The 68,997-nt window shown below is 47.7% G+C and overlaps 7 protein-coding genes across 12 annotated transcripts in view; 4 read left to right on the top strand and 3 right to left on the bottom strand.

The window, feature by feature from the left end:
- Positions 1 to 2,511, bottom strand: part of sall2 (spalt-like transcription factor 2) — a gene marked incomplete at its 5' end in the record, with an annotated part of 5,369 nt that extends 2,858 nt beyond the window's left edge. The window contains one exon of the mRNA XM_080010472.1: positions 1 to 2,511. This exon is cut by the window's left edge and continues 1,068 nt beyond it. Within this exon, the coding sequence (XP_079866598.1) occupies positions 1 to 2,511 (2,511 nt within the window).
- A 6,213-nt stretch (positions 2,512 to 8,724) lies between these two features.
- LOC307238113 (GTPase IMAP family member 8-like) lies at positions 8,725 to 11,779 on the bottom strand. Its single transcript, XM_080010977.1, has 4 exons — positions 11,704 to 11,779; positions 10,352 to 11,065; positions 9,484 to 10,248; positions 8,725 to 9,390 (listed from the first exon to the last, which is right to left on the bottom strand). Exons 1-4 carry the CDS (start codon positions 11,708 to 11,710, stop codon positions 9,272 to 9,274), a joined length of 1,605 nt encoding a protein of 534 aa, XP_079867103.1. The 5' UTR covers positions 11,711 to 11,779; the 3' UTR covers positions 8,725 to 9,271.
- A 2,198-nt stretch (positions 11,780 to 13,977) lies between these two features.
- On the top strand, positions 13,978 to 19,202 carry trim110 (tripartite motif containing 110; the record flags this gene model as incomplete). The annotated part of the gene is made up of 7 exons (XM_080010981.1): positions 13,978 to 14,484; positions 14,663 to 14,758; positions 15,654 to 15,887; positions 17,031 to 17,053; positions 17,233 to 17,378; positions 18,321 to 18,592; positions 18,933 to 19,202. 7 exons carry the CDS (start codon positions 13,978 to 13,980, stop codon positions 19,200 to 19,202), a joined length of 1,548 nt encoding a protein of 515 aa, XP_079867107.1.
- A 1,698-nt stretch (positions 19,203 to 20,900) lies between these two features.
- Positions 20,901 to 23,168, top strand: cbln12 (cerebellin 12; the record flags this gene model as incomplete). The annotated part of the gene is made up of 4 exons (XM_080010989.1): positions 20,901 to 21,007; positions 21,818 to 22,601; positions 22,753 to 22,872; positions 22,971 to 23,168. Exons 2-4 carry the CDS (start codon positions 22,311 to 22,313, stop codon positions 23,166 to 23,168), a joined length of 609 nt encoding a protein of 202 aa, XP_079867115.1. The 5' UTR covers positions 20,901 to 21,007; positions 21,818 to 22,310.
- Positions 23,169 to 27,175: 4,007 nt separating this feature from the next.
- chd8 (chromodomain helicase DNA binding protein 8) lies at positions 27,176 to 50,802 on the top strand (the record flags this gene model as incomplete). The annotated part of the gene is given in 38 exon segments (XM_080010990.1): positions 27,176 to 28,156; positions 28,281 to 28,580; positions 30,153 to 30,266; positions 30,958 to 31,451; positions 31,555 to 31,666; positions 32,290 to 32,511; positions 32,618 to 32,686; positions 32,766 to 32,821; positions 32,919 to 33,036; positions 33,239 to 33,319; positions 33,996 to 34,133; positions 35,129 to 35,250; positions 35,648 to 35,891; positions 36,150 to 36,326; positions 36,475 to 36,618; positions 36,775 to 36,873; positions 37,115 to 37,274; positions 38,530 to 38,740; positions 39,044 to 39,239; positions 39,508 to 39,678; positions 39,808 to 39,972; positions 39,974 to 40,120; positions 40,331 to 40,551; positions 40,907 to 41,109; positions 42,312 to 42,558; positions 42,698 to 42,801; positions 42,910 to 43,033; positions 43,440 to 43,515; positions 43,945 to 44,216; positions 44,519 to 44,751; positions 47,330 to 47,962; positions 48,056 to 48,165; positions 48,487 to 48,711; positions 48,854 to 48,946; positions 49,047 to 49,163; positions 49,317 to 49,421; positions 49,514 to 49,618; positions 49,752 to 50,802. Coding segments are annotated over 38 exon segments (7,761 nt in total). The 3' UTR covers positions 50,124 to 50,802.
- A 762-nt stretch (positions 50,803 to 51,564) lies between these two features.
- On the top strand, positions 51,565 to 60,283 carry tox4a (TOX high mobility group box family member 4 a). Of its 5 annotated transcripts, none has more exons than XM_080010970.1 (9): positions 51,565 to 51,649; positions 52,800 to 52,865; positions 53,530 to 53,826; positions 53,981 to 54,226; positions 54,428 to 54,772; positions 55,436 to 55,516; positions 57,745 to 58,476; positions 59,004 to 59,226; positions 59,526 to 60,283. In XM_080010970.1, the coding sequence occupies exons 1-9, from the start codon at positions 51,644 to 51,646 to the stop codon at positions 59,576 to 59,578; spliced, it is 2,049 nt and encodes a 682-aa protein (XP_079867096.1). In that variant the 5' UTR covers positions 51,565 to 51,643; the 3' UTR covers positions 59,579 to 60,283. The 5 variants fall into 5 exon arrangements, with proteins under 5 accessions (XP_079867096.1, XP_079867095.1, XP_079867093.1 ...); XM_080010969.1 differs by lacking the exon at positions 51,565 to 51,649 and adding an exon at positions 52,270 to 52,699 and having other exon boundaries at positions 54,431 to 54,772; positions 59,004 to 59,143; XM_080010967.1 differs by lacking the exon at positions 51,565 to 51,649 and adding an exon at positions 52,270 to 52,699 and having other exon boundaries at positions 54,431 to 54,772.
- A 458-nt stretch (positions 60,284 to 60,741) lies between these two features.
- On the bottom strand, positions 60,742 to 65,776 carry LOC307238115 (E3 ubiquitin/ISG15 ligase TRIM25-like). Of its 2 annotated transcripts, XM_080010980.1 has the most exons (8): positions 65,755 to 65,776; positions 64,935 to 65,207; positions 63,694 to 64,011; positions 63,216 to 63,308; positions 62,976 to 63,060; positions 62,767 to 62,856; positions 62,507 to 62,563; positions 60,742 to 62,239 (listed from the first exon to the last, which is right to left on the bottom strand). In XM_080010980.1, exons 2-8 carry the CDS (start codon positions 65,190 to 65,192, stop codon positions 61,698 to 61,700), a joined length of 1,443 nt encoding a protein of 480 aa, XP_079867106.1. In that variant the 5' UTR covers positions 65,193 to 65,207; positions 65,755 to 65,776; the 3' UTR covers positions 60,742 to 61,697. The 2 variants fall into 2 exon arrangements, with proteins under 2 accessions (XP_079867106.1, XP_079867105.1); XM_080010979.1 differs by lacking the exon at positions 65,755 to 65,776 and having other exon boundaries at positions 64,935 to 65,261.
- Positions 65,777 to 68,997: the final 3,221 nt, after the last annotated feature.

Below are 68,997 nucleotides of genomic sequence, written 5' to 3'. Positions count from 1 at the left end.
TGACGGGTGAGTGGCATCTGACTTAGTTGGCATATCAGGTGGTGGGTCCTCGGTCCCATCAGGAGGCAGCTGCCCACCGAGGTGCATGCGGATGTGATGCTGGAGCACCAGGGCATTGGTGAACTTACGCTGGCATAATGGACAGGAGTTTTGGATGCGCGCGTTGGGCGGTCGGGCACGGTGGGTAGCCAGATGCGATCGCAAGCTGCCTTTGGTTGAGAATGATCGCCCGCAGAGTTTACAAGGGAAAGGGCGCTCCCCGAGGTGGGTCGCCTGGTGCAGACGCAGTGCCCTCGGACAGCTCAGAACTCGGAGACATACCCCACACTGGTTGGGTGCCAGTGCGTTTCCTGCACCTATGATACTCAGTGCTGGTAACATAGTCCCTGCCAGGGTGCTAGCGGCATTAGCACTCATTCCTAGGGCAGCGACCATCTCGCGGGTGAAGGTCGAAACAGAGGTCGGGGCGGCCGTCGAGGACGGTGCGGAGGCCATGACATAGGTGCTAGAAGTACTTGCATTTGTGAGGACATTGCTGAGTGACGCTGCTAAGGAGGTTGCCGCACTACTAGCCAATGTACCCCCCATCAAGGTGGAAGAAGAGGAAGAGGCCCACGGAAAAGAAGAGTTTGAAGGCTCCTTCTCCAGCTTTTCAACCAGCCTCTGCAGCTTGGATGTGTCTGACGTGGGGGTAGGGGAGGCCAAAGAGGAGGGCAGGGAGGAAGGAGTAGATGTGGATGGACCTGAGCCTTTTGGAAATGAGGAAAAGGGGTATGAAAGTTGTGAGTGCGGGGAAGAAGAATGGTGTTGTGAGGATGAAGTAGCAGAAGACGGGAGGTGTAGCAGCCCCAGCACTGGATGGTGGTGGAGGGACGTGTGGGTAGAGGAGGAAGATGAGGAAGGGGAAGATGGAAAGAGGAGTTTGGGCAGTTGGGCCAGCTGAGAGTAGGCCGAGGGAGGTATTACGGGGGCATGGGGAGGTGTGTTTTCATCAAAATGTGGATGCTTGGCTCCCTTGAATAATCCCGTAATGTTGGAGGAGGAAGCCAACGTGTTGGAGAGGAGGGAGGAAGCCAGAGAGGAGGTGGAGGACGAGGAAGCCAAGGAGGAAGAGGATGAGTTGGACGAAGCAGAGGCAATGGAGGCCACAGCGGCTGCAGCGGCAGCCCTGTTGAGTTGCAGCAGAGAGTGGGAAATCAGGGCCAAGTCAACGCTGGGGGGCAGGGGCAGAGTGGAAGGAGCAGGCCCCCCTGACGCACCGAGAGAGAAGCCACCGCTGGCACTACCGGCCTCCAAACTATCTGTCTCATCCTCGGGCCTGCGCTTTCGTCTCTTCTGCATCATATTAATATTACTGATAGAGCCGCTGCTGCTGCTCATCGACTGCCCAAGATCTGACCCCCCAGTTGCGACCAAACCCGGCCCAAACAAGGATGGCGGCAAGAGGGAGAGCGAGAGCTCTGGGTTCTGTTCCCGGTGGCGGAGGAAGTGCACCTTCAGGTTACCTCGTGTGGTGAAACGGCTGAGGCAGACCGGACACTGGTAGGGTCGCTCGCCCGTGTGCGAGCGCAAGTGTATCTGCAGAGCGGAATCGCTGCTGAACATCTTCCCACAAAAGCGGCAGGCGTGCTGCAAACGGCCGGGGGAGGCTAAGCCCGAGAGAGAGGAGGATCCCAGTGAGGCCCCACCAATTGAAGACTGCAGGGAATGCTGGGACGATTGGGCAATAGATGAAGAGGCCGGGAGGTTTGGGCTGAAAAAGGACAGGCCGCTTTGTCCACCGGCTGAAGTGGTATTTGGTGACTTCTCATGGAGATAGCGGCTGGGCAGGGACAAGGATAGAGCTAGGGGATGGTTGGAGGAAGCCATGCTGTAGATGGAGGATGAGGCAGAGGAAGCGGTGGAGGGAAGTGAGGCGAGAGTACTACTCCTGGGGTAACCGTGAGCCCCCGAAGCCCCTTCTGCTCCCTCAATCTGGGCCTTGAGCGGCTGCAGTATTTGGGACAAAGGGTGACTGGGTTTAGAGGACTTGTGGGTCGATTGGGAAGGGAGAAGGGAGGTGAAGCACGCCAAGAGAGGGGCCACGGAGGTCGCGGGCTGAGCCGCAGAGTGCTGCTGCGTGGGACTTAAGGCCTGGTCACTTCCCTCCAGGCAAAGCTGAGGCAGGGGACCGAGAATATGCTGGGCGGGCGTGTCCATGGTGTAGGAGGCCCCGCCCAGACTAAGCACCTGTCTACAGATCTCCTCGGTTATCTGCATCTGATGAATCTGCCTCTGCTGCAGCACCCGCAGCTCCTCCAGGATCAGCGTGATGCTCAGCTGGGCCCGAGAGGGGGCGGCCGAGGCCGAGGTCACCCCCGGGCTCGGGGTCGGGGTGACAGGGCTGGGGGGACCCTCGGGCACGGGACTGGGGCTCCCGGGGTGCGGCGGCGGGCAGAGGGAGGCGGAGGAGGAGGAGGAGGAGGACGAGGTGGTGGTCGTGGCCGACACGCCGAGTTTGGGGGACGCCATTATCGCGCTGCGGAGCGTGTGGACGAGGCCGCTCGCGGAGGAGGCGCGACTGCAATCGGTGAGGTGGAGGGCAAGTAGCGGCTGAGTCTGGGGGGACAGATACGCGCCGGGGGAGTCCGGGGTGGTCGGGGACGGGAGGTCTTTAAGCGTGCGCTGGGAGCAGGGGTCGGACTGGCCTGGGTAGTCGGGGAGCAACGGACCCTTGGAGGGCAGAGAAGGGGTCTTACTGCCCCAGAAGGAAGAAGAGGACAAGGGAGAATCCGGGTCGAACGAAATGGAGATTGACTTCACTGCCGGTTGGTCATCTAGTGAAAAGGACAAAAAAACAAAAATGGAGATGTTATTGCGTCCTCGGGCGTGGTAGCCTAAATGTAAGAATGTTGTTTAAAATAAGCTGTTTAAGTATGGGCCTACGCACGTTAAACGCTACAGCAGTGCAGAGTGTATGGGATTAAGAGAGGCATTCTGACAAATGATCCAGACACCAAAACAACTGGGGAAAGAAAATGTGACTCATACCTAAAATCAACGGCTAGAATCCTGAACTAGTAAAGTATCTAACAATCCAATTTACTCCCCTTGCTCTTACACAACCGTATCAGCCGCCTCCCCTGTTCTCCTCTTTTTTTTCTCCTTCATTTTATCTCTGTGCAATGAAGCATCCACAGCGCGCACACGCACGCATGCTCACACACACACACACAGCCCTGTATACATACACACAATGCCACTGATCTGCACGACCACACCGTTCACCCAGCGAAGAGACTACCTTGTTTCCAAGACAACGCATAGGACAATGGTCTTCACCTCAGAAACCCCCCTTCCTACCATCAAAAATGCCAGATACAAACACTTAGACAGTCTTTTACCACCCCCCCCTTTTTTTTTCTCCTCCCTTTCATCTCAGTAAGGACCCTTCCCCAGCAGCCCAATGGGAGGCAAGGGGTCAAGTCCTGGATCTGGTACTGGACACTGTATTTGGCCCCTGATTGGCTGCTAGACTTGACCTTATGCACACAAAGGTCACATTCCTGCCACGGTTTAGGCAAAGACAGAGGAGGAGAGGTGGCGTGCAAAGGAAAACAAGCAGGGCCGTCGGAGAGTTCGGATGACTCTCTGTCGTCCTGCTCACCTATACACCTAAACCCTCGTACAGTGCATAAACATAGTACAGGGTACATGCACAAACATACCTATCTGGCGGTAGGGCGAGTTGGAATGGGCAAGAAACCTTCTCTGTGTCTTTAAGGACCAAATGTATTCAAAAGCGACTTTTATCTGAGGGTTACAGCTAACGTCACCGTTGGACCAACACAAGTTGACGCGCGCGCGTACGCACCCACACCCACACCCACACCCACCCACACACACCCACACACACACACACACACACACACACACACACACACACACACACACACACACACACACACAGAGCTTTGTGGGTATGTTCATGCTTCAGCTACCAACAACAAAGTCTAAAGAGCACAATGGGATTTAATTCAATTGCGGTTACAACACCTTATACAGTTCCCCATCAGAATTTCCTTGCCTTGACCTTCTCCAGCTCATCGCTTGGCTTCCATCAAGTCAAATTATGTTTACTTGCAGTTAGTACGTTTTTTTATTCATTAACTTATTATTACAACATTTTTTTGGTGTTTTTCTCAGCCCCTACTCTAGCTGCTCTGTGCATTTGAACATAGCGGTACAAAAGCATAAGGCTGTGTAGTTTTACACTGTGAACACTGTGGGTCAGCAAAAATGCAACTGTTTTGCAGGGAGTAACAAAAAAAAAAGAAAAAAAAAAAAAGAAAGACTTAATGCAGTGCAAATTAAAACTGCGTGCTTATATGTTTTGGGTTTTTTCTTTTCAGGACAAAATGTGTTAAGCTTCTCTTATAGCCTACACAGTGACTAAAACAGGTGATATATTCAGTACATTGATGGAAAAAAAAAGTTTTATAAATATCTATTTCTCACCATTCTTAAGTATCCCAGAGTCACCGAGGGTCTGGCTCATAAGATGCTGGGGTCTTTTCTGTTTCCGACGAGACATGCTCCAGCAGGACGGAACTCATTGGCCAAGACACAACTTTTAGCCTCTCTCCCTGCACACTGGAGAATGGGCATCTACATTACTGGGAGCGAAATGCTTCAGGCAGGGTTAGTGATTGTCATTGGATGGGCTGGGGCGGAAAAGTCTTCCCTCAAATGCAGTTTCCCTCAACAAGTCCCTCTTTTTTTCCTCCATCTCACCGTCAGCCCTCCTTCCCAACACACACACACACACACACACACACACACACACACACACACACACACAGTCCACTTGTTCACCCAGTACTTTGCATTCAAATGGCGAATGAACAGCCTTTCTAGAGCTGCCCATTGCTTCTCTTTAATGAACCCTGTCATGCAATTACGCTCAAGATGACCGCATCGTTTGTTGTACGGATTTTATTTTTTATATGCATGCAAACTTGGACAATGTCCTAATTTCTCGGGTTTTTTTATTTGTATACTGCCAATTTTGATAATATTGAGACATTTTTATTTATTTATTATTATTATTACCTTTTTATTATTGTTGCCCATTGTTTTGATGTGAGCAGCTGCAACATTTTCCATGGATGAGCTAGATCTCTCTCTACTTCATCAAAGTATCAGTCGAAATAATAACTCGAAATGAATAACATAACAGTAAACAATTTGTTCCTCTCCTTCTCTCTGGAAAAACAAAAGATGTGTACAGGTAACGGGACGCGCAGGTAATACGGTGGTCCACCCCCAACGCCTCATAATTCTTATTATTTCGTTTCATTTTTTTATTTTTTATTATTATTATTATTTTTTTTTTGTAAAGGACGGGTCGAACGCGTCCTCGTGCGTTCGAACGCCGCCCGCACACGCGCCCGTGCGTGGCCGCCCGCTCCGCCCCGGTGGGCAGGGTCGCTCCGGTTCGCACGGGACCCGACCGGGCGGCGGAACCGGCGGCGGCCCTGACGCGGAACTCCCGCAACAAGCAATCGACAGAGACGGAGGAATGTCCGACGGTGACGACGGGTTGGATCCTTTTCTTCAGAGCCGCTTCTCCACGCGTCACTCGGCGGAAAGAGTCGTTCGTTCGATTCGCTCGGTGTCACACTGCGCATGCGCCCGTGCGAGGGAGGGGGGGGGGGCGCTGCTGCGTTTCGGTCGGAATTCCCACAATGATTTTAAATTCCGTCAAAATGTGTTTATTCGCGGGCAAGAAGGCAGAGTGTGGATCCCACACACGTTTTAAGCGTAAAATCCTCCCGGATATATGTATTTTGGCAGAGAAATGCAAAGTTTGAATAACAAATATAAGCCACTTCTGTCAAAAGTATTGTTTTGACACTGTGCAAAGCGTAATTCAGGGAAATTCAACATAAACGACAACAAACCCATTGCCCTTTTTCTTGTCGCCTGGACTTCAATTTATTCCCCGGTAAATCATTTTCGACTTGTGCCGCTCCGCTCAACCGCTCCCCTGCCGGACCGACTCCCGACTCGCGGCGTCGTCTCGGAACGATCCGTTCGCCGCGAGCGGATCGTCCGCGCGTCCCGCGTCGCCAATGTCCAACAATGGCGCCGGGGCACAGCTGAGTGAGCATCTCCCTCCCAGAGCCTCCCAGGCAGCACCCAGGGCCGCGGACCCGAGGCACAAAGCCTCCTTTCTGCACCTCACCACGTGGAGAGGTGCAGAAAGGGAGCCACAGTGAAGGAAAGCAGCGTTTTACACTTTGCGGCCAGGCCTTTTTTTTTTTTTTTTAAGATCTCCATGTGACAGCAGGGTTGGCGTGAGATTAATATAAGAATGATTATACCTAGCAGCTATATCATCTGCCAGTCAGTTACTCAATAATAATGATAATTAAAAAAAAAAAAAAAAAAAGAATAGTCATCCGGTATTAAATGTGTTATAACGATTACACGTTACACGGTGTACATTTCATTTATTTTTTTTATTAAACATGTTATAATATCATCCGTGCTTATTTGTAATAATCCCTCACGATTATCCACACTTTCCAAAACACCAATATCCTTTCCATCGCAGGCCTCACAGCCTCCACCTGTCAAACAGTGATTTCCTGATTTACTTGTTATAGCGATGTGGCCTTGCCGGCTCGCGGGCGGACCGTGGCCCCTCCGGAGGAGTCCGAACGCCGTGCGCGTCCGCCCCGGCCCCGGCGATCCGCCGCCCCGGCCCCGGCGATCCGCCGCCCCGGCCCCGGCGATCCGCCGCCGCCGACGACGACGACTGCCCCGCGCGACCGTGCACATCGACGGCGTCGCCGCTTCGATTTCACGCGCAAAAAAAAGAAAAGAAAACCCAAACAAAACCCCGCATTCCGCCCCCCCCCCCCTTTGTTTTCCGCCCCGACGGACGCGTGCGGCGCCAACAAAGCGTCGGTGTGGTTTTTTTGTGTTGTTGTTTTTTTTGTTCGTGCCATCTTGAAACGAGATAAGGTGAAGGACGCTCTCTCTCTCTCTCGCTCTCGCTCTCTCTCTCTCTTTTTTCTCCCCCCCGCCGCGGACACTTTGCGGCTTTTCCGCGCCGCGTCGCGGGCGGAACGGCTCCGCTCCCCTTACTGTACTACTACTACAACCTGTTGCACGCCTGCGCGCTCCCGTCATAACAAGTTATGATTCATAAATTATTATGACTTCTCAAAATTACAACTTCCGGGTCGCTATTCCGCCCCCCCCCCCCGCCCGCCACCCTCGCTCCCTCCCCCCGGCCCCCCCGCCCGCGTCGTCCAGTCGACCCGAGCCGAAGCGAAAGTGAAAAGCGAAACAACTCACCATGTTTAAAAGGTTGATTTGGCGCTGTTCGCTGGTGTGGAGCGGACGGGCTTTTATGCGGCCGGACGCTGCGTCGCTCCGCCGGGACGGAGCAGCGTTTCCCCGTTCACTCACTGGGATGCGCACTAGTCCCTCGGACGTTCCGAGCGGATTGGAACGCAGCGTTCTTCAATTATTTATCCCCGTCCTGAATTGTGAAGCATTTATAAATGACACGTTTGTTCCGTTGTTCCTGCATTTCTTTTTTTTTTTTTTAATAATATATATTTTTATTTTTTTTCTGACTCTTGCCGGATGGGAAATTGATCTAAATAGGACTGGGACTGGATTTATCCTCCCAGTCACTCCCACATCGCTGTGCAAACGTATTTGTGCTTGTTCCTGTCGGTCTGTCTGTCTGCCTTCCTGCCGACCTGCCTAACTGTCTTTCTTTCCATTCCTTTGCCTGTCTGTCTGTCTGTCTTCTGCCTGTCTGTCTTCTGTCTGTCTGTCTGTGTCCACTCCTCTGTCTTCTGCCTGTCTGTCTGTCTGTCTGTCCGTCTGTCAGCCTGTCTATGTCCACTCTGTCTGTCTGTCTGTGTCCATCTGTCTGTCTGTCTGTCTGTCTGTCTGTCTTGTTGTCTGTCTGTCTGTCTGTCTGTCTTGTTGTCTGTCTGTCTGTCCGTCTCTCCACTCCTCTGTCTGTCTGTGTCCACTCCTCTGCCTGTCCGTCTCTCTTTCCACTCCTTTATCTGTCTGTCTGTCTGTCTGTCTGTCTGTATGTCTGTCCGTCTGTGTCCAATCCTCTGTCTGTCTGCCAGCCTGCCTGCCTGTCTGTCTTTCCACTCCTATGTCTGTCTATCTGTGTGTCTGTCTGCCTGTCTGTCTGTCTGTGTTCACTCCTCTGTCTTTCGGCCTGCCTGCATGCTTGTCTGTCTTTCCACTCCTATGTCTGTCTGTCTGTCTGTCTGTGTGTCTGTCTCTATCTCCCTGTCTGCTATAATTAATGACATCCACCACCAGACGGTCCTCAGGGAGCCACTAGTGACCATGACTACCTCCACATTGGCTTTCTGTGTGCATCTCACACAGCTTTGAAGCTTCCACTGAATTTCATCACTTTTTATTCAGGCAGAGCTTTTGTTTTGCACCCCAAAATGATATTTTTAAACCCCCGGCCTGTAAATCCTGCCAAATGGTCTGTCAGTCTGTCTGTCTGTCTGTCTGTCTGTCTGTCTGTCTGTCCGTCCGTCCGTCCGTCCGTCCGTCCGTCCGTCCGTCCGCCCGTCCGTCCATCCATCTATCTATGTCTGTAAATACTTTAGGCTAACAAGGATGTTGAAGAAACTTTTTTGTTTGTTTCACTGTAGTCTTTATTATTGATGTTTAGCCTGTATATTATGCAGTGAGTGCACAGTCATATTTACATCATATAACAATTAAACCACTAGGTGTCTCCCAGGCCTTAGAGCCTTCTCAGATTGAGCCAAATTCTGTGACCATAACTTGATCATAATTTTTTTCCTCCAGTTCCCTCAGCAATTCAATTTTATTTCTTCTATCTGTTAAAGTACCTGTGGTTGCTATAATTAGCATGTCTATATAGTGTAATGTTGAATATTAATTGAATAGTGAATACATAGTACAAAGATGATACACATATCGAAAAAAATAATATTATTTTCAAAATAAAATTTCACGGTTTTGCGTGGGAAGCTTAACACTATTTCTCTTTCTCACCATCTGGAGATCATAAAAGCAAATGGTGTGATCACATTTTAAAACCATGATGCAAAGCGTAAATGCTTGTTATCAAGGAGTGAAAACCTAAAAATAAGAAGGGATGGCGAAGACGTGATTTAAAGTGCCAGTTGGGGACTGGACATGCATGGAAAAGATTAAAATAAATACACAGAAAGGAACATAGCAACACGTAACAAAAACACTAAATGATGCCCTCCTGGGTTTCAGCTTCTTGCAGTGAGTGGCTCATCATGGAATAACAGTCAGAAGAGGACTCATAGTCCGTATCTTCCTCAAAGGATGGCGGCACTTCATTTGAAACTATTATTGGGGAGAAGCATATATTACATTATTATAGTAGCAGACTTTTTTTTGGCTTCATCAGTGCATGTTTAGAATGTAAACACTACTTACAGTACGGAGGGTCAGCGATGCTGCCGGCTTTCTCTGGAATGACCACTACTCTCCTGATGCTCTCCCAAAACTCCGCCTCTCTCTGCCTGCACATCTTCTCGACCAGCTCCAAGAGCTGGGCCTCGACCGGCACGCTGTCTATGACGGTCCCTCCGTCTTCCCACTCCTCCATCTCTGGCCTGTGGAGGCGAAGGACACTGTTCCCCGCCACCATCCACTCTATCTTCTCCAGGAGGCCTGTGACTTGAGACGGACCGTCGTCCCTGTTCAGGCTGTGGTATCTGTTCTCGCATTTTCCCAGCAGCCACTGCAAGGCCTTGCCTTCGCCCTCGATGAACTCCTCCACGCTGGTTTTGCCGATGGCGTCGCACCAGTTTAACAGGACGAGGGTGTGTCTCCACACGTCGGGGCCCAGGTAGCTGATGTGCTCCCTGATGGCCCTCAGGTGCGCCTCGGTGAAGGCGATGCACGCGCACACCACCACCACCACGGCGTGGTGCCCCGGTGGGCTCATGGACACGCCCTTCACCAACTCCTGCTTGACCATCTCCGGGGTCTCGTTCAAGGACGCGAACCTCCACCACCCGGGAGTGTCCACCACTCTGACCGCCCAGCGGCCCACCTGGCCTCGTCTCTCTGTGCTTCGGATGGTTTTCGTCTTCTCCGCCGTTGGGACGCCCAGTATGGTGTCGGCCACGGATGTTTTCCCGGACAGTGTCCAACCCACCAGCATCAGCCTGATTTCTGCCAGACGGTGGTCCTCACCTAAAAATACATAGATAGAGAGAAATAGATGCGTGGATCATGGCATGGTAGAGATGTAGCATTACCATTAGATGGGTGGCTGGTTAGCGAGCTGATTGCTTACCTTGGTACATTTCACTGAGTGCATTCCTCTCAATGATGGCACTATCCTCTCTGCGCTTCGCATTTTCCCTCACCGCCTTCATTTTGCTCTCCACACTTTGTGCGAGCGCGGCATCCAGCTCAAAGAATTTTCCGCCGTTACTCGTCACCATTTTCTCAACTTTTATCAGCAACTCCCTCACCTGCGTGTCGGAGGTTCTATCGGTGTTGTTGAGCAGGTGGTACCTGCCTCCGCATTTCTTGATTATTTTACGAAGGGAATTTCCTCTCTTGTCCATGTAGTCTGTGACCGTGGTGAATGTCTTCCGCCAGACGCCGTAGTTGAGCAGCACAATGGTGTGGTCCCACACGTCGCCCCCCAGGAGCCCCAGGTGGCTCTCTATTGCGTTCGTGCTCTTCTCCTCGAGCACGGTGTCCATGTCTATGACCAGCAGGATGGCGTGGGGCCCCTGAGATACGCTCTGGATGATCTTCATCTTGGTGAGCTCCATGGTCTCGCGGGGGTCGAACGGCTTCCACCACCCGGGGGTCTCCACCGCTGTCACCCTCCATCTCCCGGCGACCTCCCCGTGTCCTGTCGTGTTCTTGATGGTCTCGTCGTCAACGTGGAAGGCTTCACAACCCAGTATTGTGTTGCCTGCGATGCTTTTGCCGGACCACTTTCTGCCAATGAGGGTCAGGCGAATGTCCTCTAACTTCTTGGTGTTGCCTTTTGCTATCATGAGGCACACAGGAATATATAAGATAGATAGACAGATAGACAGATAGACAGATAGATAGACAGACAGACAGACGGATAGATAGATAGATAGACAGACAGACAGACAGACAGACAGACAGACAGATAGATAGATAGATAGATAGATAGATAGACAGACAGACAGACAGACAGATAGATTGACAGACAGACAGACAGATAGATAGATAGATAGATAGATAGATAGATAGATAGATAGATAGATAGATAGATAGATAGATAGATAGATAGATAGATAGATAGACAGATAGATAGACAGATAGACAGACAAATAGATAGATAGATAGATAGATAGATAGATAGATAGATAGATAGATAGATAGATAGCAATTCTTTCCCAAAAGATTCCAAATAAATGTATTGTTAGTTCGGTTGCTATGATATGAATACTCTAGCTGGATTGGAAGTGCGACATCAGCAAAAGTGGGTGTGACAATAAAACTACAGACCGGTGTAACCGGTTGCCCTGAATACCAAACTGTGGCGGTGGACTAGGCCGGTCGTGATCAGTTGGTACATGAAATGAATCTACGACGTTATGACAAAGCTTCATAGCCTCCACCAGTTGCTGACAAAAGCACCATAATAACACTCACCGCTCATGTTTGCCCTCTCAGAAAACTCCCGCGTCCTACCGTGCCATCTCAAACCGATCCAAAAAGAGACCACCTTCTCCTGTAAAAAAGAAACAAACAAACAATCCAAAAAATAAAAAAACGGAAAACATAAAAATGCCAATCGGCTCAGTTGGTGGAGAAACGAGAAAGCAAACCGTCAAACGTCAGAAGTCGCACGCCGCATCATAACCGTTATCACCAAGTCTTTTGTTTACCGATTTTGGGATCGGATCAGACGTGAGCGTCTGTGAGAAACTGCGGAGGCAGCAGGTCCGAGGAAATCAGTTTCGGGTTCCTCCTATTGGGGCGGAGCCGGAAAGGCTGCCTCTCCATGTCTCTCCAGCCTGTACCTGCGCTTGTTGTGCACGCACAGCACGCTGGAGTTCACAGAGGGCGTGAGTTTTTCTCTTCCCGTCAAGGGCTTCACCCCACTAGACGGAGCGCGTTCACCCCTGTATTTTGAGGGTCCGGTTGCGGGGGGTGGGTTTGTTTTCGTGCCGGGCGACCCTACCGCGATGCCCCCGTTGTCGTTCACAACAGGCGGCGCAGGTTGGGGGAGGACGGGGAAGCGTCACACCGGATCCAAGAGGGGAAGCAGGTGTTTATACTGTACATACCTGCACCACGGAGCCTGCACAGTTTGATATTATGAAAGGAAACTCCAAATGGCAGTGTGTTATGTGGAAGTACTGGCGTGAGGGGTTGAAGGTGAAGTTGAGATGCTGTGAGACGAGGCCCTAAATAAAAGTACATACATAAGTCCTTGTCCGACATGGATTCCCATGGAAATCCAACATCATCTTGAATGAAGTTGCGTCATTTAGCTGACACCAACTTGATACGGCATATTAATTTAGTTATTACCATGAGTCAAAGTCAGTAGACTACAAATTCCATTTACTCAGTCAAACGACAGAACAAAAACCAAACAAGATAATCCTGAACCCCCCCCCCCGCCCCCGTCTCTGTCTCTCTCCCTCTCCCCCTCCCCCTCGCCGGGTCATGTGATCTTCCGCAGAGTTCAGCGCCAGTGTCTAATTCCTCCATAGGAGGGATCCCGTGGGATTAGCCTCCATGGTCACTCACCGGACACACTGACACTCACTGATGGCCACCACGCACAGAGACCAACTCTGAGCCGTCGACAGGTAAGAGAAAACCCCCCCCCCCCACTCCTCTTCGTTCTGACGGGCACATTTAAAGTCCTGCTCGGGGGGCTTTGTGCGTGAGAATGCAGGTTCTTTTGGTTCGTGATGCAGGACCACAGCACATGTCCAGTGAGCGGGGTCAACAAACTGGAAAAGATGATCTCCTGATCCGTCCAGAGCGACAGGTTGGGATTGTGTGGGGTTAACGCTCTTCTGGGTCAGTGTTGGAAGTGTTGCCCTTGGGTGCGGCAGCCTGACAGTCACCGCTCTCATTGGTCAGCGCTTTAACGCTTTGTGGTCGTCCCCATAAAAAGGGTTTTCCCCTTTGATGGCACAGTCTCACAATGAAATTCGTTTTGAAACATGTTCTCTTTCAACTCTGCAGGTAGCTCTGGTAAGGGAGGTACCGGGAAGGGGAGTGCTTTCTCTGTACCTAGAAGTTCTGTGGACTTTCGGGTCCTTTTCAATAGTTATAGTATTAGGCGAGTAATAGGGGAGGAAAGCTATTCATGGGAGACTATCAGCGGGAGCTGAGTAGACCAGATTAATGGTCTAAATGCACAGTTGGAGTGCAGAGATTGCTCCCATCTGCCATAGGGCTCAATACTAGCTGTGGCTGATTCCCTGTTTGGGCTTTACACTTTTCTTACACAAGGAACCAGTCCGCAACTCATCCTCTAATAATTATAATGATAATAATAACAATAATCATAATAATTAAAATAACAACAACAACAACAATAATAATAATAATAATAATAATAATAATAATAATAATAATAATAATAATAATAATAACAATAACAATAACAATAACAATAACAATAACAATAATAATAATAATTTTGTAAAACCTTTATCTAAATTATGCATAATTGTGTGTTTTTAATTCTTCTCTTCTGTACACTGCTTTGAATACACACTTGAACAGTCCCACACTCACACAGCCACACACATACACACACAGCCACACACACACACACACACACACACACACACACACACACACACACACACACACACACACACACACACACACACACACACACACACACACACACACACACACAGACGTGTACACAGAACCCCCTACCTACCTGCTGCCATGTCTTCCCTGGAGGAGGAGCTGACCTGCTCCGTGTGCCGAGATGTCTTCACCTGGACGCACCCCCTGCCCTGCGGCCACAGCTTCTGCCCGGCCTGCATCCGCGAGGCCTGGGGGAGCCACGGTCTGGAGGCCTCGGACGTGGTCAAAGGTCACTTCACCTGCCCCCAGTGCCAAGAGGAGCACATCGTGGTGCCGTGCGACTGCTGCCCGTCTGAAGCGGGGGAGGGGGAAGGGGCGTCCGCCGCCATCAAGACCTGCCTGAGGTGCGAGGTGTCACTGTGCGCCGAACACCTGGAACCCCACCTGAAGAGGCCGGCCTTCAGCACCCACCTGCTGGTGGATCCGCTGGGGGACCTCTCCCAGCGCCGGTGCCCGGCGCACACAGAGCTCTACCGGTATTATTGTGCGGACGAGAGGGTGTATGCGTGCGGAGACTGTCTGCTGGAGGGAGGGCACGCCCAGCACAAGGTGAAGGCACTCAAACAGGTGGAGGAAGATCTGAAGGTTTGTAGAGAGTCTCCATACTTGTGCGTGTGTGTGTGTGTGTGTGTGTGTGTGCCTTCTTGTGTGCGTGCGTGCGTGCGTGTGTGCGTGTGTGCATGCGTGTGTGTGTGTGTGTGGCCATGTGCATGGGCCTGTGTGCTAGAACCATGGTTTTTATACTGTGCCTGTGTTTCCTCAGGTGATACTCCAGATGCTTCTTCAGAAAGCAGAGGAAAAGATGAGAGACGGAGAGAAGATCCTCAAACAGCAACAAAGTTTGGACCGCATCATGACAGTAAGCAGAAACACAGCACAAATGGGGGGTTGAATGAATAGTGTTTGACTAAAGCTATGGTCGGTCTCTGTGCTATTGTGGTTAAAATTAGATTAAGTGGAATTGGATTGCTCGTTTCTACGCGATACATAGCGCAATAGAGCCAATGGCTGTTCCAGAAAAAGAAACTTCTCAGCTGTCTCAGAGAAAAACTTGGGTGAAAATCTGGTGAAAATAACACCAATGGAAACAGATGGCGCCGCCCCCTAGGGATCCTTAAAAAAAATTGCATTGTATGTGCATACATATATTCTCACAAACAATATATATTCAACCTCCCTAATAAAGAGGTTGTTTTTGTCAGCAAGGTTTAGTGTAAATGTTAAATTGCACGGCAGTTTGTTATAGGCAGGTGAGGTGTTTACTTAGTTTATAGGGGACAATCCTCAGCCAAAGCTTACTCTGCCAAGGGGTCCCTGCTATAAACAGGCCTGGGAACACCTGTGTGTCACCGACCACGCGCCACCCAAGTGCCGTTTTCAGGGATCTCCGGCACAGAGACACAGAAGACTGGGGTTGTAGACACCAGATTATTGTAGAGAGTGGGCCAGTTGGAATACACCCAGGAGCAGATTGACATGTGTCATGACAGGGGCTCCTCTAATGAGTGAGTGTGGGGATGGGGGTTTTACCTGTTGCTCGGTAGACCAACCAACGAGCAACAGGTATGCAGCCACACTGATCCTGGGTCTCCAACTACCTAGATCCAGGTCAGGTGTGGCCGCTCAAACCACACCATCCCCACACCACACCCTGGTACAAGCCATTCAATAGAAAAACCAAGAAACACAAAAACAACCACAAAGGAAAGCATAAACCGTAAAGAGCCGAGCGGCGCCTCCGTTCCCTGTGGCAGGAATCGTTGGAGGCCGAAGACACCCAGGTGGAGCGCCTGGGGTCGGCCCTGAAGGTGCAGGTGGAGAGGCTGGTGGCGGCGCTGAGGGACGTCACCAAGAGGGAGAGGGAGAACGCCGCGGAGCGCCTGCAGGAGGACTGCTCCAAGGTGAGGGAGGACCTGGGCCAGACGCAGGACATCCAGCACTACCTGACCTCGCTGCTGGGGGAGAACGACCCCTTCCTGCTCATCTGGGTGAGCCGTGCGCGCTGTGTTTGTGGGGGGACGCGTCAGGGCTTGTGTAATTGGATGATGTCAAACAGTGCTGCGCTGGTGCTTCTTCTGGACCAACGGTATTTTTATGTGCTTTTTTTTTTTTTTTTTTTTTTTCAATGAGCTGCACATGGACCTAGAGTATAATCAGCGCCATTGAGAGTCCAAAAGTCTGTTAAAATGTACCTTGTTTCCTTGCTTCGTACGGCGATCCAGATGTGCAGAACATTTTGACTTAGATTGATTGTTCCAACCTGATTGGAGTACAGTCTCTGGTAGGACTCCCCTCCATCACAAACAGTCGGGAAGGGAAGAGGTAGATGAGGATGGCAGAACCGAGTTGATTTGTAAATATATTTTTTAACATAGCGGCAAGATCAGTCACGCTTCCATTTATTGTTGATGACAATTGACAGTTCTATTGTCGGACAGACAAAAAAAAATCTGGAAGCCATTTACGCTTTTAAAGTACTAGAATCTGTTTATTTGGCCAAGGACAGATGACAGAAATCCATGTGTGAACGATCTTATCGCTTATCTCAGTCTAGTTTGATATTCCCCCATCACGGTGCCCTGTGTAGGTCTGGTGTCAATATCAGTGCATCACTAATAACATTTGTTATCTTATTTCTGCTTATTTATCCTAAGTTATCAAGTGTTATCGCCTGGTGGACGGATTCACAATGATGTGTTTTTTTTTTGATAATAAATCACTGTAAACATGTCATATTGTGACACTATTGACTGAATGGCAATGACAAACACCATGTTGTGTATGGCGTCCCTCTCTTTTCAGAAATAGGGAGAAGAGTCTGGCACAAAAGAGTCTATCCATTCTATATTAGAGTCGCTGTGCAAAACGTTGCCGTGTAGGTTGTGTGTTCCTCGTGTTCACCAATAAATGAATGTATGGCACATTGTCCAGCCTTCAGTACGATTCATTATTTTCAGGGCTGCTGACCTTGTCAATTATTAGCTAAGTTTATAAATGAATTTATTTTATTCTAAAGTTGAAATGCTCATCCTTATTTCAACTGACTTCTTTTTGTTGGTTTTTTTTTCCTCCGTGTTTTCTTCTCTCTCATTTTGACCTCTATCCTTGGCTCTTTCCATTTCTGTCTGCAGGCTTTTCAATCAGATGACTCAAAGTAAGTGCGAGGCAAAGCCGTCGTTTTCTGCGAGGTTATGAGTTTTCTGAGTGTGTGTGTGTGTGTGTGTGTGTGTGTGTGTGCGTGTGTGTGCGTGTGTGTGTGTGGGACCGCATGCATTGTAATGTATTCCTCGACACAATGGCGCAACCCACGGTTCCCGCCGTGTCCCACTGCAGGTTGGTGACGGACCTCAACTGCCCGCTGTTTTCGCCCGATCCCCTCCACAAAGACAGGAAGTGCATCCTGGAGGACATCGAGAACAAGTACCGGGACTTCATCACCGAGACGCTGCGCTCCCTCAGCGAGCTCAAGAGAGAACTCTGTGAGTGCTGGAGGAGGGCGGAGTGGTTACACGCCCGGATTCAGATTCAGATTCTCCCACGAACGATAATACTTCTTGCTTTTGTCACTCTGCGGAAAGTGAATGGCCTGAGCACAGCCTGGTTGTTTTTTTACCACCAAGGCCACGAGTGCTGCATATCTGAGAATGTGCATTGAGAAAGTAAGGGAAGAAGCCTGGCCAAATGATTTAGTATAGTGGTTGCATATTAATATAGAAGTCCAATGCATTACCCCTACTGGCTGTGCGTTGGCTTCTTCCCACGCCTCTTCCTTTGCTCTGTGTCACTGTTCCTGCATTAAACAAACTCACAGCTTTTGGAGCTGTTCAGGAGCTTTTGAAAGTGTCTATCTGATGACATATGATTCCATTGGCTTAGAATCAAATAACAGTTATTCATGAGAAAATCAAAGGATTTTGCTTCATTTTTTTAAATTGTCTTTAATTTGGCTTAATTTGCTTGGTTGTGAATTAATTTGTTCTCATATAACAAATATGAGAAGAAATGAAATAACAATGAGGCAAATTCCTGTCAAATGCCCACCCGATTATAACACAGTAATAATCTTTTTTTACGAGTGTTTAGAAACAGCACACTGATACAAGCAAAAATATGCAGAACATAAATGAAACAGCCATAAAAATACTGTTAAAAAAGTGTACTACAACATCTATTATACAAAAAATTATACAAAATATTATTAATTCAATGATGTATTTATTTATTTAGCTTGAAACAAAATACATTTCCAAAAAAATGCCCATTAAGTACTGCGTGCCAAGCCAAACAGCTTTCCTCCAACAGCCTGAACAGACTGCTTATTTCGTAGCCTCCCGTTCCGTCTAGGTCTTTCTCACCGAGCTGAGCATCTGCATATGTTCACTCTCCCTGTCTCCCTCTCTATGCTTTTGTTATATAAACAGTAACCAGTTCTTTGACTCTCGACACCAACACGGCTCACCCGCTCCTGAGCATTTCCGACGACCTGCGCTCAGCCACCCGGGTCAAAAACCGGCTGCCGTGCACGGCTCACCCCGAGCGCTTCGACCACTGGGCGCAGGTGCTCACCGCCCAGACCTTCTCCTCCGGAACGCACTACTGGGAGATGGAGGTGGAGGGATTCTGGGACATCGGCGTCTGTTACAAAAACATCGGGCGGAAGGGGAAGGAGGGCAACGCCTTTGGGAACAACAAGGTACGAGAAGCTTCTGGTCGCCCTTGCCTCTAATCTGTGTGGAAAGCTGCAGAGAAACCATATCAAGACACAGAAGGGCTTTCTCATTATGATACCTGACACATTCCTCCTTACAGTTTTAATTAATTCTCAACTAGAGTTAGAATGAACTTTACGCCGTCTCCCCATTTTGTTGTTATTCCGCCCCCTTTCTTTTTTTGCCTCGGTTGATAAGAACCAGCTCTTTGTTGGTAACCTTATTAAAGTTGAACTCGCCCTCTTGTAGTTGCGGATGTATTTGGTTAATGGTCTTTTGGGAAACCGGCACGCCCATCCAGTTGCCTCTCTGTACCCGTTCCAGGTGTCGTGGAGCCTGACGCAGCAGCACGACAGGAAGCTGGCCGCCTGGCACAACCGCAGGAAGACGCGCCTGTCGTGCCAAATGACGGGCAACCGAGTGGGCGTAGCTCTGGACTACGGGGCGGGCACCATCACCTTCTCGGAGGTGGGGCCTTCCGGCGGCCTCACCCACTTCCACACCTTCTCTACGACCTTCACCCAGCCCGTGTGCCTGGGCTTCGGGCTATACAAAGCCGAGCTGCACAGCCACATCGCCATTGTCAAGGTCTGAGGTGAAAGGAATGGCTAATGGTGCCCAGTATGCTTTAAACCAGTGATTTTCAATCTTTTTCATCTGAACGACCCTGGATTTAATACCCATGAGGCCACAGACCTCATTTGATAAGGTTCTCTCTCTGGAACCTCGATCTGAGAATGTTTTTATTGTTTAGATTTGATTTGGTCATAAGCTTCATACCTGTTGATACTGTAGTTCAGGAGAAATCAGTGAAACTAGGTTTAAAACAGTCATTATTTGACATTCTGTAACGGTTCTAACGTCTTGTAAATCAAACAATGGTGAAGTTTAACTATTAATCATTTCGCTGGTGACCCCCTGCAACCTCTTAAAAGGACCACTCGGGGTCCCTGGACCGCACGTAGAGAACCACTACTATAAGCAAATCTTGCTCGATTCCATGCTCGTCAACCGGGCTTGTATTGTACATTTAAAGTCAGCGTGAACAATCCATTCATTCCTTTGTCTTCTTTGCCATCTCAGGGCCCTGTGCAGAGTGCACAGGCTGTGGCCAAGACACGCGGAATGTGTATATATGTATGAATAACACATGAACCAAATTAGTGACCGTCGCCGACTAAAATAAAAACGTATTTTTACTTTGATTGCTGCACACAAATGAATCTTTTTATTTATTTTTTATTTTTTTGTCTTGAGGGGGCGTCCTGTAGTTGCTCATAGCAGACACTAGATAGAGCTATTTCCTACCCCACTGTGAAGAGGTGTTGCAAACAGACCGGTTGACTGTAGCGAGTGACAAGACGCAGCCGGGGCCCAATCACCTGGACCCGAGATAGGTGCGGCTGCCGAAACCACACCACCACCACCACCACCACCACACACGTACACTGGAAAAGATCAAGATGTCAATGATCAAATGGATACCTCCAAGGAAGAAAAGACTTTGGAGTAAGAGCTGAAGATCCTTAGGGGATACAAAAGCTACACGATGTCTTAAAAATGTAGATAAGTGGTTTGCAAGAAAATGTCTTAGGATAACACATTAAAACATCTTTTTCTTTTTTTAATCATATACTTTTATACCGGTGATATTTGTTTCACACGAAAGGTTTAATTTCTTCCAAATGGTGTCTTTTTTAAGAGCACTTTTTTTTTTTTAATTGTTCTGTATTTTGTCTCATGATGCAAGGTGTCAGTGTTTTTTGTTTGTTTGTTTGTTTGTTTGTTTGTTTGTTTTTTTAACAAACCATCCAAAACTGTCTTTGCTCACGATGTGAAATATTCGTTCGCAGAATAAACGAGCGACGGAAAAACCTTGAAACCAGAAAATCTTTTCCCAATCACCTGCTTATCTCTCGGAGGGCAACCACGAGTGCGTCCCTCCACAAAGGAGCAAAATGTGCGGAGCAAAATACCCACTGATCACTGGTTTATCTCACCTGCCTCAGATAGTCCCGAGCCCCGCTTTTCACCCCCCCCCCCCCCCCACCCATCCTACTGTAAAGGTGAGTGGGTGGATGCAACAGAGTGAGCGAGGAAGACGAGAGCGGAGGGAGGGAGGGAGGGAGGGGAGTGTGAGAGAAAGATAGAGAGAGGAAAGAGGACGAGAGAGAGAGAGAGAGAGAGAGAGAGAGAGAGAGAGAGCGAGGGAGCGAGGGAGTGAGAGAGGGAGACCGTGGTGTACTCTTGTCATGGTCGTGCAACGGCAGAGGGGCATGTCACAAAAGAAGGCAAAAGAAGAGCAGGAGAAGGAGGGCTCCTGATCACACCGCAGAGTCCGGGAGGGAAATGCCTTTGTGGAATACCAGGGATTCATCCAGTCGTTCACACCAAAACAGGTGACTTCGTTGAGTTTCGATGATCTTAACTGTGTGTATATATATATATATAGAGAGAGAGAGAGAGAGGAAGTATATTTTGTGCATGGCATGTTTAGACAGTTAAAGCAGGATAACAGTGCGAGCAGCAACCATAACACATGGTGGCATGGTAACAGCGTGTGTTCCTTATCCAACCGGTTGCATGAGCGGGAGCACTTGCGAATTCAAGAAATGTTCACCGATGGACGACAGAGGACATCGTGTTTTTTTGTTGTTTTTTTTTGTTTGTTTGTTTTCTTTTTTCTTGTTTTTTTTTGGGGAGAACTGCTAGCGTTCTTGCGTAGTAGTTATGCAAGGTTTTACTGAAACCGTCGTCTTCGGGGAAACGAGGGGCTTTATGGGGCAATGTGAAGATTGTCGTAAATGGAAACCAGAGTGTGTCGGCGTGTGTGTAGCGAGAGAGAGAGGGAGAGAGAGGGAGGTAGAGAGAGAGAGCGCAGTAGTAGTAGTAGTAGGGTAAGAGAGGCGGGCAACGGTAGAGATGCGTGAGGGAGGGAGGGAGGGAGGGAGGGAGGGGGGCAAGTGTGAAAGACAGATGGTCACTCAGTGGAGTTGTTCCCCCGCTCCCTCTTTCCTTCTCACTCCCTCCTGGATCCCACATCCTTCCCCTGACACCCGGCCAGGAGCTTACCTCATCCCTCCCTCCTCAGCACCGTTCCTCCTACTCCTCCTCCCGGCGGCGTCGGCCAAAGTTCCTTCTCGCGCTCCCTTTGTGATGCAACTTTGTCTCTGCCTCCCTCCCTCCCTCCCTCCCTCCCTCCCCCGCAGGCCCTGCTTGCCGAAGAAGTCAACTGAGGCCCGCAAGGACGTGCGTTTCGTCCTCGTCACTCTTACCAGAAAGCAAATAATCCGGCTGCAGACGCTCAGAGATTGTAACAAAAGTGAGAAACAGAGTGGAAGAAGAACCGAGAGGCCGCTCGGTTTATTTGTCTATTTTACCTAGATGATAGTTTTTTTTTGTTAGGTTTTTTTTGTGTGTGGTTTTTTCTTTCGCTTTTGTCTGGGGGGAAAAAGTATGCCTGCCTAGAAAGATTGATTTAGATTCAGGGTCGCCTCTCTTTTGTCTTTGACCTTGAAGGACAGAATTGGCTCTGGCCTGGAGGATTTATTTATTTTTTTAAACTCTGTGAGAAGTGTGTGTATAACGCCGTGATTGTGCACCACAAAATGTTTATCGACACATCGGGTCTTTCCTAGTGACGCTTCCCCTTCGGTAGAAATCATTGACGAATACATAACAGTGAGCGTTGCCAGATCGATAATGAATCCCCGGTCAGTTTATCGGGCCCACTTGGACCTCGGTGTGCTGCTGAGCGTGATGCTCTTTTGGGGACCTCTGGGGTGCAGGGGACAGAATGACACAGAGCCCATCGTACTCGAGGGAAAGTGCTTGGTGGTGTGCGATTCCACCCCGACGTCGGAGCCGGCCGGGAACGCCCTGGGCATGTCGGTCCGCTCCGGGACCGGCCGGGTGGCCTTCTCCGCCACTCGGCAGACCAACCACGAGCCCACCGACATGAGCAACCGCACCATGATCATCTACTTTGATCATGTAAGTATGCGGTCACTCTGGAGATTTTGTTTTGGAGATTTATACTACTTTAATAATACCTTGCTTTTTAAGAGGATGTTAAAGCAAAAAACATTAGCATACCTTTAATCGCGCTTTTTCCTGCACAACTGGGTGTCCCCCCTCGGATCAGATCCTGGTGAATGTGGGCAACCACTTTGACCAGGATAGCAGTGTTTTCCTGGCACCCAGGAGAGGGGTCTACAGTTTCAACTTCCACGTTGTGAAGGCATACAACAGGCAGACGATCCAGGTACGCCACGATGACTCTGACAATTGACACGTCCAATCCCACACGTCACACAAACATGCGGTACATTACATGTGGTCCACCGGTTTCCTTTTCTCCAGGTGAGCCTGATGCTGAACGGCTGGCCCATGATCTCAGCTTTCGCCGGGGACCAGGACGTGACCCGGGAAGCCGCCACCAACGCCGGCCTGGTGATCATGGAGAGGGGGGATAAGGCCTACCTCAAACTGGAGAGAGGAAACCTGATGGGGGGCTGGAAGTACTCCACCTTCTCTGGGTTCCTCGTCTTCCCGTTGTGATTGGGATGAATCGAGGCCTGTCGGGGAGGGGGCGGGGTTGGAGGGACACTGAGCTGTGGAAGAACAGACAGCGTGAGGAGATATGAGTCGGTTTGTGGTGTCGCTAAGTGGGAAAGCAAAACAACAAATATAGATGGAGTATGTAATGGAGAAGGGGATGCGTATGGAGACGGGAGGTTTTTCCACTGTAGCTCCTTGTTCTGTGTACCGTAGGATGAGAAATTAAGTATCAAGGAAAACTCAAATGGGAACCTATCAAAACCAGTCTTTCCTGAGAAAGAAAAAAATATTTTTGGGGTTAAAAGAGGCGAACTCATCAAATAAAGATCGATTTCTCCCTGGGTTCAGATTTCTCTTTTCCTGTGCAAGCATTCTTCAATGGGTTTTGGGGACATTTGTTAGTGTAATTAAAATAATAAAGTAGCTATTTTGTGCAATGTGGGCTGAAGTGCAATGACTAATTAATAGCCTATATATTTCCTATAGTTTCCTTTTCGTTTTGTTTCAATAGAAAATGTGTGAAATAATGCAATATTTATCTTGCTTGTCTTAAACTGGATATGTCCTGCTGTGTCTTGTGATTCCAAATTCTCCACTTGGCTGTTGTTTCTTCTGCAATAAATTTACAAACGCCACAAGATATGTATCAGGTGGTAAATATTAAAATAAAATATAATTCAAATAGATACAATCATTAGTTGACTTTTTATTTTAAAATGTATAGGGAAGTGTGCTTTATTGCCATCTGCAGGAGTATTGTTTTGTTGTTTTTCTTCTAATTCAGATTGTGATTGTTTTAATATTGTGGGACAGTGATCCTATATGGGATTAACCGTTTAAAATGCTATACCAATATGTTCTTTCTACACAGTGCCTTAGCAGCTGTTTGTAAATATAGCTCTCGCCATCAGAGTTGGCGTGAACTGAGCAGACACCGGTATGGGGCCTGGGCAGAACGTGTGGTAAGAGGCGGATGCTCCTCGCAGGGCCACAAACAGATGGAGGCATTGGCGAGCAAACAGGCATATCTCTGCGGGGCCACCACGGATAAAGTGTGGTGGGCTGTCACATCCAGTCACTTACACTTCCATGACCACCGTGACCACTACCCCCCCCCCCCCTCTTTCCCCCTCCTCTCTCACTCTCTCCCCCTCTTTCTCTTTCTCTTTCTCTCTCTCACCCTCATCTCACCCTACACACACACACACACACACACACACACACACACACACACACACACACACACACACACACACACACACACACACACACACACACATTCACTTATTTATCTTACAGACTGTGATCCATTTTGCTCAGGACAGTCCCACCAGCATTTGTCAAAATCCAAGAAGCGGATCTGTGGTGTTATTTCAGTATATACAGTAGAGGCTGATACTGTCCTTCTGATAATAAACAAGACCTTTTGGGAGTCTGCATAGTTTGAGTTTGAATGAGCTCTTACATCTAAGATCACTATGGAAATGTGTAAAATAGATTTAAAAAAATCTATATAAATGTATTCTGATCAACCGAAGTACTACTGCATTTTATTAGGACGTTTAAAGACCCTTGACCACTTTTTTAGTGCATTTAAAATCAAACAGCATAAACAATTATCTCTTATTTCCGACAAGTGAATGGAAACTCGTCTAGAATTGCAGAAAATCCCATTTCCGACCAGAGACATGACGACATTCAATTTAGTTTATTAATAATTAAATCAATTTATCAAAAAGGAAGGGAAAAAAAATAAACAGAAATAATAACAACAATGAGCATTCCACTGCGCTTCTACCGACTAGAAGCTCCATCAGCCCCATCACAGAGGGGAGACATAATAATAATGATCACTCCGTCATGGTCATAATAAACAGGTCACATAACAGAGATATATTCTAAAAAGACATCACACACCGAGAAAGCTGTTGGTAATAGTATTTGAGTATATTATACTGGCAGAATGTGAAAGGAATGTGTGTATTTAGCAAATACTCTGCAACGCGGTCTTCATTTATTTATTTATAGGCGGTGTCTTGATTGGTGGGGGGGGGGCGAGGGGGGCGAACGAAAGATCTTATCATGAATAAAATACGCTTCGAAAACAACCGCGAGGGAACACTCTCCGCGAAATAATTAAAAAAAAAAAACAACAACAACAACAACAGAACGCGCCCATCCTCTCCCGGGCACCCATCGCGGCGGACTCCGAGCGCCTGCCGCTAAAGCGCCGCGGAGGGACAGCGGAGCTAGGCCGCACTCGCTGCGTCCCCCTCAACCGAACCAGGTCCACCAGCCGGGTCCCGCCCCGCGGCGCCGCCGGAGCCGCGACGGGCGGCCGCGGCGGCCAATGGGCTCGCGGCGCGCGGCCGGTCCGCGGGGACGCCGACCAATCGCCGCCGCGCGACGGCCGGCTGGGGGCGTAGCTTGGCGGCCGCTCGCCGAGGCAACGCGTTAGTTCCTGCTCCGCGCTGGCCGTTTCCTGTAGCCGCACAGTGTTGTGAGACGGAGAAAGCCATGTGTGTCGACGCAAAGGTAAATTTAGCAGCCCCGAATTATAACCGGGAGGGGTCCGGGGCTCCGGGACGCGGCGGTGCCCCGCGGGTGCCTCGGCCGGAGGTGGCCGACGCCGACCTCCCCAAACAGCATCGCGGCCTAAACCCGTTGACGGGCAGTTGGTTATTGTGGCACGTTGCTGTGGTTTGGTCCGGTTTGTGGACGGGACCGGGGGAGCCCGGGCGGTAAATGACAGAAAAGCTTGTTATCCGCTCAAAACATCCCCATCCACCGCGTATAATTCACGCTGAACGCTGCGAGGCCAAGTGGGGTTTGCAGTAGGTTTTTTTGATCGCTAGCATGCTTAAGCTAATGCTAACTGAGGGGGTTTAGATAAATAGATAGATACTTTATTCATCCCCAGGGGGGAATTGCGGTGGTAGAGCAGCTCAACATCAAAACAATAGGCAATAATAATACACGAATATGAATAAAAACAGGAAACAATTAGCATTATGCAATAGACCTAAAAAATGACGTAAACATAGAAACATTAGCAATGTACAATGAAACTAAAAATGTGCTAAATTGTAGAGAATTGAAAAAATTGGCAATGTACAACAAAAAAAAAACCCACCCATCGAATTTAACAATAAAACTCTATCAACAATTCACTCTTGTCGAAAATAGCAAATAGAGGTGACTGCAGTATGAGCAGAGCAGCATCTACTGTTCCCAGCATCCTCCTTAGTGACTCCAGTGAGCTGCGGCCATTCACTGAACAGTCCAGGGATCATCTATGACTTGCACCCAGGAAACTTTATTTACCACATGTTTTAACTGGACCACATGCCCATGAGTGGTTGGATGTGTTTTTTTTTGTTTTTTGTTTTTTCTAGACGTCTTACTCGGTAAACAAAAGACTCCGGCAAGAGGAGACCGATGCCACTTACGTTATTATTCTGTCGCCGTTGAAGAAGTTACCACGCCGGTTCTGGCTACTGCATTCAATGTGTCTTTATTAGTTAAACTAATTGACATATCCCTGTGTTTTTAGGAACATAACTTCGAGGAATAACATTGCGTTTGGACGTTAATCATATTCTCACCCAAGGACGAGAAACTGAGAAGTTGGAAAAGGAGGTGGCGGTGGCGTACAAGACAAGATTTGTGCATTCCCTTTCGACAAGCCTCTCACACTGGTCCTCTGTTAATTTAAACACAAGTACAGGCCTCCCAGCCTATGCCTTTGGAAGATATAGACAAATCTTAAGTCCTCCAAAGGTCTGGAACAGGCCTTGTGCTATTGGGTAATTCCTTAAACATTTAACTACACTGTGTCTGTGCCCAACTCTTGATTTCATGGTGGTTAATTTCCCTTTGTCTCTTTCCTCTGTATATTTGCAGTTTTTTGCTGTGGTGTTTTGGAAAACCGAAGAGTCAAGCCAGTCAAGCTTCCCTCGCAGAGAGTCTGTTGGGTTGTGCCCATCTCCCTGAGCGGAGGGGGCACAATGGCCGATCCCATCATGGACTTATTTGAGGACACACCGTTGTTCAACCTGGATGCTCTGCCAGATGACGCTTTCTCTCAGGGTTCATCGGACCCTGTGGAGGAGGCCCTCAAGTTGGCCCTTGGCCAAGTGGAGCCGCCTGCTGACTCTGAGCCCACCCCAGAGCTTACTGTCACCTCTGGCCTTGATATGCATGTGGACGCCCCAACAATCCCGGATCCTGTCACTGCTCCGGTCCCCATACAGCAGCCGGCTCCGGTGACCCTCACTCAGACTGTTTCTATAGCCGCAGCCCCTGCCCCTATTGAAACCTCTTTGGTCCAGGCACAAGCCCAGATCCAGAGCGCCGTGCCTATCGTCACCAACACTGGCACTGTCCTGTTAGGCTCGCCGCTCACAGTCTCCAGCTCCTCAGCCAGTACGACCACAACGCAGCAGCTCACACAGATCACTCACCAGATCACTCCCCAGCAGTTGGCGGCTATCACCCAGCAGGCTGGCGGGAAAATAGTCATCCTTAAAGGCCCCCAAGGTCAAGCCCAGGTTCTTCAGACAGTATCAGGGGCCACAGGCTCAACTGGGGGGAAGGTCATCCGCTTGTTGTCGGGTACTGCTCTCCGGCCTGGAATGTCCATATTATCTGGAGGGACAGTTTTGAACCAGGCCAGCCCAGGTCAAGCGCAAGTCAAGGTGGGTTCTGTTGGGGTACAGAGGCTGGTGCAGTCTCCCAATGGGCCGGCGAAACAAATTCTACTGACCTCCATGCCCCAGCAGGTGCAGCAGACGCAGAGCCAGCAAGTGCAGGTGCAGATCCCGGCCCATTCTCAGATAACCCAAGGCCAAGTGCAGATCCAACCCCAGGGACAGAACACACAGATCCAAATGCAGCTTCAGCCAACCATGCAGGCTCAGGTCACCCCCACTTCCCCCGCCACCCCGGGAAGACCACAAGGCGTCACTCTGACCACTGTACCACAACAGGTGGGGCCCGTAGAATTGGTCTGGTTCCTGACCGGGTCATCGTCTAGTTTCCTCAGCTAAAAATTTAAGTAAGGCTCTACCATACTTTCTCAAAATAATTTTCCCACATATCTTTTCCCAGGGGGGTGAGGCCAAGCGGATAACTCTGGTCCTTCAGCAGCCTTCTCAGGCGGGCACGGCTCAGGCAGTGACTGTGGCCACCGGAACAGCCCAGCATCATGTCCAGCAGGTTCAGACCGTCCAAGGAGATCAGCAGCCCAGACTAGTGCTAGGTCAGCTCCCTGGGGGGAAACTAGTGCTCCAGGGTGGCCAACTTGCAGCTCTCACCCAGGCGCGGGCTGCAGGCCAGGCAGGGGGGCAGCCCAAAGTGCTCACCATCCAGCTCCAGGTGCAGCAGCAGCCCAACCAACAGGGAGGAATCAAGGTGAGCAGGAGTTGTGTTGGAGTCAGACTTGCCTGTATTCAGATCAGAGTTTCTGTTTGGAAACAATTGGTGGACTAATGGGAGAAATTCTGGTCAAATATTATCTGTGTTTATTTAACTTAAAAACAATTGAAAGGCAGACTATATAAAGAATGACAATCAAATCAAATTGTGTAGATTTATATTTTTTATTGATAAGTAGGCTACTTTTGCTTGCAGTTATATTCCAAATAAAATAAAAGCGTAATATTTATTTATTTTTAAAAGTCTATTGACGGGGCAATAGACTTTTATAAATAAATAAATGTTATGCTAGCCTATGTTTGTTGGAGAAAATTGTAAACACAAAGAATTTTCTTTGGCTTTAGGCCTACATATTCTCAAATAAAATAAAGCAGAATAAAAACTATTTGTAAATAAACAAAAAATGACACGTAGGCCTTTCTGGCTCTTAACAATTTAATTACGGCATGCTGCTGCTGACATGAAATCAAATCATTTCCATTCACTTGAGCCTTTTCTCAGATAAAATAAAAACTCTGAAAATAAACAAATTACATGTAGGCCAGTCGTGATGTAAGTAACATGTGAACAAGAAGTAACAAGTGCCGCTGCTTTAATTAACATATCACTTAAATCACATCTATAAAAAAATCAAAAACAAAATAAATATGGCAAGTCGACCTGAATCAAAATAAATAAATAAATAAATAAATAAATAAATAAATAAATAAATAATGAAGTTTGTGGTGTTGCCCGTCTTCGTCGGCACAGCTCATCAACATATATTACGCGGTGGATACTTAGTCACGTTTGGGTCGAACTTAAATATCCCCAAAAAAACGCCAAACTACGGAGGTATGTTTCCCTGTTGATACATGACAATACATCATCTTTCTCCTTCTCCTCTGAGTTGCTCATTCTGGGCGCTGCAGGGGTTTATTTTTATATCGACAAATGTAATTTGCTAGAGGTGAAAGGTCAGCTTTAGGTCACCCAAATTAAATGGCTTTCGGTTGCCACTTGCCTTACACTATAAGTGAACAAATCTGTGGAAGACTTTATCGAAATGATCAAGCCAATTTATTCGACATGGAGGGAAATAAATCATGATAATTATCGTTATAATTTTCTCGCCCAGCACTAATTCAAATTGTGTGAAGAGGGAATTATTTTCACATCAGATTTTCCCGGTCAAAATCAGGGAAATACCGGATAACTGAAACGATGATTCAGATGCTGAAATCCTTCAGCCTTTTGCTTTTGATAAACTACTGAAATACCTGCTTATTGAAACTGTTATTGTTTGTAATAAGTATTTTTTAATTTATAAATAAGTAATATAATTGGTGCAGCAGGGGTGTTCATTTATTGAACGACCCCTCTAAATGATTGGTGCTAAAAGTGCTCACATAAGCATGTCAATGAATTTGCTCACAGTACTGTGTGTGTGTGTGTGTGTGTGTGTGTGTGTGTGTGTGTGTGTGTGTGTGTGTGTGTGTGTGTGTGTGTGTGTGTGTGTGTGTGTGTGTGTGTGTGTGTGTGTGTGTGTGTGTGTGTGTGTGTGTGCAGTACCAACTAGTTTCAGGAGCAGGCAACACTGGCAGCCCTCAAATGGTGCAAATCTCCCAGGGCCAAGGAGGACAGAGAGTTGCTCTGCCGCTCAAAATGCTACTGCAACCACAGGTAGGCTCTCAGAAGAGGATTGATCCTTTCCTTGACTAAGAGAATGGTTCACGTTTAACACTTGGTAGTAGGGATGCTATTTTAGAATTATTGTTTTTTTTTTTTCTGACCGATAGCCGACCCTTGTTAACCGATATTTAACCGTTATCAGGCAAGATTAAAACGTACCGTTTAGAATGTATTTATGTAAAAAAAAAAAATCATATTTTGATAATGGTAATATTCTGACTTATTGACTATGTTAGGGAGTACTCGATTTGGTTGTCAGTATTCGTTCAACGCAATCACATTTTTACTAGAGGGTGCACACTATTAGGTTGGTGTTAAACGGTAAACACCTTGGCTTACTGCGGCCAGCACTTCTGGGTTTGGGAAAGGACCTCACCCGGCCATGGGCTGCGTAAGCTGTCCTCTTACGTGCCTGAAATAAAAGGCACATAGGGTTGCACGTGTCGCCCCCATTTGTTGCTTTCAAGAAATGGATTGTTTAGCCTATTTTCCTTTTACCACGCCACAAACTTTTTTTTTAATGACTGTTTAACTGATATATTAATCGGTCAATTCTTATTGTCGGTTAATGGTTAAACAGTTAATTATTAACCTCCCTACTTGGTAATCAAAACTATCTTTGACCCTTGATATATACACTTTTATAATGTTCATATGAGTTCTTTCTTCTGCTTTGTCCCAGACAAGCGCGGCTTCCTCGGCTGGCGGCACGGTCTCTGTGGTGAAGGTCATCAGCACCTCCCCGGCCGGCTCCTCCGCTACCACAACCACAGCCTCCCAGGCCATCCGCATCGCAAAGGCCGGCGAGCCAGTGACGGTGCGCCGCGTGGAGACCCTCTGCAAGCAGGAGAAGGCGAACCGCATTGTCGCCGAAGCCATCGCGCGGGCCAAGGCACGCGGCGAAAAGAACCTCCCCCGAGTCCTGAACCAAGACGAGCTCCCTGCGAGTCAGACCTCCCCTGAGCTGGGGGGCACTGTGACAGTGGTGACCACTGCTAAGAAGAAGGCGTCCGGGGGCGGCAGCAAGAAGAAAAGCCCGATTGCCGCAGCGGTCAAGGGCGGAGTTGGGGCGGACAAGAAGGGCAAGGCGAAGACGGCAGGAGGAGCGTCGGGAGAACTCGCTGGCAGTGGGACGCCGGGGGGCGCAAACAAGAGCAAAAGCAAGGTCAAAACAAAGTAAGACATGGAATTTGTGCTGTTGCGTGTGAGATTACCGTTCCTTACCGATTGTGACATTTAAGTGATTTTAATTTTCTCTCTTTTTCCATCGATTCAATAGCACCATTACTCTTGTAGGGGCAAAGAAAAGAAAGAGAAATGCGTCTTCAGACCATTCCGATGGGGAGCAGAGCCCCACCTCTCCGGCAGCACTGGAAGACGACTTTTCAACGGTACTCTCGCTCACACACGCACACCCCGTTCAGACCTGACATTAACATGCATATCGGGTGATCGAATCACAACCTGAGAGCGGGAGATGCACGTGGAAACATATCCAAAATGCATTGGTGAGGTTGTGCTTGGTTAGGCTTAACCTACTTGGCCCAATGATTCAATTCAAAGCAGGTTTGTTAAATGTCTTTGCAGTCAAACTACATGTGGACTTTTCCGAACGTGGCAACAATGCCGTCGATAAATCCAACACATCAAATTTGCTCACAGCAAAGACCGCACTGCATCCATTTGCATATTTAGCAGAGAAATAAAATTGTATCTCATGGTCCATGGAGATGCATGTTAACGCCAATCGTGACTGCACTCCATCTTGATGTCATCTAACGTCATCACACATGCACACTCACGAAGAGTTGCATTGACACAGCCTGCATTCTGACCTTATTCTCAGAGATGGGCGATATGAATTATTCATCAAGACAGTAGTCATGCTTTACACCATACCCACATACTGTATGATGATGCGGCATGCAGTTTTGTATTGGCATTTTGGATGCTCAGCTCCAAAAAGCTCATTGATTGATCACTTGGTGCTGTTGCTGCCTCTCCGTCCTGCCAGAAGAGGCGCTCGAACCGGGTGGTGAAGAGGAAAAAGTACACAGAGGATCTGGACATCAAGATAACGGACGACGAGGACGAACAAGAGGACGTAGACGTGACCTCCACTGCCGCGGCCGTGGCCTCCATCAGCGGAGCTACCGCTGCTCAACTGATGGGGCAGCAGCTGAAACAGGAGCTTGGACTGGACGGCGACGGTCAACCCAGCATGCAGTTCTTTGTGGTGAGGAGGGAATACCGTTTCACCAGCATTGTTCTCCTTTTTGGTGCTGTTGTGTGGCTGACTTTTGATGAACTGAACGTCCTGTTAAATGTTTGGCTTTGTACAGGAAAACCCAAGTGAAGAAGATGCTGCGATTGTAGACAAAGTTCTGTCAATGAGATTAACCAAGAAGGAGGTAGGTCTTCTCCATTTGAAATACTAAAGAACTCTCTTCAAGTCTCTGGTTGACTAACTTCTTCTCCCGCTACTTCAAGGTTTCTCCAGGCCATTATGTCAACATTGAAGAGTTCTTTGTGAAATACAAGAACTAGTAAGTCCCCGTTTCATCACGAGGAAGAAGCTTTCCTTTGAGTTCTTCGTTCACAGTGAAACTAAATCATGAGGGAATCCCCTTTCTCTCCTCTCAGCTCCTACCTGCACTGTGAGTGGGCCACTCTGGAGCAGCTGGAGAGAGACAAACGGATCCATCAGAAGCTCAAGAGGTTCAAGACCAAATACACCCAGATGAGGAATTTGTTTCAGGAGGTAAGGCGAGAAAAGATCGATATGGTGTGGAGGTACCCACACTCTGTGAACGCTAGTGTTGATTTTCGTTGGTTTCTCAGATTTCTGTTCCAGTTTCTTTCTATTTTATTTATTTATTTATTTATTTATTTATTTTAATTGGCCCCAGGTGATTATTATTTTTTTATATATTTGTCGTCTACGGCCATGTGTTTCTGTGCAGGAGGAGCCGTTCAACCCAGACTACGTGGAGGTGGACAGGATTCTGGATGAGTCCCAAAGTGTCGACAAGGACAATGGAGAGGTGAGCGTAGCCCACTGAGTCCAATAAAAAGCTTTCAGCTTTTAACACTGCTACGCTACTGTAAGTCCGTCAGATACATAGCTAGAAATGTAATCCAAACCATCATTAAACTTGCTAACCCTCCAATATCAGGCATTTATAGCTTCAAATTAAATTACGCATTGTCAAAGCTTTGTGCTGTAAAATGGATCTGTGTTCACAGCAAGTGTCTGCTTGCTGCGGTCATATGGTTTCCTGATAACCACTTGTTTCTAAAACATGTTGAGAGAAAACCGGCTTTCTGTGTTGAGTTTGCATGTTCTCCCTATGTGTATGTGGGATTCCTCCGGCTGCTCTGGTTTCCTCCACCTCAAACACATGCGTTCTAGGGTTAGACACTCACATCGGTGCCCCTGACCAAGGCATCGGTCAAGGCCTGGAGTTGGTTCCTGGTTGCTGGCACTGTTCGTAGATATGTAAAATATGGGTTGGATGCAGAGGACTAATTTCATCCAAGGGGATTAATAAAGTGTATAAAGTAAAAAAGATAGTCTTCCTTCCTAGATTGCTCTGAAATAATACGCACCTTCGTTATAGGGTAGGGACATCATTTAGCCACTTTCGGAAGAGGATGTTTGATTGTATTATCCTGTTTAATTAATTATCTGAGCCTGTGTGCTCTCTCTCTGCCCTGCAGCTTGTCATTTACTACCTTGTCAAGTGGTGTTCCCTGCCCTATGAAGATGCTACCTGGGAGCTAAAGGAGGATGTGGATGAAGGCAAGGTGGAGGAGTTCAGCAAAATCCAGAACCGTCAACCGCGCCTTAAGAGAACGGTAGGTGGATGTTAGTTAACTTGTTATGTGGGTAATTAAAACCGATTAAGCCTGTTCAAAATTGCTGCCATTTTTGCCACGTTTGGTTTTAGGATCAGTTGTCCTCATACAGTTAGTCACAAATGCTGCTAAACAGTAAATATTAGGGGTGTAACGGTATGGTATATTTGGTACAGTCGAGTTGAACTGATAAATGGTTCTGGAAACTTAAGAGAGTGACAGAACGTATCCCCATCACACACAGTGCTTGTTTCCTTACATAAGGAAACAGAGTAAAATCAAATAACTTACTTCTAAAATTAAAACACATTTTTGGCGCACCAATCCCAGGCGACCTATCGCTGGGACTGTGGGCACAGTCGGTACCGTCAAAGAGAGCCATTGGGGGCAGATCCATAATTTTTAAATTTTTATTATTTTTAATTTTATAGGTATGTTTACAATGAGATATTTAGGGGGACAACTCTCTGTCGTGCCCCATTCATATTAGCATTGAACAGCCAAATCTGATTCAACTGACTGAAATTCTGAGTCGGGTACAGCCCTAAAAATAATTAACAATAATCGTACACACGCAAAATAAATCCCCAATATGTTTAATGGACTGTCCTTCACGCAAGGTGCGCAAAGCTGAAGTGACGAGCAGGAGGGGACTCAGCGGAGAAACTGAAAAGTTTGAACCCTGAACATAGTATGGAAGACAGTCAATGACGATAACTTAGATTGTTGATTGATTGTTGTGTTTATATTTCATTTCCTCCTGTAACTTTCACCAGCAAAAAAATGAAATACAAAAAAAAAAAAAAAAGAGAGAAAACGTGTGTGTGTGTGTGTGTGTGTGTGTGTGTGTGTGTGTGTGTGTGTGTGTGTGTGTGTGTGTGTGTGTGTGTGTGTGTGTGTGTGTGTGTGTGTGTGTGTGTGTGTGTGTGTGTGTGTGTGTATATCTCTCTATCTCGGTTTTACACCATTTCCTTTTGCCTCTCCTCCCCCTCCAGCCGAGGCCCCCTGCTGCTTCATGGAAAAAGCTGGAGGAGTCAAAAGAGTATAAGAGTTGCAACACCCTCAGGGAATACCAGCTTGAAGGAGTGAACTGGCTGCTCTTCAACTGGTACAACAGGTATTAAGCGCCCAGATTTTGGACACTTAAATACAATCTCCCCGTAGCTTTATTTTTTATTTTTTATCAACCGTGTCCTTATCTTAATCCAGTGAAAATCTAGGCTGATTTATTTTGTTAACACCAAAGGAAATATCTTTATTTAGTAAATTAAAGAAAGGAAAGTAGTTAAGCTACTGCATCACACATAAAAGATTTTAAGATAATACTTTTTTCCATCCCAATATTACATCACAGATTATATAAAACCAGTCAAAATGTACTTAAAATAGGAAAAAAAGCAAATCGCCTGGAACTTTGCATGAAGGAAAAAAACCAAAACAATTGAAGGAGCTCTTGAAGTAAGCTTGTTATGTAATGCTCTGAGATTTACCGCCCGTGCTCCTCTGTCCTGCAGACAGAACTGCATCCTGGCAGACGAGATGGGTCTGGGGAAGACCATTCAGTCCATTTCGCTGCTGTCTGAGGTGTTTGGGGCTGGTGTCCAGGGCCCCTTCCTGGTCATCGCTCCACTCTCCACCATCACCAACTGGGAGAGGGAGTTCACCACCTGGACGGACATGAATGCGATCGTCTACCACGGCAGCCTGGCCAGCCGGCAGATGATCCAGCAGTATGAGATGTACTGCAAGGATGACAAGGTGAAGGCTTATCTTGCATGCACAATTATCCAGGGTCCTTAATGTTCAGTATATGCTAACAACCCATTTCCTATCTGATCCATTTATTTTAGAAAATTCTATAAACACCTTGTAAATCCCTGGACGGAAATTCAGGAGTGAATCTATACCGTTAGTTTTGGATAAACCAAAATTACGTAACATACATTTTGTGTGTGTGTGTGTGTGTATAATGTATAATGTATTTGCTCCAAATTAAATCTGGACTTATGTCTTCAGGACCACCTGATCCCAGGTGCGTACAAGTTTGATGCCCTGATCACCACCTTTGAAATGGTGCTATCTGACTGCCCTGAGCTGAGGGAGATCTCCTGGCGCTGTGTGATCATCGACGAGGCTCACCGCCTCAAAAACCGCAACTGCAAGCTGCTGGACAGCCTGAAAATGCTGGACGTGGTGAGTGCATAATGTAGGCTGAAATAAATGTACTCCTCCTTTTCTACCTGTCTTTCCTCACAATTCTTCTCTCTTCCCCCACTTCTCCCTCTGCTTTTGTTTGCGCTTTTATTTCATCCCCCTCCCTGCCAATGCGTGGCCTTCCCAGGAACATAAAGTGCTGCTGACAGGAACTCCACTGCAGAACACTGTAGAGGAGCTCTTCAGTCTCCTTCACTTCCTCGAGCCGGCCCAGTTCCCCTCCGAGACGGAGTTCCTCAGGGACTTTGGAGACCTCAAAACAGAGGAACAGGTGCACGATATAAGCATGAGCACATGTGCACACACATCCTGTCTGACCCTTTCTCACACATTTACTCCACCTATCTACTCCGTGTTCTCATTTTCTCCTTTAGAGTATAAACCGCTTGATCTCCTTTTTAATGTTTTGGTGTTTTCCCTCGCTCAGGTCCAGAAGCTGCAGGCCATTTTGAAGCCAATGATGTTGCGTCGATTGAAAGAGGATGTAGAGAAGAACCTGGCCCCCAAACAAGAGACCATCATCGAGGTGAGAGCATAAGTCAGAACCCTGGAGCACGATGTGGAAATCCTTGACCTTTACATAAAGAAAATATCTGATGAAGTTATTAACATTTTCAAAAGAAGGAAAAGGATTGCGAGTCCTCAAGGAATGTAACGGGAACGTGTCACAATTAGGTTGAGGAAAACAAAAACTTTGGATGAACAGCAAAGATAACCAGTTTTAAAAATGTAGTTTGCTGTAAAACCTGACTTGCCTTTTCACCCAGGTGGAACTGACTGACGTCCAGAAGAAGTACTACCGGGCCATCCTTGAGAGGAACTTCACTTTCCTCAGCGTTGGGGCCAACAGCAACAGTAATGTGCCCAACCTGCTCAACACCATGATGGAACTGCGCAAGTGCTGCAACCACCCCTACCTCATCAACGGTACGCTGCCATGCCTTTCTTAACACGAGCTGGACTCATTTTACCTCGACTTAAAACATAGGCTGTGACCTGAATAATCAATGGATTCAATTTTGTTTAAAATTGTATATATTTGAAGAGGCAAGAGGATTATTTGTTAGTAAATAAAAAAATAAGAAGTCTTACAGTTTGTTCGACCATTAAATGTCTTAAAGTCTTAAAAGTTTGGAGCAGATATATATATATATATATATATATATATATAAAATGCAGATATTTACTATAAAACCTGAGGCATTTACCCAGGGTTTTTACACTCATTCAAAGTTGGAGCAATTGATGCAAGTTTCACCTCAACATAAGGTTTGAGTGTCATTTAACCTTATTTGCAAACTTTGTCTTTGAGGGAACCATAATTTAGATAAAAGATAATTATTAACACTTGAAGTAAAAAAGAATTACAAAAGGTTGGCATGGAAAAATAGCTACTGTATGTGTCATACCCCTTTCCCACTGCACCAATAACCCGCTAACATCCAGCATTTGAAACCAGTGGGATAGGAAGAACCCGGGTCTCGGTCCCGGGTGAAATGACCCCAACACACAGGTTTTAATTTGCTCCACCTCCGATGGGCTCTGGTTTGACCAGGGCACCCGGGTCGACCCGCTAATCTTTCCCCCTTTACCTGCGCGATGCGCATTGGAATCCTGGAAGCTGGCGCGTAAATGGACAGGAATATCTGTGTATCATCCCATCATTTCATATCCCATTTAGAATCCAAAATCAAATTCGGAAGACTTTTTTTCGGCACGGGCGACCCTATAATGGCAACTGGCAGCATACAGCAGCGTGGAGTATCCATGCTGCCGGTGCTCCATGCTGTCTCTACTGTAATGTTTGGTCGTTCATGAACGATCAGATTCTTTTAAACTTGAAAAATAATTATTTTGAATAATTATTTTTCAAGTTTTACAGTTTTATGTGGTTGGTTGTTTAAGTTGCTGTCGCCTCTACTGTTTTGTTCCCAATCACACTGGAAACAAGACACGCTCTGATGTGTTTGTGACGTCGAAGTGACTCACCAGGAAAAAAACCCGCCATTTCTCCTGGCAATGGAGAAGGTGTCAATCGCCTATTTTTAGCGGATTGAGCGGGTTTTAAAAAAACAAAACGGGTCAACCTGCAAACTTTGGTGTGAAAACCATATCAGAAATGTGATTTGTTTGAACCCCGTTGATCAGCGCTGGTTCTGAATTCGTGGAAATCTCTTCTCAGGCGCAGAGGAGAAAATTGTAGCAGAGCTTCGGGCGGTGTACAGCCCCTTAGCTCCAGACTTCCATCTGCAGGGCCTGATTCGGTCGGCCGGCAAGCTGGTGCTGCTGGACAAGCTACTGCCTCGCCTTAAGGCTGGCGGCCACAAAGTGCTCATCTTCTCCCAGATGGTGCGCTGCTTGGACATCCTGGAGGACTACCTCATCAACAAGAGGTACGGCTTCTAGGATCTATACCCTTTTGACTCTAAACACATTTTATTAATCTATTTATTTATCAGTTTAACAAACACGCTGGTTCTTTTCAAGATTCAAGATTCAAGATTTTTATTTGTCACATACATATACATACTTCCATACATATATGCAGTGAAATCTTTTATCTTTAGTTGTACTTTACTCCAAATATTTTCAGTTTGCGAGTCGAAGGATTCACTCACTAGCTGATAGTAACTTCACAGCGACCCAATATAATCAATAGGTGTCTGTAAAGTATGTAACCTCCCCGCTTTGTGAAGATACCTTTATGAGCGCATCGACGGCAGAGTGCGAGGAAACCTCCGGCAGGCCGCCATCGACCGATTCAGCAAACCTGACTCTGATCGCTTCGTCTTCCTGCTGTGTACCCGAGCCGGGGGCCTGGGCATCAACCTCACTGCCGCAGACACCTGCGTCATTTTCGACTCTGATTGGAACCCTCAGAACGACCTACAGGTAAGATAACCTGCCGTCTCTGTGGAGATTTTTTGAAGAAGACGTAAACCCCTGCCCACTTCTGGATTGAGAGCCACCGGTTGAGAACCACTGACGTTCCCCTCAGCCAAACATAGAATGAAAATTTTTTGGCTTTTGTCAAGCTTCATCTTTTTAATGAGTTGCGCCTTTGTCAAAACTCTGTTTAGGGCAGATGCCTTTCCAAATTCTTTAACCTTGCGATCAACTGCTTCTGCTTTTGAACCCCTTTCTTTTCCCTCCCGTCCAGGCCCAGGCACGTTGCCATCGTATTGGCCAGTCCAAGGCGGTCAAGGTGTACCGGCTGATCACGAGGAACTCCTACGAGCGGGAGATGCTGGATAAAGCAAGTCTGAAGCTTGGCCTGGACCGCGCCGTGCTGCAGAGCATGAGCGGCAACAAAGAGAGCAACGTCAACGGGGTAAAAGAACCTTCTGGCCATTGCCATGCGGTGTGCACTGATGGTCACATGTGATGCATTTTGTTCAAACTGAACAAGTTTAGGGTTAAATGGCAATGCTTACTATGATTGGAACATTTGTCTGCTCAGGTTCAGCAGTTCTCCAAAAAGGAGATCGAGGACCTGCTGAGGAAGGGCGCCTACGCTGCCATCATGGACGAGAACGACGAGGGCAGTCGTTTCTGTGAGGAGGACATCGACCAGATCCTGCAGCGGAGGGCCACCACCATCACCATTGAGAGCGAGGGCAAGGGCTATTGAGAGCGAGGGCAAGGGCTCCACCTTCTCCAAGGCCAGCTTTGTGGCGTCGGAGAACCGCAACGACATCGCCCTGGACGACCCCGAGTTCTGGCAGAAATGGGCCAAGAAAGCGGACATTGACTACGACTCCATCAACAGGAAGGTAATGTACTGTAGATGTGTCCAGGATTAAGTTATGAGTTATAGAAAGCGGAACTTCATTGAACAGATTTGTTATTATTGTTTTGGCATGTCTTTATTTCTATCCTGTATATCTATATCTGTATATCTATATATGGTCCCCATCACTGAATGCATTTTCTCTTTTGTCGCCCTCTCATTTTCTTATTGCCCCCCTCCCTCACCCCAACAGAACACTCTGGTCATCGACACCCCAAGAGTACGCAAACAAACCCGTCAGTACTCCACCTTGCGTGGGGAAGGCGGTGAGCTCTCTGACTTGGACAGCGACGATGAGTACCCCCCTGCCAACTCCAGGCAGTCCCGTTCATCCCGGCGGTCGGAACGCCACACGGGGAACGGCTACGGCCGCACTGACTGCTTCCGGGTGGAGAAACACCTGCTGGTCTACGGGTGCGTTACCTCTGACTGCGAATGACTTTGCTTGTTAACTTGTTGTTTTCTGGTTTTTATGACAAATTAATCTGCTTTCCTCAAGCCTTAAACATGAGTTTTTAAACAAGTTTTTTTTTGTTTTTTTTCCACTCACCTTTCCCTGAAAGGAGTACGATCAAAAGATTAGATTTCTCCCCGGCAAGAGTGCAACTTGCACAATGCCATTTTAAGTTAATTCTTACTCCTTGGGGATTGGAATGCAGAGCTAGATTCACCTTGGACAATTTTGTAAAGCTACCACCAGAAATGGATGCTTGTCTTGACTGTTCCTCTCTCTTTCCTTTCTCTATCTCCTTGTCCTGTCCACCTCCAGTTGGGGGCGATGGAGGGACATCCTGTCGCACGCCAGGTGCAAGCGCCGCCTGGGCGAACGAGACGTGGAGACGATCTGCCGCGTCATCCTGGTCTTCTGTCTGCTCCACTACCGCGGTGACGAGAACATCAAGAGCTTTATCTGGGAGCTCATCACACCGCCGGAGAATGGCCGCGAGCCCGGGACGCTACTCAACCACTCTGGTAGGACGGTTTCAATTTCAGCTCTAAGTAAATATAGAAACTGATAATGATAGTAATGTTTTTTTAAGTGGGACCTATTATGATTTTCCTTGTTTTCTGTCATACACCGACAAAATTAGCCACAACATTAAAACACTGACAGGTGAAGTGAATACCATTGCTCATCTTGTTCCAATGGCACCTGTCAAGGGGTGAGATATATTAGGCAGCAAGTGAACAGTCAGTTCTTGAAGTTGATAATAAATAAGGGGAATCATAAATATGTGTTATGTGTGAATAGAACACGGCTCTCCGTGCCCCCCGTGCCCCGTTCCTCCAAATAAAACAACTAAAAACAGTGTGCTGACGGGGCACGGAGGAACGGGGCAGGACTCATAGACTCGTTAAGATTATTTTCTGCGCATAACGCCTGGAGAGGTGGTGATCTGGGAGAGAGTCGCAGAGAAAGTGTCACCATTACACACGGTTTCGTTCCATACTGTTCCATATGCAGTTGTTTTGTTACATAAGCAGAAATAAAATAAAATAACCTACATCTGAAATAAAAACACACTGTTTTGGCGCACCGATCGCTGGCACCCCATCACTGGTGTGCGCATCGCTGGCAAATGTATCGTCCGTACCGGCAGAGAGGGAGACAGGTGTGCAAAGTGCGCCCCAATCGCTTCCTCTCCCCCCCCCCCCCCCGCAACGCCCCAGGCGCCCGCCTATCTTTTCAGTGAGGCCTTATATAATAATATGATATGAATACGCCTCAAATTTGTTCAGAAACAGATGTTGGAGGACCGATAAATTGAAATCAGTGAAAGTTTGAGTAAATGCGATGAAAGCCAGAAACCATGCTCAGACGCCATTGGCTCACAGAACCCGGAACTTGTGTTTAAACCCCATTGGCTCACAGACCTCTGGGCCTCGGAAGGGTGGCTCCTCCCACTTAAACAGCCTGTTTTGGAACAAGAGGCTTATAGAGGCATGTTAGAATGGCTTAAATGCCTAATGGGAGTGGCATTTTCAGCAACAAACTTCAAAGGCATTTTTTATGGACCTCAGAGACCTATACTAACTCGCGTGAAAAGGAGTATAATAGTTCCCCTTAAGCTAAACAGTCAATCTTCTGTTCTGATAAAATATTAGGATATTTGAGTTGTGAAAAATTGTACACCACATTTCACCATGTTCCACGTCTCACCGCGCACACGCAGGCTTGTCCATCCCAGTGCCACGCGGCAGGAAGGGGAAGCGGGTGAAGGCCCAGAGCACCTTTGACGTGCAGAAGGTGGAGTGGATTCGCAAGTACAACCCCGACACTCTGCTGCTGGACGACAGCTACCGCAAACACCTCAAGCACCAGTGTAACAAGGTGCTGCTCAGGGTGCGAATGCTCTACTACTTGAAGCAGGAGGTCATCGGCAAACAGGCCGAGTCTGTCCTGAGAGGAGCCGACTACCGGTAGGAGAAAATATGTGAACTTTGTCTCTGATCCAAATCTCAGCACACTGTAATTACAGTACGCACATGGTTCCTCTTACATGTGGGTAAGCTGCGTCTGTTTTTCTTTCTTTTTTAAATTTTTATTCTTGTTTTCAAGGGACATTGACATCTGGATGCCAGACATGGAGCAGCAGGAGGTTCCAGCTGGTTGGTGGGACACGGCGGCCGACCGATCCCTGCTGTTCGGAGTATTTAAACACGGTGCGTCTTCATGTGCGCGCATGTGACATTTGGATAAAAACGTATGTTGACATAACCTCTGCGTGGTAATGTGCAGTCAGTGTGACATCCCATTCCAACCATTTCCAGGATATGAGATGTACACCACAATGCGCGCCGACTCCTGCCTCTGCTTCCTGGAGAGAGCGGGTCGTCCCGACGACAAGGCCATCGATGCCGAACAGCACACGGGCGACGCTGATCTGGGAGAAGAGTGAGTGTCTGGCAAACAGTGTTGACCGTAGCTCATTCTGTGTCTTAAATATTAATTCATTCATCAGCGGTACTAGAGCTTTTAAGAGGGGGGAAAAAACTGCCACGACTACACATATTGAGGCCCCTTTTCTCGCGAGACACAATTAATAAAATTTTATGGGAACCGAGTGGGTGGTTACAGTGCAGACCAAGACCGTCTCTAACAACTGAACCTCCACTAGACAGAATGACAAATAGTTTTTTGATTTCTCATTTAATTCATAAAGGCTTCTTGAGAAAGGGGGGGGGGGAAATGCAACTTAAATGGTTCGCTTCGATAGATCAAAATTTAAAACTGAGTATATAGAGTCGCAAGCTTTCTAGATGCACCAGATGTAATTTGCCTCCTTGTTTATTTGTCGCAGTGGTGACTATGACAAGTATTCAGAGGACCCAGAGTTCAAGCCCGCATCACGGCACGCCAAAGACCTTTTTGATGAGGTGAGACTTATTTTCATTGACATTTGACACTATTTACAGTTTTATTTTAATAAACAGACACCAGTGTTAATATCAAGGCTGAATCATCATTCCTCTCGTCATTTTTAAGCCTTGGAAAAAAAAAAAAAAAACATCTCAATCTCCTCATAATAGTCATTCATTAATTGTGTATTTTTTTTTTAACCTATTTTACAGTTTATTTATAACGGTAAGATAGGATTTTATTTCAAGCTTTTTGCAAATGCCCAGTACATCCACACCGTCACGTTGGCTACAGTAGGTTGCTAGTAGGAAGAGGCGCAACTTCCTTTTCCTATTCTAGGATGTTGCGGATGAAGCCAGAGGAGCTTATCTGTGGTAGAAGTGCAAAAGAATCAAAACCCTGGAAAAAAAACTTGATTAAAATGCACCCTCACTCTCCTCAATCAGCACGACTCAATGAACCTGGATGATGAGATCACGGTGGAGGACAAGGCTGGCCCGGTGCTCATGGAGAGCTCGTCCAGTCACAGTGGGGTCTGCGACTGGCCCACCAGCTCCTCGCTCACAGCTCGCCTGCGGCGTCTCATCACAGCGTACCAGCGCAGCTACAGGCAGGAGCAGCTGAAGATGGAGGCGGAGGCCAAGGGCGACCGCCGGCGCAGGCGGTGCGAGCAGGCCAGCAAGCTGAAAGAGATTGCACGGCAGGAACGACAACAGAGGTACAGTACAGTTAGCTTTTGATCTTACAAGTCAGTGTACCATCAAAATGATTTTGAAGCTGTTATTTTAAGGTTAAAAAAAAAAATTTACATAGTGTTGCTTCGACTGTTTAGGTGTTATTTTTAACAAATCAAGACTGGATAGTCTACCAATGGCATAGCCGTCAGTGCTGGAAAAAAAACCAAAACATGATTAAATCGAAAGTCTAATTGAAACATGGATTTGGAGAATGGTGACACCCTAATATCAATGATCTAAACAGTGATCTAAACCAACTGGACTGTCCTCCCCCTCCTCCCAGGTGGACGCGTCGAGAGGAGTGCGACTTCTACCGCGTGGTGTCCACGTTCGGTGTGGAGAAGATGAAAAGGGAGCCCGGCCTCCCCGAAGGCGAAGACTCTGATTTCGACTGGACCCGCTTCCGCACCTTTGCCCGCCTCGACAAGAAAACGGACGAGAGCCTGAGTCGTTACTTCCGCTGCTTCGTGGCCATGTGTCGGAGGGTTTGCCACCTACGACCGGCCCGTGGGGAAGGTGAGCGCCGCTGCACGGCTTCATGGCGTTCTGTCATCCTTTGCTTGTTTTTGAGCTTATTAGTGATCAAAGCCTTGGGTCTAGAGTTTGTGGCAAATTTCTCCATAAATAGAGACTAGAGTTGGGTGAAAAACATACTGATATACACCACGTTACAAATTATTATGCAAGTGATATTTTTCTCTGATTTTCCTAAATAGTCGATGCAAATAACAGTCAGTATAATTTAAGTCATTAACCATTCGGGTATAATTTGAATGTTATTGAACAAACCTCCCAATGATAACAGTATTTATTTCAAAAATAAACTCTAAATGCACTGTTCCAAATGATTATGCACAACAGAGTTTCAAAACATTATAGGTTGTAAAGAACTGACAATGGTCATTTGTTGAATGTGCAGCATTAGGAGGTCATATTTATTGAAATCAAAAGTTATTTCAATCAAAAACATCTTAACAGGCCAAGTTACATGTTAACATAGGACCCCTTCTTTGATATCACGTCACATTTCTTGCATCCATTGAACTTGAATTTCTTTGCAGGATGTCAGAACAGCCTCCCAGAGCTGCTGTTTTGATGCAAACTGCCTCCCACCCTCATAGATCTTTTGCTTGAGGATGCTCCAAAGGTTCTCAATAGGGTTGAGGTCAGGGGAGGATGGGGGCCACACCATGAGTTTCTCTCCTTTTATGCCCATAGCAGCCAATGACACAGAGGTATTCTTTGCAGCATGAGATGATGCATTGTCATGCATGAAGATGATTTTGCTCCGGAAGGCACGGTTCTTCTTTTTGTACTATGGTCAGTCTCTATATACTTTGCCGAGGTCATTTTCACAGGGACCCTAAAAGGGGCCTCCCAGCTCTCTCACCATGATTCGGGCCCAAAACATTGACTCCGCCACCTCCTTGCTGACGCCGCAGCCTTGTTGGGACATGGTGGCCATCCACCAACCATCCACTACTCCATCCATCTGGACCATCCAGGGTTGCACGGCACTCATCAGTAAACAACTGTCAAACGACTGTTTGAATTAGTCTTCATGTATTTCTGGGCCCACTGCAACCGTTTCTGCTTGTGAGCATTGGTTAGGGGTGGCCGAACAGTAGGTTTATGCACAACTGCAAGCCTCTGGAGGATCCTACACCTTGAGGTTTGCGGGACTCCAGAGGCACCAGCAGCTTCAAATACCTGTTTGCTGCTTTGTAACCGCATTTTAGCAGCTGCTCTTTAAATCCAATGAATTTGTTTGGCAGAAACCTTCCTCATTGTCTTTATCTGCACCAACCCGTCTGTGCTCTGAATCAGCCACAAATCTCTTTACAGTACGATGATCACGCTTAAGTTTTTGTGAAATATCTAATGTTTTTATACCTTGTCCAAGGCATTGCACTATTTGATGCTTTTCACCAGCAGCGATCTTTTTTCTTTCCCATATTGCTTGAAACCTGTGGCCTGCTTAAGTAGTTTTCCTTTAATTGGGCTCACCTGGCAAACTAATTATCATAGGTGTCTGAGATTGATTCCAGTGATGCAAAGAGCCCTGAGACACAACACCATCCATGAGTTGAATTGAAAAACATAACATTTAATGTTTAGGACACTTAAATCCAATTAGCATAATAATTTGGGACACAGTATGGATGGCACTGGAGGATATGGCTAAAAATGTTATTACAAAATGTATCTTTTTTTTTTTTAATATTGATCGGGGTCGATAATTATCACGATACATATTTAATAATAACGCTCAATTTACAATTTTTAAGTGTATTCTCATGGCTTTATGTTACACACTGAGTAAATAAAGTAATAAATGGTTAAAAAGAGATAAATAAAATAAATGTACATTATGTACATTTAAATATATAATATAATCATCATTGTCATCTGAGAACAGTCCCAAAAGTTGCTGAATCTGCGCTCTGTGATTACTGAAAATCGCAGATTGTTTCTTTAATCGTTCTCCTTTTGCGCGGATGGGGGGCCACGCCGGGCTCGGGTTCGGAGGAGGGCAACTTTGAGATTCAGCTGTTCAGTGTCAATATTCTACGGGGGGGTGGTGGTGCACGGGCGCACAGAGGAATGGGGCACGAGGTCCTCCGTGCCCTGTCCTCTGTTTTTAGTTGTTATATTTGGAAGAACAGCTCCAAATATGGAACGGCTCGCCGCGATCAGGGCACGGAGTCCCGTTTTCCCCTTTAAAAAGATATGTATGATTCCCCTTATTTATAATTCTAATTTGGATTTAAAAAAATTATCAAATTAAAAAATGGTCCTTTTCTGGGAGGGATAGTGCCCTAATGTTTTAATGCTGTCAGATAACTCTGATCGGTTAACGAGGGTCCGCTGTCGATCAGAAAAACAATTCTAAATTAGCATCCCTATTCCTGACCCTTTTAAACCCAACCCCGAGATGCCCAACACCCAACACTATTATTGTATTCTCAAAGCTGTGCTGTGGCAGAAAAAAGGTTGGAAAACAATGCAGTCATCGCAATGCCTTGTGCGGCCCTTAATCATCAGCCCTCGCTATGCGTGCGCCTGTCACCTTCCTCACTCTCCTCATCCTCAGATCCGTCAGACGTGTCCCAGTCTCTCGCCCCCATCACTGAGGAGCGCGCCTCTCGCACCCTGTACCGCATCAGCCTGCTGCGCCGCCTCCGCGAGCGCGTCCTGCCACACCCCGACCTGGAGGAGCGCCTGCAGCGAGCCATGCCCAATTCGGAGCTGCCCGCCTGGTGGAGCGCGCCGGACCACGATCGTCAGCTGATGCTGGCGGCGGCCCTGCACGGCGTCAGCCGCACCGAGCACTCCATCTTCTCCGACCCGCAGTTCACCTTCGCCCCCGCCCGGGACGAGTTCCTCCAGAAACAGCAGGCCCTGCCCGCACCTCCCCTCCAGGCCCTGCTCGTCACCCCCCTCGCCCAGCCTAAGTGCGAGGAGGAAGGACAGAGCGTGATGGAGGAGGACGGCAGCGGTCTGCGAACTGAAGTCCATCCTTATCTCCAGAGCACGCCGCTGAGCCACAAGGACGGCAAGGCACGAGGGCGGAGCTTTGGCTTTAAGAGGGAAAGGAAGGCAGAAAGAGCAGAAGGCGGAGGAGGCGGCTCTGATTCAGACTCGGATTCAGATTCAGGCTCATCTTCCTCGGCGCGAACTGGCAGCACCGATGAAAGTGGAGAGAGCGATGCTGAGGGGGGAAGAAGTAAGACCATAGTTTTTAAATATCTGGGGGGGGGTTGAATACAATGTTGAATTGTAAATGTATTCATTCCGTCTCCTCGTTTTGTTTACTCAGCCGGTCTGAAGATGTGCGAAGGTGATGAAGAGAACAGTCTTCTCTCCATGAGTCAGTCTCAGGCCGACCTGGTGCCGATCCCCGAGCTCCTCAGAGTAGACTGGCCCAAGGTAACGTCCAGTTGGTGCATCCATCAACTTATGCTAGTGTGTATTTACATCCTTGAGACTATTACTCAAATCAGGGTTCCATATCAGGTCCTTAAAGTCTGAAAAAGTCTTTAGTTCAGTTTTACAAATAACAGGCCCTTTAGAGGTTGAGTCTTGCGTTTCAAGTTCGGAGATCTTCATTTTAATGGAAACATTTTGTCTACTTTTATTCGTTCGTCAAGTTCTTCTCCTTCAGAGTCTGTTTCTGAGGTTATGAAACCCGAAGCCTACCGCCGAACCCAATACTTGTATTCTTACCCGCTGCCTCCCTCTTTGCCCCAGGACCGCGTGTTGATCAACCGCCTGGACAGCTTGTGCACCCTGGTGCTGAACGGCCAGTGGCCGTCGGGGCGGCGCTACATGCCCGAGGCCCAACTCCTCCCGGGCCCCGCGGAGCTGGTGGGAGACGAGCTGGGCTACTCCCGCCTGATGCGCAAGTCCAACGCTCCAAGTGGCCCCGGAGGAGTAGAGGGGGAGGACGGAGGGTTCACCGTCAAGCTTCTCAAGGTGAGGCTAACAGTCGTACAGGTTTTCACTTTAAGGCTCACAAGTGTGCGTGCATTAGTTGTACATCAGGTACCAGTGTGTTGAGGCTAATAAAGGCTAAGCCTGGCTAAATGAGGCGGCCCTTTGTCTCTCTCCCTGCCAGGAGGAGGGGTTGAAGCTGACCTTCTCCAAGCAGGCCCTCATGCCCAACGGGTCCGGGGGGGAGAGCAGCCGCAAGAAGCGCAAGGACCAAGAGGTACACGTGATGAAGTGCTCATCTGCAGTACATGAGGTAACAGTCACGCTCAAGCCTTTTATTTCATGTTGCTTTTTTTTTTTGTTTTGTTTTGGTTTAGTTATCAGACCCAGATGGATTGATGTACGACCCATTGGAGCGTAACCCTCGCCGCAGGGACCCCCCGACCTGGCTGAAGGAGAACCCTGACTATGAGGTGGAAGGAGACATGCTGGAGGTACAGCACTGCGGTGAAAGCATCCAATCAATGCCTTACGTTAGAATCTCTAATTTCTACTTTATTAAAATGCGTTATTTATCGACTTGACCACTTTTAAGAGGGTAAACCGCTGAACTCTCTGTTTGTCCCATCATTCCCCAACGGCTTTAGCTTCTTGTGAATCGGAGCAAGAGGAAGAGGAGGAGGAAGAGGGCAGACAAAGTGCTCACGGGCAGTGAGAAGGTCAAACTAATTCACATGAGGACGGGGAAGAAGGTGAGACGCGGCGTACGCCGGGCGAGAGGAATTCCGCCGGACCTGATTCAGACAGACTCCGCTAACGCCTCAACATTCTGCTGTGTTTTTAGGTCGGAGCTTCATTTTCCCCCATGATTCAAGACCTGAGGGAATATCTGGAGGTGAACCCTGAGCACGCTGTAGCTCCTGACTGGTCTGAAACCGTTCGGAATTCTGTGAGTTTGGTGTCCAGGAATTCCCAGCCCTTTGAGTCTGTTCTGTGTTTGACTGTACTGCTGTGCTGTAATGAGGCCGACTGATAAACGAGGTAAAATATCTTATGAAAGCACCGCGCTCCTCTTCTCCCAGGGTTTCCTGCCAGAGAGCCTTTTCCACAGACTGCTGTCGGAGGACTCGGACATCCCCAAGAGAGGCCACCGCAGACACCACCATCACCACCACCACCACCACCACCACACTCCTGAGCCCACCCCCGTGGAGGACCCCCTGTTCGGCGTGGTGGAAGAGGAGACCCTGGTCTCCGATGGCGCTTACATGATGGATGAGGAGGACCTGGAAAGCTCCCATCACTTCCTCACGAGCCCAGACTTTGACGTTAAAATGGAGGGCGGCGACAGCCTGTCCCAGGGCGGCTACGACAGCTCGGATCAAGAAGCCCTTTTAGACGACGTCATCTTGGCACAGAAAGACTCCGACTCCTCCTCTAGCTCGGAGGATTGACCGACCAACGGCCGCCGCCCCGTCACCACCTCACCCCCCTCCCCCGTTGACTGGGTCCCCTTTTCAAAAAAAGAATTGTGTTACTCCACATTTATTTTTATCTTTATCTATGAAATCATGGAAGAATATCTTGTTTGTATTTTTATTAATTTCTTTAATGTAGGAATTTTTTTTTATTTTTTTTTCTGTTTTGTTTTTTTTCCAGGAAAGTAGCAGGTTTGCACCCATCTCTTTTTTAATTTCCATCATTCACAACAGTGGTTTAAACTCTTTTTTTTTTTTTTCTGTCCTTCAACCATGCTTCCTGTCCCAACCTCCATCAGAGTAAACTGTTGAGCTCAGATTTTGTGACACGCCACTCTCTCTTCCACCAGTTTCTCAGATCGTATTGCATTCCCAGTCATGACCAATTGGGGACCATTGCTGTACAGAAACCCGGTTCTTATCCAACAGCCTCAATGCTGGTCCTCCAGTGCTATGTGAAACTGGATGAGTGGACAACACGGACACGCCCCGAAGCCGGACCCGCCCCGCGAGTCTGATCTCCGGGGGGGGTGGGGGGCGCCCCCCCCCCCCGCTTCCAGACGAGCTTGTGAATGCGAAAGCGGGGTAGGGGCGGGGCAAATGTGTCGATGTACTTTTCTTTTCTTTATCTTTTTGGGTTTTTTTTGTTTTTTTTTCCCCCTCCTCCATTACTTGGGTGGGTGGCGGGTGGGGAATCGAGCAGGGGAGGGAGGAAGACAGGGCGAGGTTTGTATTAGTTACTGATGCAGTGCTAGGAGGGTGGGTGTATTGTACAATGTAGAGCAGATCAGTTGTGTGCTATGGTGCAAAGACGACAGCTATGAGTAATTATTGTTTCATGAGTTGACTGTATCTGTGATATGAATAACAGCAATCTACAGTGAAAGCAATTGTCACCCTAGTCTCTTGTGTACTTTATTTGAGATATTCGCCCGTAATGGGGAGCGACACGGGTGGGTTTGGGGAAACTTTTTTTTTTTTTTTCCCGTCCCTTTTAATTGTCCGCTGACGGGCGGGGGCCCGTCAGCGGACAATTAAAAGGGACGGGAAAAAAAAAAGTTTCCCCAAACTGCTGCGCGATCGGTTACGGACGAACCGCGCGTTTATGACACGACGTCAACAGGCCCGGGTGCTTCGCTCGGCTGTGTGACGTCGGGGCGGGGCGGGGCGGGGCGGGGCGGGGCCACGGCGTGGCGGACCCGGTGCGGCGCCCGCGGACCGGTCATCGGCGGCGAACGCATCCGGGCGCGTTCACGTCTCGGTGTCCGGCGAGTGACGCGGCTTCCCGAAATAAAGGAACCCGGAAGCGGTGTCTGGGGTTTTTTTTTTGTTTTTTGGGGGGGCGGGGTGGGATTCTTTTTTTGTTTGTATTTTTTAATTTTTTGGGGCGGGGGGGGGGGTTGTTTAGTTTTGTGAGGCTTTTTATTTTTTTTTATTTGAACAACTTGATGTCGGTCGGAAGAGCGATGCGGTCGAAGCCTCAGTAGGACGCGGTGATGGAGGTAAGAGTCCGGGAAAGGGGGCAACTGTTGTGGGACCTGCGAGGCGGCTGTTGACGCGAAACTTGGGGGAAGCCGCCGAATAAGGAGGATTTAAAAACTGACCCGAGATTATAAAGATATTACGTATATGTGATGTAACGGAACGTTACTCACACCACTTAGTGGCGGTATACGCTCAGGTAAAATAAAATAAAATAATAATAAAGCAGTGGGGTTGTTTTTTTTTAACGTGGTTGTCGGGAGATCTACGCGGCGATCGTGTCCGTTAAAAAATAAAATCATAAAACTCCCGACGCGGAGCAACTTTGTCGGGTTGAATCAGAATCAGGGGCGCGGGCACAATAGGCTCGGTGACGGCAGTGAACGCCGAAGTGTAACGCGGATACCGAGGGAAGTTCAACTGGACTTTGACGTCTGGGAATATAATAAAAAATAAAAAAAAAAGAGGCGAACAGCGCCGGGTCTCCGTTAAAACCGCAGCCGCGACGCGACCGTTACCGGACAAAAGTCACGACAATTGATTAGGGCCATCGGCGAGGTAGTCGGTCGATTGGTTCTGCCTGCGTGCGCCGGTCCGCTGTGTAGCACGCCGAGCCGGTTTAGCACGATGGTAGCAGACATTTTAGTCCGCCGTTACTTCGCCGTATGAGCTGTTCGTCGGCTCGGGTCTTCAGATGAGCCGCACGAATCTGGAGTACAGGGATTACGGATGGCATGAACCCCGCTTAACCCGGCCGTCTGTCGCCAGAGCTCGGGCGATCGTCTCGACCGTAACGGCGGCCATTCCGGCTAGCTTGTTAACCGGTTAGCTTGTTAGCTGCTAGCTGTCTAGTGGCTCGCCAGGCTGATGTATCGTCCACCGTCGTGTTTAACCAATCGAGCGGTATTTTGTGATAGCGAGCGGCCAACTACCCCGCGCTCCTCGGCGTCGCTTTCGGGACATTAGCGATGGATCTGAATTTTTACTCAGACCTGTCGGATGGTTGTGCTCAGAATGTGGACTCGGAGTTCTTGGACCCCCAGGCATATGGCGAATACACTGAGAACAAGGTGACAGCGGTGGCCTGGGAAACGTGTAATGGTTCGGTGGGAGATGGGGGGGCATCCGTGGGCTGAAGTTCCCGACTAACCACCTGCCTTTTGTGTTCAGTTCCCAGGCGGTAACGACAATTACCTGACCATCACCGGAGCAGCTCACCCATTCCTCTCTGCTGAGGTGAGCAGGTGTTTAGCCTTCATATCCCTGTCTGAGGTGTATGCGTGTTCTTACTGTGGGAGAGTTACCTACGAGATAAGATTGATTCGGTTACATCAGCTAAAAACAGTGCAGGTGCACGAGAGCGATAACAGATAAAATGAGATACTAATAATAATTGTAACACAGGGGCCTTGTGCACATCTGTTAACAGGGAGTAGCGCTGTGTATGTAGTGAGCCCAATATGGCGTGGGTTGCAGCTACGGTTAAGTGCAGATTACAATATGAGTAATAATAAGGATAATGGTACTAAGGGTGGTGATAAGAATGGGAGTAGTAGTAATAACAGTCGTGGAGACGAAGGACTCATTTATTATTGAGATGACACCTGTGAATCAGGGGTCAAGGCTTTTACTTCAGACCATGGACTTGCATCCGTCCATAGAATGTACTTATTTGGTCCAAACACTATGGTTGCAGAAGGATCTGCTGGTTCGGGTCGAGGTTAGCCTACAGCGGCCAGGATTCTAGTGGTTCTATTCCTATGCAGTGTCGAAGAGGACCATGTACACAGCGGTGCCACGGCCCGTTTTGACGTACTGTTCAGGCGGGTCGATTCCCCCGCGACCAGAAGTTTTTCAATGCGCCCGTTCACCACTATTTTGATTGTTCCCCCCCATTCAGCAGACATTCCATACCCCCAGTCTCGGGGATGAAGTCTTTGAGATCCCTCCCATTTCTCTGGACCCGACCTTGAACGTGGGCGATGTGGTGTCCCACTTCGGGGAGCTGTCCGACGGCTCGGACAGCGCCGGTGGACCGTCGGGCTCCGGCAGCCTCGTCAGCAACCTGGTGGTGGGCGCCAACGACCCATCGTTCGCCTCCACCTTCGTCAACGCCGGCTCGCAGGGCCTCGAGCACCTCAACCTGGGGGTGATAAGTCAGACGGGAGGTGGCGCTCTGCTCAGTTCTTCGGCGCTGGTGAGCACCGTGGGAGAAACGGTTTCTTCAGTTGCCTGCTGTGTTATCGGTTGTCCCCCGCATGTTTATACTCGGGCAGCTCTCCAAGAAAGCATTTTTGTTGTCAGGGCTAGAGAAGTTCTGATAAATAAATTATTTTTTAATCCCTCTGCAGGAACTGGGGAATTCAAACGGCTCACATTTCAGCAGCTCTTCCCCCATGACAATCGATGTTCAACTTGGTGACATCGGTCATGGTCTTTTGGGAAGCGGCCAGCTCTCCACTATTAATCAATCAGAGCTGGGTTTGGGTCTCAGCAGCGGGAACATTCTGCCTCGGTCAAACTCACCTGATCAGCCACTGTCGGCCACACCGTCTCCGGCCGGCTCCCTACAGGACGAGGACATGGATGACTTCAGGGTAAGCCGCCTCCTGGAACCCGACGCGAAAATACCGCTGGAGGGTTTTTTTGGTTTTGCCTGTATAACTTGCTTGTCTAACTTAGACTCATTAAATCCACATTGTTTTATTAGTGTTGCCAGTCATGAGTTATTCACCTCCCTGTTTTTTTTTCCCTGTTTCCCTCTGTTGTTTTCTTTTCCGCCCTCCCTGTGCACTCAGAAGAGTGTGCTGGTCGACTCTCCCATGTCTCTCTCCTCCTCCTCCGCCTCCTCCGTCCTCTCCCACATGCCCTCCCACCCGGCGGCAGCGTCCTCCATTTCTCCGGCGGCGGCCAGGAGGGGAGGCGGTAAGCCGGCCAGCCTGGCGTCGGTGACACTTGCGATGGGGAAGAAAGGGAGAAAGAAGAAGGACCCCAATGAGCCCCAGAAGCCCGTCTCGGCCTACGCCCTGTTTTTCCGGGACACCCAGGCCGCCATTAAGGGCCAGAACCCCAACGCCTCCTTCGGAGAGGTGTCAAAGATCGTAGCTTCCATGTGGGACAGCCTGGCGGAGGAGCAGAAACAGGTATGCGTCCTTCAGCATATAATCACAGCTTTGAGTGTTTAAAACTTGGTGCTAGAAACTTGGAGCAAGTGTAGCGGTTAATTTGCGGTCCATGAAGTCCACGGAGCCCAGAGCACGGTCTGCACCCGTCAGCGTGTGCTTTCAATGACTTGTCGGCGTGTCTTGTGACATTAGAGGGGTAGAGAATCTGATGATACCTCACAACATTCTGTGAATGATGACCTTAGAGAGTACATAAAAAAAAAAAAAAAAACGTGACAGCTGTTGCTTCATGTTGTCAGCTCTGGATAACACAGAAATGAATAGGTTTGGTTGCCTTAAAAGGCACAGTCAGGGTGTGGGTGTGGGGGTGGGTGGGTGTCTGTGGTATTAAATTAAATGTGTAAAGTCCTCATAGTGATAAAGAAAAATCGTATATAGTAATTATAGTGCGTTCTGTCCCCTCTGAACTTAACATTACGTAGGATGGAGTTGGCTGTTGTGAAGGCTCTTTATTTGTTTAATTTTATTTTACAATTTCAATTTTTTATTTGTTTATTTATTTATTGTATTTTTTAATCTGGTGAATGAAACGCCTGTAAGCGGATGTCAAACAGGTTGCGGGGTTTTGGAAGATATTCGTCCCAAGTATTGATCGAAGCTGTTTACTTTTAAACCTTTCAGGTGTACAAAAGAAAAACAGAAACGGCAAAAAAAGAATATTTGAAGGCCTTGGCAGCGTACAGAGCCAACCAGCTTTCACAGGTAACACATTTTTCACTTCATCAAAACCTCCCCGTGCCTGTGTTTGTTTTTGCATTTTTGTTTTCCATCGTTTCCGTCATAGCTACAGAAGTGCGAAGTGCATATCACAACGGAAAATAACAGAACACAACAACAAATCGGAAAACACAACATCATTACCTCCCACCTGAAGAGGCAGGCACCTATCGACACAGCAGATCGTCGCCGATTGGATGATTTAGGGGACGTCGTCAGGTCCCATCCATAGACATGGAAACATAGAAACCGCGTTTGCGATTTGACGTGCGTCTACGTGGTCGAACACATCGGGGCGGTCAAGATCCGCTCGTAAACAAATACAATGTGTATTGAGAGATGCAGACTTCTCTACAACATTGACTATAGCCCGCTTAATGCTGAGCTGAACTTCATGAAATTTGGTTTGTTATACAGTAAACGTGAGGAATTGAACATGATGCTGGTTACTTATTGGAATTAATCTAATCCGCTCCATGCCAAAACCTTAACCTTCTGAATGGCCACAACCTCCTCTGGGACCTGCAGACTCAACCTGCAGTTGATTAGATCTGCTGATTAACTCCAGTAAGTGACCAGCGTCGCGTTGAATTTCTCATGTTTATAACAAACCAAATTTCATGGAGTTCAGTTCAGAGTTAAGAGTTACAGTCGTCTTTCTAGAGAAGTCAATACATATTGCATTTGTTTACTAGTGGATATCGCCCCAATATGGTGGCGATAAGGAGATTGGATGATTTAGGGAATATCCTAATATCCCAATCAGGGGTTAGTCAGGGGAGTTAATGTCGTAGTGTTTTGTCAGCCGTTTCACATTTTAGGGCCACCGTACATATCCCATATGGGCTTGTGCCAAATTTACAATTTCAATGTACAGATATCGTGGTCAACATTATCAAGATGTACTATATTATCATTGGCATTTAAAAAAAAAAAGTAAAACGTATGTGAGTGACTTAAAAAAAATAATCATCATAATCACAAAACATTATAAAGGATGTTTTCTTCTACAACTGTATGTAAACGTCTCAAGTCTTTTGGGCCACACCAGTATATGTTTTTAACAACGTTTAACGCAAAGTGGCGTTAGAAAATGAAAATGCTTATGCTCTGTGCGTAGGCTGCGTTCTGTCTGCATCAGGTCTGCCTCCCCTCCCGCGAAGGCCACCGCTCAGATAAGACTCTGGGGTGGTCCCAGCCCTTTTGTCTCCACGTTGCCGGGGAGGGCCAGCTGTGCATTCCGTTCTTCCTGTGTCTCCTCACTCCCTGTTTGGAAACTGAGATACGGCCAAACCCTTTGATCCATCCGGGATGGACCCAGGGAACATGTCATCAGACAAGACTGCTTTACTGCTACCTCAGTGCATTACTGTGTTCTTATTTATTTTGTTAATAGAGCGAGGATCTTGGTTCGTCTCCCCTACGGCAGAGCGGGTTACCTCACCGACAACGTTGATTCATTATAAAATGTTTTATCGCTGGTTTGAGCCGACGAGCGTGCGTTTGAAAAGGGTGTCAGCGGCTCTGAAGCGCCGTGTCTGCCGAGGCTGTAATAAACATACCGGCTTTGTCGTAAAACGTTGACATTTTCACGGAGACGTATCTTTACATCTCAGGATGCAGAGCTCTGGTCTCTTCGCTTTTATCTGCAAAAAAATAGTGAAAACTATTAGTTTGAATAATTCAGAAACCTAAAACTTACGCCACAATGTGACGTTGTGACTGAACATGATAAACACACAGGACCTTGTTGGGATCCTAACGGCGGATCCCTCCCAGGATGTTTGATGTGTGGAGCTTCTTCAAATAAGACGGAGACGGATGTGAGGCAAAATGGATTCCTTTATTGCTGATACTGCAGATACCAGTGGAAGCCAGGAGACACGCCTGTCTTAAGCTAAGCCCAGACGAGTCTGTTTGCAAAGTCTCGACCCCCCCCCCCCATTATCTAGTCTCATCTAAGCAAGTCGTCACAAAAGGATATATGGAGCACAAAGAACTATGTACGTGCAAAACAGCACGAGCAACATGCACGCAATAGGAAAAGTACTGGAAACAATATGTGTGCGACGGGTCACAAAGAACTGTTTTCCAACCAGAGGCGCCATTTTGTAACAAGCACCATATTATTTCTAACAACCTTCAGAAGTAACTGAACATATCACTGTTTTTACTCAAAAGTGACTACTCCCCTGTGTATCTGCTCCAACCAGCCGGCCAGTGAAGCGATGGAGACAACCCCGTCACCACCGCCTCCCTCCGCGGTGGTCGCCCCCGCGCCGGCGGTCCACACCGAGGCCACCAGCCAGCTGTCCCGCCTGCCTCTGAGCGGCCACGAGGAGAACACCATCACCAACATCTGCGCCTCCAACATCATCCTGGACGTCCCCGAGATGACCACGCGCTCCCGCACGGGGGCCAACAAGCCCCCCGCCCTGCCGCCCGCCGCCCCGCCGCCGCAGGCCATCACCAAGATCATCATCTCCAAGCAGATGCTGCAGGCGGGGGGCCAGCTGGTGACCGTGCTGCCCGCCGGCGTGCGCGCCCTGCAGCCCGCCCTCCTGGCCTCGGTGTCGTCGCGCCAGCCGCCGCCGCTGCAGCAGATGCAGAACGCGCCGCCGCCACCGCGCCTCCAGCAGATGGCGCCGACCCCGCCGCCCTTGCACATGGCCTCCAAGCCCCGCGAGGGCGGCGCGGCCTTGGGCCTCGCCGGGTCCATCGCCGCCACGCCCCCGCCGCCGCTGCAGATAAAGATAGTTCCCGCCTCCATGCCGGGCGGCAAGGGCGTGCCCATCATCGTGACGACGGCGCTGGCCGCCAACTCGGCCAGCGTGCTGTCCACCGTGCCGGCGACGCTGCTGCCCGGCAACTTGGCGCTGCAGGTGGTGAACTCTGTGGAGGGAGCCGAGGAGGAAGTGGTGGCCGAGGTGGTGTCCTCAGAAGAGGTAAAGGAGTGTCTTCGGTTTGAGTTTGTGAGGTCTTCATTTCAACATGGATATTTTGTCTGATTTATCCATATGCTGCATTTCCTTTTCTCAAAATGAGTTCTCAAAGTTCCTGCACCAGAGTCAACATTTCCCATGTTATAAAATGTTGTCATGTTATTAAAAAAGAAAAAGACGACAGCTGAACTTCATACTTGGCTCCTACCAAATATATAGTACTACCATTTATGCTTGCCTGCAATACTTTGAGGTTTGATTGACAAATAAATCTGCCTGAAATTCCATCACAATTTGTCCTCAAACGGAGTGAAAAGTATTAAATTAAACTGTGATACCTGCAAACACTGGGGAAGGAGTACTTCACAAATTGGAAATGACAAGTTTTTACTTTTTCTTGCCGTGGAATTGGTTTTGGTTGTTTAAGAAAAAAAAGAAAAAAAACACTATTGATACACCTGCATCCAGAAATGTATTATCATTGTTTTTTTTGTTTTCATTTATTTTTTTTATTAATATTTTTTTTGCAGACTGACATGGAGGTGGCGGAGTCGAGTGACTGCCCCTCCGGCAGTGTGTGTGTGAGGGCCGGCTGCAACAACCCGGCGGTGGAAAGCAAAGACTGGGACAAAGAATACTGCAGCAACGAATGTGTGGCCAATCACTGCAGGTACGTAGACGCCGCGGAACCCTCTGACGCGCCGCCGCTGCGGAAATTACGGCCGCTCAGCCGACTGGGAACGACGGTGTCGGGTTTGTTCCTTTTCAAAATACACACCGCTCATGAGAACGAAAACACACACGACCCAAATATTTTAACCTCCTTTTCAATTCCTCTGTCATTGCTCGTGTTTGCGCTGGAGTCCTTTTTGTTTGTTTTGGTTTTTAAACCTTTTGCTGTCTTATCCTATTCAAAGGGACGATCTACATAGCCAGTTTGATGGCCCTGGTTTAGAGCTGCATTTATCGGCATCTATTAAACGAGAACGAGTTCATTAATGACGAACCGTGAAATCTGATGACTTAATTATTTGTTTCTCCTGCCGCTTCAGGGACATCTTCATGGGCTGGTGCTCCATCCGGAGTCAGAACATGGGAACGGTGAAATAAAGAGCGGCGCGTCGGGAGGACGCCGGTCGACGGGAGCAGAGTGAACGTCGGTTCTTGGTGAAGCCGCGCCCCCGCACCGAGCACCTCAGCGGGCGCCGAGCTCGGGAGACGTGAATCTCAGCCGACATTGTAATTTACACGTTTTGCGCGTTTGCGGCCGCTCTTCAGAAGCAGTAAAATATTGTTCCGCGGAGCCGCCTATCGGGTCCCTGGTGGAAATCCAGTTTAGGTACGCCGTTCAAAAACAAAACACCAGTAGGGTTTGTATACCGTACACAGCATCGGTATGTCAGTTCTAAATTCAGGAGGCGCATTCACTCAGGAGCGGATGGAAGGACCAGCATAAGAATAGACGATTACAATGAACCAAGGGAGACGTCGATCCACTTATGATTAGAAACGGGACAGGGCCCATTAGTTGAGTTTGTTTTTGTTATTTCTGTTGAACTTGTGTAAAAAACGTGTACCTGGGAATGTAAAATAATGTTACGAAACACGTTACAAGGGTTATTCTGCGACGGCGCTTGTCCTTGATTTATTTTTTTGACAAAGCGTTCTCCGCAGTTACAGTGTGACTCTACTTCCCGACGCGCCGTGTGTGTGTGTGTGTGTGTGTGTGTGTGTGTGTGTGTGTGTGTGTGTGTGTGTGTGTGTGTGTGTGTGTGTGTGTGTGTGTGTGTGTGTGTGTGTGTGTGTGTGTGTGTGTCCTGCAGCAGCCAAAATAACTGCATTCACCGGTCACCGACCATTTTAGCTTTTCTGTCGATGACAAACTAGAATTTAGATCTTCGGAAGTGTCACCCGTGCCGTGGGGACGAACCTGCTTCACCGAGTTTAAAATTAATTAAGAGGAAGAGACTGTTTCCTGACGAATACCTATTTGTATTTTGGCCCGGCTGCCTTTCTCCTCCACGAACGTCCTCGTTTTTCTCAAAGAGATTTGATGCCCTTTACAGTGTGAGTTAAAAGGAAAGAGTTCCTATGGATTTCTTTTTTTTTTTTTTTTTAATAAATGAGCAAATAGCTCAAACAATTGTCTACGATCCTTTACTTCAGATTTAGAGCTGAACATGAACTTAAGTTTCAATTGCAAGTATATGACACATGAACAACATAATGACACCCGCTTTTATTACTCATCTTGGAATTGCATCTGTTAATAATTGTAATGGTGAAAAACATAAGTCTCAACCATAGATTCTGTGCTGTTTAAGGCAGTGTTTCACAGTGCAGCTTCAAAAGGGTTTATGGCAAAACTACACACACAACCTGTGTGATTTGTGCCTGATGGAATCTACTCCTGCTGGACCCGCCTCCCACGCTCCACAAAGCATTTCAAGGTTGAGAATGTTAAGTCTGCGACACTGTACGCTGCTTGAATAACGGCAACACTCCCGTCTTTCCATGTTGCTCCTCTGAAGTTAGGGTTGATGTACGTACATGCACCGCATTTGTAAGAGGGCACAACACTTGATTAATGGGAAAAAAATTCATGAGAAGAAATTAACGAGACGGGCTGCCTCAGAAGAGGAGATGCTGGTATACACAGAGGGAAACACGTGGAGTGGAAGTCTCAAGGCTAAAGTTAACAAAGCAATTGGTGTAGAACAGGTTTTATAAACTGCCACAGTGTTATGGCTGCTAATGGGGGAGTTGCATTCGATAAGCACACGAGAGTGAGCGAGTGAATTCTCAGTGACCTTGGAAAGGTATTTATTATCTGAATTTACAACAGGCAACAATTTGCCACGAGGGCAGTGGCCCGAGTTTAAAAATGTACACAAAGTAAAGGGCAAGTCGACTCAAAGTAAAATACACATCTTATATTACAAATGTTGAACTCCTTGCTAAAATCGTGACATTAAGACCTTAAATGATTTCCTGAACTTGAACCACCCCCAACATTGGTTTGCCCCCATTTCTATCGATTAAAATAATAGTTACCACATTAAATCAAATCCATGCGATGTTATAATCCTGTGTCATAATCCAGAGTTGAGTGATTATGGCACAGAGTTGAAAACCTATTGACATTCAGCTTCTGTCATAAATACATAGTTCATTATTAACGTGGTTCTACTACTGGGTTGTAGAATTCTATGTTCTTTGGGGAATTAAGATTTGATCGCTCTGATGATAGACGCCCTGCTGGGCGGATACACGCTGTGCAGCCCCAAACCCAAACACACGGGCTCAGTCAGCTCGGTCTGGAACTCGTACAGCTTTGTTAAAAATGAATTTGCCCCCATCTCGGAAAAGGCTATGGTGCCCTTCTCAAAATGGACCTTCACTGCTATGGAGTTGGACTTCAAGGTCCTGGACAGGTTGGTGCTGGTTTTGCGATGGTAGGCGGACAGTTGGCCCACGTGGTTGCGCACGAGGCTCCAGGACTGCGGGTTCACCCCGAACGCGCTGTCGTCTTCGCCCTTGCGCCGGATGCTCTTGTAGGAAACGCTGATCTCCCAATGTCCGTGGGCCTCGACGAGCCAGAGGTGGGTCCCGGAGGAGAAGCACTGGCTGGAGAGCACCTGGGGGGCCTCGAAGCGGGACGCCAGGCTGGGATAGTCCAGCTCGCCCAGGACCCGCTCCGCCGACTGGAGGTCGTCCGAGACTCTGAGGAACGGACTGGCGGTGTCCACGTCCAGCGTCAGGGGCACTTGGGTGCATAAACACACATGAGATCACGGGTTGGCGCCGCGTTTCAACTCACAACAAGGTTGCTTGTGCATTTAATACAATTTGACCATTTTGAATCTGACCACTGTAAGGTGTTCGCGGTAGTTTACCCTGTAGAAAATCATGAAAAGCACGGCAATCGTAGTTATGGGTTATGAGTTTCCCCATCAGTCATAAAACAATAAAAAATTACAATTAAAAAAACGAATGGAAAAAGACACAGGGGGTTGTTGTGGATGTTGTTTACCTTCCAGTGCTTCTTGAACCACATCGCCAGAGTCTCTCTCCGGCTCAACCAAGAATTCTGGGTGAGGTTTAAAAAAAAAAAAAAAAAAATTTGGAACATAACCAAATCAGGATGTGGAATCAAGGAGAAATGTTAAATTGTAAAGAAATGTAGGGACATGGTTGTATGCTGTCTACTACTGTAACACAGTGACAGTGGTACAGTACAAGAAACGGATGAAATATTCGCTGAACACCCCCGTGAAAATCATTCCTTCTCACCGGCAATGTTGGAGTAGATTTCGTGCAAGCGCCTCTGCTGCATGCTGACTTTATCGGTGAGCATCTGGTTCTCCACAGCAAAGTTACAGGCTGTTTGGGGAAACGACGGATCGCTTAAACATTGATACGCGAGAGATAAGACGCACCAACAAAGTGCTCCAGATTGTTTGTATATAAGTTGTGGTATAATGCCACGGCCCTTCCCTTACCGTAGTAGAGCACGATGAACCAGAGACAGAGGACCACCACCGTGACGCTGTTGAGCGAGGAGTCTTGCGGCTTCACCTTCTGTTTCTGCTCGCGATGACACGGCAAAGCACCACGTTTAACAAACTAACAGAAACGACCACGACGCACGCTCATATTTATTTGCGCTGCAAGCGTAGGCTCGGGAGATCTGGGCACATTCCGAAAGGTTAGGGCTCGCAGACGCGCTTCTAATCGCTCACTTCATTTGTGACGTCATCTTGGAGTTTTTTGATGGAGTCTTTGGATTCGTTCATCTTTCCCTCGAGGAGCTGGAACCGCTGGTCCATGTAGTCCTGATTGCGCGCGCACACACACACACACACACACGCGAATACACACACACCCCCACACATATATGTTCTTACACCACTTTGGATACAATGGACCATTGGAAATGTGTGTGTGTGTGTGTCCACACGCACGCACGCACGCACGCACGCACGCACGCACGCACGCGCACGCACACACACACACACACACACACACACACACACACACAAAAAAAGGTGCAGAGTGCAGGAGACTAAAGCTCAGTGGGTATTCTTTAGATGATCTCATCAGGCTCCCAGGGAACAGAGAAACCTGTTCCTCCACAAAGACATTTTTTTTTTCTTTCCCCCAATGAGTCAGTGGAGCTTCCCTTCGTACTCCAAGCCCAAACCGTAAACGGGAACTCACGGTGAGCCTCCTGGCCAGGACGCCGGAGGCCTCGGTGGCCAGGTTCATCCTCTTGGTCTCCAGGTCGCAGACGTTGCAGACGTAGCGGCGGGAGGCGCTGCAGTAGTACCTCAGCACCTCGTCGTCGTGCCGGGGGCACTTCCTGTCGGGGAGGTCGGCCAGCGGGCTGACCAGCGGGTGGCAGGTGAACGCCGGGAGCTCCACGTGGTCCCTGACGTGCTCCTTGCACAGCGACACCTCGCACTTCAGACACGTCTTCACCGCCGGCTGGTTCCGCTCCGGGCAGCAGTCGCAGCCCACGCTCTGCGTCTGCTTGGCCTGCCATTTTCCCGGCGTCCAGAGGGATTTGAACATGTTTTTGTCAGTGTGCGCTAAAACGATACGATTCAATGCACTTTGGTTGACCTTGTTTTACCCTGAAACAGACTGCACTGAAAAATGCACTGAACAAATACAGTGCACATTGATTCCTGTTGTCCAAAATCTACACATATTACACAGATATTGTGATGAATGGTCAAGGATTTTCTTGCTATATATTATGTATCGCAGGATCGCCTCTGTTGTTCAAGATTCAAAAAGTTTCTTTGTCACATACATATACATATGTTCGTACATATTATGCAGTGAAATGTCTTTGCAACGCACCAGGAGATTATGCTTAGTAAGTTAGTTACTAAACCGAACATAATAGCTAACCTAAATTCTACCTAGCTAACTTACTGAAACTAACGCATTCCTAAAACGCAATGCATTCAGTGAATAGAATAGAAATAAAATAAAAATAAAATAAGAATCAAAAAGGTAATACAAAGTGGGGGCACAAAATAGAAGGGAATAGAGTGATGTATATGGGATAGGCTATTTGTATATACAGATATGTGCAGTAAAGTGCATGTGTGATAACATCGTTATTGTGGGAACTGCATCTTGATGGTTTGTTATGATTTACCTGGTGATTCCCACCCCAAATATCAATACCTTGACACAAAAATAAGTGTTCTTTAAGAACCACTATCAAAGTGGTTCTTGAAGGACACTTATTTTTGTGCCAATTATATCAGAGGTTCTGAGTTAAAAGCCCACATATTGTATATGCAGTAAAATAAAAAGCTCATGGCTTTTAAAAAAATAAAAACTAGAAAATATACATTACATTATGCATTTTGGACACCATTAAACCAGTAAAATCTGGACACAGGTCCGTTCAGGTCGGTAAAGGTCACGTAGCGTGGAAGTACCTTGGCCTTTTTGCTCTCTCGGTAGTCCTCCACGATGCTGGCCAGCGCGTAGCTCTTCTGCACCTCCACGATCTTCCCAAAGTAGCACCTGCAGTCTGGGCATCTGAAGGGGATCTCCGTGGAGTGCTGCACCAGGCTGTTCAGACAGACCATGCAGATGCTGTGTCCGCAGGGCAGCTGCCGGGGGTCGGTGAAGATGTCCCGACACACCGGGCAGGTCAGCAGCACCTCCAGAGGGGACTTCTCTCCGGCATCCATCTTGTTGTACACGCTCTGAGGAGGCCACGAGCAGACGGCCAGCATAAGATAACACTGTCAAAGAAAGAGCGAAACCTAAAAACAATAATATAAATATAAACAAACAAACAAATATATATATAGTAACTTCTCAACAGAAGTTAACAGAAAGTAGCAGGTGGTAGTTATGCTAAAGTAATAGTATATAGCATCGGTGTGTAGCAATCACACGCAAAGATAGTACTGATAAGTAGCTGATATAGTAAATATGTGTATAGCCATATATACTTTATATATACATATATACATAGCTATATAGATATGTATATATGTATTTATAAAGTATATTTGGCTATAATGGCTATAATAATATAAAATCTGATAAGGTTCGAGCATTCCAGAAGCTACGGTGTTACGGTAACACGAAGGGTCATCGTCATATTGAAGCAACATTAATATGAAGGGTTAACTGCAAACTTTCTTTAAACACTTTCCGACACTTTCCCACTTTTGCCTTGACCCGTTATCGACCCAAATGTTAAGACAGCGGTACCAGTTATGGAACCCACTCCACTGAACCTACCTTCACAACGAAGCTCTGACTTAAAAAGCGAAAGTGTTGTTTGTTATCACTTCCGGGGTGGGCGCGGTTTACCTGCCGTCGCGGGTAGACTACGTGTGAAAGTATGCAGAGATAAGGAATATACTGTACATATAAAACACACACACACACACACACACATATATATATATATATATATGTATATATATATATACACACTGAGTCAGTATTTGCAAGTTTATTTTGTATTAAGAAGTAATTTTAGCTGCTTGCTACTACTATTACTAATATATATATATACACACACACACATATATATATATAACACACATACATATATATACATATGTATACATACACACACATATATATATATATACATACATATACACAGACACAATAAACAACAGTAGCATCGATCTGGGTGTCACAAGACTTCCATCAATAATTTCATCTGATGGGTAATTAAGTCAATGAGGAATATTTTAAGGGATGCATCCTCAATAGAATTCACTTCTACCTCCCAGCACTGTCAGAAAGCAATATCCCAGATTTATTTCGATTATAATTGTTGTAATTCTGTTTGTGACCTATTGTGACAAAATCGCATCACAGAGAATTTAAAGGAGGAGCAAAATAATTCATTTGCCGCTTCTTTGTTATTATAATGCAGATCAAATACATTTTAAACAGGGACCGCGTATAAAGTATTTTATTTGAAGTGGAAAGTATAGAAAACAGAAAACAAACATATTTTCAACAACAGAAATAATTTTTCAATCTAGTTTACAACATACACTGGTAAACAGGTAAACATCAAGTTTTTTCTCCCCATAAAGACATAAAGAAGGTAAGAATAGAAAATCAACTTTAAAATATAGATATATGGTATTTATGATGGAGGAAAAAAAAAAAAAAAGCATCCTTGAAAAGGAAACAAGGTCACAGTAATAAGTGTCGGTTTACGTATGAGCAGCACTATATTTCGGTTGGAATGCCAACGTAAAAACAACCTGGATTTAACATTGAGAAGAGTCACGGTCTGGTCTCGGTCAAGGTCTTGCGGAATGTTTGAAATAAAAATGAACCAGTTTTTGAAACAGTCAAAAATGGAAAAACATGCAGGGCTTGACGTGTTAAAAAAAAAAAAAAAATTTCAAACAGCTCATGAGAACACTTCCAAATAGCTTATAGGTCCATTATTTTCCACAGTCGGTGGAGGAGTCTCTAATGCTTATGGTCACAGCTGCTGTACCGCTACAGCACTAACATCAGTTTACATTCATCAATCAGTGGTCGTGTAGAAAAGAAACAGAGGATTTGTAGTCAGCCTTCGCAATCCAAGTCTGTGCCCGTTACTTTGCAGTCTTTCTTAACGCTCGCTATAAAATTTGGAAAATGTAGTGTAGTTATTAGTACAGCATAAAATCCAAACGATAAAACTTCAAACATCATTCATTGGTGGCACGGTGCTTGCACTGCTGCCTAACTTTGCTCCGTCACCACTCTCTCTCTACCCGCGTGTTAGATGCAACTGCACCCGTAAGAGAGTCATTTCAATAAACACATACAACGATGACTCTTCTTCTAAATACGGGTCTATATATTCTGTGTCAAACTGTTCTGTGTTTGAAAATCTAAAATAGGGTTTTACATGTTAGCAGTAAAACTTTCTTTCAGTGTCTTTGAATCAGTAGCAGTGTTTAACTTTTGCTTTGTTTTTTTTCCCCACATGAGGTAGAACATTTTCCAACCCACTGACGCGGTGGACGCTGCTTTCCTACATCCCTGCAATTTTCCTGAAGGACGGAACGAGGAATCCGCACTGGCCGAGGTTGTGCTTCTCCAGATTCTTGCCGATGCGGTATTTCTTGCCGCAGATGGAGCAGATGAAAGGCCTCTCCCCGGTGTGGAACCTCAGGTGAGCTTTCAGGTTGTCCCGCAGCCGGAAGCATTTCCCGCACTGGGGGCAGCTGTGGGGCCTCTCCCCGGTGTGGAAGCGCTCGTGGCGACGGGCGCTCTTCCTCAGCCTAAACGTCTTTGAGCAGTGGGAGCAGGAGTACGGCCTCTCACCGGTGTGGAAGCGCTCGTGCCGCCGGAGGATCTTCCGCCGCTTGAACCGCTTGCCGCAGATGTCGCAGGCGTACCCGCGGCGGGTGTGCGTGACGACGCGGTGGAGGCGCCACACGCCGTCCTCGCACGGCGTGAAGCAGCAGAGGCGGTGGCCCGTGTGGGGGCCCTGGTGGCAGCGGAGGTCCTTGGGCGTGGGCACGCCTGCCCTGCAGTTCGCGGCGTCCTTGGGGGCGTCCGGCTTGGAGGCGGCCAGGAGGTTCACCAGTTGCACCGAGCAGGGTCTGTTGAGCTTGTCGTCCGGGGACGTCTGTTTGAGCTGCAGCTGGGGGTGGCTCTCCGCCTCCTTCGCCGCACGGGCCCTTTCGTGCGCGCCGGCCTGGAGGGGAGCGGTGGCGCCGTCCAAAGGCGACGGGCTGTAGGCCGTGCCCCTGGCCGTGCTCACATTGGCGTGCTGAGGCTCGGCGCGGGCCGGCTCCTCCGAGCTTTCGGGCTCCGGGGGCGGGGACTCCTGTTTCAGAAAGAGTGGGCAGACGAACAGCACCGGGCTTCCGGCGGAGATCCCGCCCTCTTGTTCCGAGCAGGTGGCCGGGGATTGCTCGGAGGGTCCGGGTCTTTGATCTGAAGAAGGGAGAGTATAGAACTGTTATTATATTTTAGTTAACGATTTACTTTCCTTTTTCTTTGTTTCCCCCCTCGGTGAAGCCAGCCTGATATTCTGTCTAAATTCAACATGAGATGAAGCTCCACCCCCTGGTTTCAGGACCCTGGAATTTTTGTTGTGGCTATTAGAGAAATGATTCTGATTATGTTGTGACTGGTGGTGTAACTCTTCGGAACATGGAGAAAATGTTGCACTTCTCTTTAATGCAAGCACTCACAATAACAGAGAGGATTAGAGGAGAGGGGGTTGTCAGAAAGGCCTTCGGGAACTAAACACCGTCGAGGGCCTTTTTTTGTTGTTTGTATTGCCACCGCACTGGAACTCTGAAGTGACGTCAACCAACGGGGGTTTCAGCACAACTTCCCTGTTGTATTTACTCCGCTACATTCACTTATTCCACCTTATCAGTCCACCCAAAATCTGTTGAACAAATTTGAGGCGAGAAATAAGCGATCCCGTTTGGAATTAAGCAAAACTTAGTCCAGACTTTCGTGAGGCACGGGCTCGCATCGGGACAGCGCACAGGGATT

This window comes from Zeus faber (assembly GCF_960531495.2).
Source record: "Zeus faber genome assembly, chromosome: 12".
NCBI classification, from domain to species: domain Eukaryota; kingdom Metazoa; phylum Chordata; class Actinopteri; order Zeiformes; family Zeidae; genus Zeus; species Zeus faber.
This window is presented reverse-complemented; position numbering and strand designations above follow the sequence as displayed.

What these genes read in the sequence shown, in the direction of transcription:
- LOC307238113 (XM_080010977.1), bottom strand. An exon ending in ACTCAGTGAAATGTACCAAG is followed by an intron (nt 10,249 to 10,351) that starts GTAAGCAATCAG and finishes ATGTATTTTTAG; the next exon opens with GTGAGGACCACCGTCTGGCA. An exon ending in CATCGCTGACCCTCCGTACT is followed by an intron (nt 9,391 to 9,483) that starts GTAAGTAGTGTT and finishes CCCCAATAATAG; the next exon opens with TTTCAAATGAAGTGCCGCCA.
- tox4a (XM_080010966.1), top strand. Translation starts at nt 52,598, where the DNA reads ATGGATCTGAATTTTTACTCAGACCTGTCGGATGGTTGTGCTCAGAAT. An exon ending in ACCCATTCCTCTCTGCTGAG is followed by an intron (nt 52,866 to 53,529) that starts GTGAGCAGGTGT and finishes CCCCCCATTCAG; the next exon opens with CAGACATTCCATACCCCCAG. An exon ending in GAGCCAACCAGCTTTCACAG is followed by an intron (nt 55,517 to 57,744) that starts GTAACACATTTT and finishes TGCTCCAACCAG; the next exon opens with CCGGCCAGTGAAGCGATGGA.
- LOC307238115 (XM_080010979.1), bottom strand. Translation starts at nt 65,237, where the DNA reads ATGCTGGCCGTCTGCTCGTGGCCTCCTCAGAGCGTGTACAACAAGATG. An exon ending in AAGATGACGTCACAAATGAA is followed by an intron (nt 63,061 to 63,215) that starts GTGAGCGATTAG and finishes CATCGCGAGCAG; the next exon opens with AAACAGAAGGTGAAGCCGCA. An exon ending in AATCTACTCCAACATTGCCG is followed by an intron (nt 62,564 to 62,766) that starts GTGAGAAGGAAT and finishes AACCTCACCCAG; the next exon opens with AATTCTTGGTTGAGCCGGAG.